General features: G+C 41.7%; 3 protein-coding genes and 1 pseudogene across 3 annotated transcripts; 2 read left to right on the top strand and 2 right to left on the bottom strand.

Annotated features, from left to right (window-relative positions):
* Nucleotides 1–22,745: 22,745 nt before the first annotated feature.
* LOC106613711 (ceramide synthase 2) lies at nucleotides 22,746–50,329 on the top strand. The gene is made up of 11 exons (XM_014216248.3): nucleotides 22,746–22,913; nucleotides 31,405–31,575; nucleotides 36,328–36,445; nucleotides 39,114–39,232; nucleotides 39,353–39,410; nucleotides 39,529–39,579; nucleotides 41,249–41,341; nucleotides 42,067–42,195; nucleotides 43,244–43,350; nucleotides 43,675–43,831; nucleotides 44,294–50,329. The coding sequence occupies exons 2-11, from the start codon at nucleotides 31,406–31,408 to the stop codon at nucleotides 44,486–44,488; spliced, it is 1,197 nt and encodes a 398-aa protein (XP_014071723.1). The 5' UTR covers nucleotides 22,746–22,913; nucleotide 31,405; the 3' UTR covers nucleotides 44,489–50,329.
* A 4,863-nt stretch (nucleotides 50,330–55,192) lies between these two features.
* Nucleotides 55,193–63,157, top strand: LOC145858541 (U6 snRNA-associated Sm-like protein LSm7; annotated as a pseudogene).
* A 2-nt stretch (nucleotides 63,158–63,159) lies between these two features.
* On the bottom strand, nucleotides 63,160–66,302 carry LOC106613710 (mitochondrial import inner membrane translocase subunit Tim13). The gene is made up of 3 exons (XM_014216247.3): nucleotides 66,049–66,302; nucleotides 65,673–65,741; nucleotides 63,160–64,086 (listed from the first exon to the last, which is right to left on the bottom strand). The coding sequence occupies exons 1-3, from the start codon at nucleotides 66,166–66,168 to the stop codon at nucleotides 63,988–63,990; spliced, it is 288 nt and encodes a 95-aa protein (XP_014071722.1). The 5' UTR covers nucleotides 66,169–66,302; the 3' UTR covers nucleotides 63,160–63,987.
* Nucleotides 66,303–67,935: 1,633 nt separating this feature from the next.
* LOC106613709 (vimentin-type intermediate filament-associated coiled-coil protein) lies at nucleotides 67,936–70,248 on the bottom strand. The gene is made up of 2 exons (XM_014216246.3): nucleotides 69,572–70,248; nucleotides 67,936–69,415 (listed from the first exon to the last, which is right to left on the bottom strand). The coding sequence occupies exons 1-2, from the start codon at nucleotides 69,760–69,762 to the stop codon at nucleotides 69,070–69,072; spliced, it is 537 nt and encodes a 178-aa protein (XP_014071721.1). The 5' UTR covers nucleotides 69,763–70,248; the 3' UTR covers nucleotides 67,936–69,069.
* Nucleotides 70,249–72,089: the final 1,841 nt, after the last annotated feature.

The following is a 72,089-nucleotide window of genomic DNA, read 5'->3' as shown; positions in this document are numbered from 1 at the left end:
GGGGGTGCTTTGCTGCCGGAGGGACTGGTGCACCTCACAAAATAAATGGCCTCATGAGGAAGGAAAATTATGTGGATATATTGAAGTAAGAGTGTGCCAAGAGTGTGCAAAGCTGTCATCAAGGCAAAGGGTGGCTATTTGAAGAATCTCAAATATAAAACATATTTTGATTTGCTTAACACTTTTTTGGTTACTACTTGATTCCATATGTGTTATTTCATAGTTTTGATCTCTTTACTATTATTCTACAATGTCGAAAATAGTAAAAAATTAAGAAAAATCCTTGAATGAGTAGGTGTTCTAAAACCTTTGACCGGTAGTGTACATTTTTTTTTAAATGTACACAAAACTTCTGAACCTTTCTATTCTCATAGTTTCTACAGGTTGTAAGTTAAAGACAAACATTTTTGCTAAGAGTATTATTATATTATGGATCAATTGACTATGACTTTTTAAATCACCCAGCAGTGATAATAGATGGAGAGACAATTATCATTTTTTTAAAGCTAATTTCTTGCAATTCTACACATATTTTTGTAATGACTTATGCCATGTTAATAGGATATCTGTGTGAGAATGACTAACAAAATCAATGGGGGACCCCTGGAGGTCATGGCCTCTGGGCATGTGCCCTGCGTACCTGGTCGGTATTCTGCCATAATTACTACATGTTTAGATAGCTGGCTAGACTAACTACCAATCGAAAAATTGTTTGCTGACTTGGCAAATTGAGTGACTGTCAGCGACTGACATAACAAGAGAAAAACTGCTGACGCAAAACCAAATTTCTAAATTTCACCTGGTGTATTCTACTTTTTTTGTGTGTGTCAGGGGCCCCCTTGCGGCCGGGGTTCCTAAGCGACCGCTTATGTGACTTATGCTTGGAACCGGCCCTGGGATGGTCAATTTAGGTTGATGGCATCAGGAGGCCAGCTGTGTTTGCTTGGTCCTGATAGTGGAACTGGAGAGCCAATTAACACACATCCCTTTAACACACTTTCATCCTCTCTACCAGGTCACAGCCATGTTAAACTAGTACACATCCTAAAACAAAGAGGATAAGCACACCAGTATTAAAGTTACAGTATTGTACACATTAAATGAGTTACCATCTGTATATGCACTACAGACTAGCTACAGGCTATCAGTAACATTTCAACTAACTATCTACTAACCCTAACCCTAACCCTATCCCTAACCTTAACCCTTACCCTGTCCCTTATCCTAAGCCTAACCTTAATCCTAACCGTAACCTTAGCTAGCAGTTGCTAATCGACATATTGTTTGTTCATAGAATGACCATCTGTAGATCATCTACAAATGGAAAATCCGGACTGTCCAAATAAAGTGTGACAAGTTCTTTTGTGCTCTGTGGAGGGTAGTTGGAAAGCCCTTCATGACAGTTGGTGAGTGCAATGTGACACTGACAGCCTCTCCAGCGGACTGGAGGTGTGTTTCAGGGGTCCAGTAAGAAGCTATTCCTCACACCCCAACTCAAATGTCTGTTTGCTCGGCATTAACAAGTGTTATCCAGTTAGCCTGTGCTATGGCTGGTTGGCACCCCACTGGAACCCCCAGGCTGAGGCTTTGAAATGTTTGGCCGTCCCCCAGACAGGAGGGGGCTGTGTTGAGTGGAGTAGGGTGCCAAGATTGTAGCGTCATACCTAAGAAGACTCGATGCTGAAATCGCTGCCAAAGGTGCTTCAACAAAGTACTAAGTAAAGGGTCTGAATACTTATTTAAATGTGATATTTCCAGGGTTTTTTGTTGCTAAAAAATCAACTGTTTTTTGCTTTGTCATTATGGGGTGTTGTGTGTAGATTGATGGAAAAAAAACAATATAATACATTTTTGAAAAAGGCTGTAACGTAACAAAATGTGGAAAAAGTCAAGAGGTCTGAGTACTTTCCTAAGGCACTGTATATACTGACCAAAAATATAAATGCAACATGCAATAATTTCAAAGATTTTACAGAGTTACAGTTCATATGAGGAAATCAGTCAATTGAAATAAATTCGTTAGGCCCTAATCTATGGATTTCACATGATTGGGAATACAGTTATGCATCTATTGATCACAGATACTCAACAACAAAAAAAGACCTCACAATGGGCATTCAAACTGCCAATCGATAAAATGCAATTGTGTTTGTTGTCCGTAGCTTATGCTTGCCCATACCATAAACCCAGCATCACCATGAGGCACTCTGTTGAAATTAAAGTAAAATGATCTGGTAACAGCTCTGTTGGACATTCCTGCAGTCAGCATGCCAATTGTACGCTCCCTCAACATTTGAGACATCTGTGGCATTGTTTTGTGTGACAAAACTGCACGTTTTAGAGTGGCCTTTTATTGTCCCCAGTAAAAGGTGCACCTGTGTAATGATCATGCTGTTTAATCAGCTTCTTGATATGCCACACCTGTAGGGTGGACGGATTATCTTGGCAAAGGAGAAATGCTCACTAACAGGGATGTAAACAAATTTGTGCACAAAATTTGAGAGAAATAAGCTTTTTGTGCAGATGGATTTTTCTGGGATCTTTTATTTCATCTCATGGAACATGGCACCAACACTTGTTGCGTTTATATTTTTGTTGAGTGTACATATGAAGTGGGTAAAACAATATGTAAACATTATTCATCTTAAATGTAAAGTCCCAATATTTGGGGACCCTATTAGATTTAAAACATTTTTAATTGAGTCTGGTATGAGAACGGTTGACCCAATCTGCAAAAGCAGGGTGTCAGCGGAAAGGTGAGTATCTTTCAATTCTATTCTTCTATTGATCGATGCCTTCAAATCTTTTGTGTGACTTACTACCATATATGGGCATACAAATTTATAAGGGAAGGCCGAGCCAATGACCTCACTTAAAGATGGTTACTACCTACATTCCGTTTAGCGTTGTGACGCATAAACAAAATAAACACGGAATACGTTGATACACCCCGAAAGCCGGGACTCCAAAGATCATGAAGATATCTTATTTGTCTGCCTGTGACCTACCGTTATTCATCACTAGCCCAGAGAGCTAATAAAATGCTAATTTTACACGTTTTCACCAAACAGAAAACATCTTACAAGGTAAGCTTCGAATTGGTCTGTGTTTGAGCTATAGCTACATGGCGAGTATCAAATGAATCCTTAAATTGGTAGGAACAAATATAGCCTCTTGCCAATGTTATCTGATGATGTATGACTTAATGGCAACATCGAATATCCACCATGTGACTATTTAACAGTCAGGCCTGGCGATAGTTTTTCTGTCTCTCAGTCCCAGCTTTGATGCACCTGTACTGTCTCTCTTTTCTAGATGGTACCGGGATGAACAGGGCATGGCTCGGGTGGTTGAGGTCCTTGATGATCTTCTTCGCTTTCCTGTGACACCAGGTGCTGTAGATGTCCTGTAGGGCAACCGGTGATGAGTTGGACTGAACCCACCACCCTCTGGAGAGCCCTGCGGTTGCGGACGGTGCAATTGCCATACCACAAGGTTATACAATCTGACAGGATGTGCTCAATGGGGCATCTGTAGAAGTTCGTGGGGATCTTAGTAGCCAAGCCAAATTTCTTGAAGAGGCTTTTTGTTGACGTTGAGGGAGAGGTTCTTTTCCTGGCACCCCTCCTCCAGGGCTCTCACCTCCTCCCTGTAGGCTGTCTCATCACTGTTGGTAATCAGGCCTACCACTGTTATGTCATCTGCAAACTTGATGAATGAGTTGGAGACTTGGGTGGCCACGCAGTTATGGGTGAACAGTTATGGGTGAACAGATGAGTGGGCTGAGCACGCACCCTTGTGGGGCCCCCTCTTGTTGAGGATCAGTGTAGTGGAGGTGTTGTTGCCTACGTTCACCACCTTGGGTCAGCCCGTCAATAAGTCCAGGACCCAGCTGCATAGGGCAGGGTTCAGACCCTGGGGCCCCGAGCTTAGTGATGAGCTTGGAGGGCACTATGGTGTTGAAGGCTGAGCTGTAGTCGATGAACAGCATTATTACATAGGTATTCCTCTTGTCCAGATGGGATAGGGCAGCGTGCGATGCGATGGCGATTGCGTTATCCATTGATCTGTGGGGGCGGTATGCAAATTGTAGTGGGTCTAGGGTGTCGGGTAAGGTTGATGTGATATGTTCCTTAACTAGCCTCTCAAAGCACTTCGTGATGACAGAAGTGAGTCCTACGTGACAATAATCCAGGCTGGTCACTAGAAACAGACTTCGATTTTGGACGTTTGAAAAGGTCCTGAGGATGTCGTGTATGCCATCCTCAGGGCCCACCAAGAAAACTACAAAAAACAATGGCACAGCACTGGGCTTGAAATCACTCAGAGCCAGTACACTGCTTAGACCAGTGTGCCACAGCAGTTCACAATTGTCTTGCAAGCAGAGAGGGTACTTGATGATACTAAATGGAAACATCACTTTTTTTGTAGTATTTATTTTTATGCTTTCACCAAACCATAGCCCTAACCTTAACCGCTCTGAATTAATACCTAAACTTAACCCCTTGAGTTGTTTCTGTTTCAACTCTGTAGCCACGCGACATGAACCTTGTAACCACGCAGAATTATGAGTAAAAAATTGACGTTCATCCAATTACGTCAAATCTCGAAGTGAAACTATGAGATCAAGTTGGATAGTAATTTAGCTCTGTTACCTTCACTTTTTTGGAACAGGAACAGTGGTGGATATCTTGAAGCAAGGTGGGAGAACATACTGGGATAGGGAGAGATTGAGTATGTCTGTAAACACTCCAGCAAGCTGGTCTGCACATGCTCTGAGACGCGGCTTGAGATGCCGTCTGGGCCGACAGCCTTGCGAAGGTTAACACGCTTAAATGTCTTACTCAAGTCTTACTCAAGTCAGTCACAGAGAATGAGAGCTCACAGTCCTCGTGAGCAGCCCGCGTCGGCGGCACTGTGTTTTCCTTGAAGTGGGCGAAGAAGATGTTTTCCTCAAAGCGGGTGAAGAACATAGGCTATAAGCCTCTCTTGAACATTGTTTCCAGCATCTGTTACTTGTTGAGGCTTGGCTGTTTGATTTCGCTCTGCACAGTCTGTGAGCCACAGCAATGTCAAGGCAGCATGCAACTTGATTAAGAAGGAGGGTATAGCCAATTTCTCCTCTCCAAGTCTGGCCCGTTGCCTCTTAACAGCTACAAAAGGTGGTGACCATTTTTACACGTTTGTAAAGAACATGATTTCCCCTCTTGTCAGTACAGCCAGGTGTGGAGAAGCAGATAGAGCTCCTCCACTGACTCTACACATTTCACTCTAAACATGTGGTTGGTCCATTTAGCGGTAGCCGTGGAAAAGTCTGCTTAGCACCATTGTTTTGTTTGTTTGGTCAAAACTTTCAAACATATCAGTTATTGATATACATGAAGCCTGATCAACTTACATATTACTATTTCTCTTTTTGAGGTAATATTTTATTTGACTTATTTTAGCATTTGTTTTATTTACTTTTTTACAACATATTCATATTTCAATCATATTTGTTTATTAACATTACCATTAACTTGCATCCTGTCTTTGTTTTTTTGAGTTTCTCTCTCCAGGACAGAATGTTTGGAGTCAAGAGCTGCAGGTGGGTGCGCGCCAATACGAAATTTGAACGCTTGATTGAGTGCTTTTTCACTTGTGCAGGCTCTACTCTGTTCTTGGGGGTGGTATGTTTTTGGTTTAGCAATAATTTTGCCAGTGATTAAACTATGTATAATTAAAATGGGAACGATAATTTAAAATTCATTCTATGCGGTGGAAATGTTCATGTTTAAAATATGTAGCCTAATCATGTGACTACTTACCTGCCTTGGTATCTTCCAGGTATGGGCAGGACAGTATAAGCAGCTATCTGGCAAGTTTATGGAATCTCAGAATCAGATTGGTGCATTGTGGCTTCATCTAGCATTTACCATCTGCGTCTCCCTATCTGGTGAGGTGGCTTTTGTACTGCAGGGTTTTGCAGGGTTAATTGTCCTTTTTTAAAGCAGCTGTCAGTTTAGCTTTGCTTTTAGTGAATCAACTTTCCTTACTTTTTGAAGTTGTTTGAAACAAAGTTCCTGCAAGATTCTTGTCTTTTGGAGCCCTACAAGAAGAAAATAAAAACCCTATGCTTGGAATCCTGGTGCCAAGACTCCCTCCCTCCTTCCAGTCCACCTTCTAGCCCCATGTTGTGCCATCCTTTCAACACTGAGGCCCTAGGTCTCTTTCTTACACTAGGTGACATTCAACTTCAATTATGCTGCACACTCCTACTCCTCTACTCCTCTACGCATGCACACACACACACACACACACACACACACACACACACACACAGTATAAACAGTTTATATACACACAAACAGTTAACATACAACGCTATATACACATACACACTAACAGTTCTCTACATTGTGTGTGGGTGTGTGCGTGTGTAAGTGAGCTGTAGAAAGGTTAGACTAAAGGAATGTAGCCTCCACTGCCACCCTTCTCCTCCTCAGCCTGTCCATCTTCATTACATGTAACAGCCATTCCCACATACTTGTCATGTGATTTACAGCTCCTGCTCTCCACAGAGATTTAGAGCAAATTCCTCACCGGGATCAGTCAAGTTCCACACACATCGGGAGCAAGACCCCACTAATGGGGTCACAGCTAATGAAGTCACTGAAACCCTTAACAAAGAGTTTCAGTCAGTTTTGGAATGGGTGGCCAGTAATAAACTTCTCCTGAACATCTCTAAAACTAAGAGCATTGTATTTGGTACAAATCATTCCCTAAATTCTAGACCTCAGCTGAATCTGGTAATGAATGGTGTAGCTGTTGAGGAGTCTAAATTACTTGGTGTTACCTTAGATAGAGCAAGTGAACAGCAAACCTGGTTTCATAAAACAAACAAAGCAACACCTCATGGCACAACGCCTCCCCCATGTGACCTACTTGTTGAGTGTATGTCCTGACATATACACAAAAATATACTATATGGATGTAGGTACACACACACACACACACACACACACACACACACACACACACACACACACACACACACACACACACACACACACACACACACACACACACCCGCGTTAATGTTTTTATATGTATGTAAATTGTAAAGTATTTTGTCTGTAATGTTTTTTTGGTTATGTGTCAGACCCCAGTAAGACAAGCTGTCGCCATTGGCGTCGGCTAATGGGGATCCTAATAAATCTATGGGTCAAGCTGGAGAGGATACAGGATGGGCCCCTCATTGATCCCCTAGTCAGTACTGTACGGGTAATCGGGTACATCTCTGATGTGGTCTGAAGACCACAGGCTAGCTGAAAACAACATGGTGGGTGCTTGCTGGGAAGCTGCATTCATCATTTCATATCAGTAAATTGAAGAGAAGGAGATGAGGAGAGGAAGCCTCTTCACACTATTGAGATGAAAGGTAACCTGTACCTGCGGGACAAGGAATCAGGGAGGTACCAAAAGCCCCTTTGTTGTCCTGCTGCAGGGGTTGCCCATTTCAGTCCTGAAGGGTCTGGTTTGGCCTGGTGTCACTCTACATGCCTAATGAGGAACTGATTTACACCTCTGGCAACTGGTGTTGTTGTGGCTGGCTGTTTATTCAAATAACGACGATTAGAGGCCTCACATCAGGGCTCAAGAAAGCGTCGAGAACAATAGAGACCACTTTCAAGTCCTTTCAATTCAATTCAATTTCAATTTAAGGGCTTTATTGGCATGAGAAACATATGTTAACATTGCCAAAGCAAGTGAAGTAGATAATAAACAAAAGTGAAATAAACAAGAAAAATGTACAGTAAACATTACACTCACAGAAGTTCCAAAAGAATAAAGACATTTCAAATGTCATATTATGTCTATATACAGTGGTGTAACGATGTGCAGATAGTTAAATTGCAAAAGGGAAAATAAACATAAATATGGATTGTATTTACAATGGTGTTTGTTCTTCACTGGTTGCCCTTTTCTTGTGGCAATAGGTCACACATTTTGCTGCTGTGATGGCACACTGTGGTATTTCACCCAGTAGATATGGGAGTTTATCAAAATTGGGTTTGTTTTCGAATTCTTTGTGCATCTGTGTAATCCGAGGGAAATATGTGTCTCTAATATGGTCATACATTTGGCAGGAGGTTAGGAATTGCAGCTCAGTTCCCACCTCATTTTGTGGACACTGCATACGGCGGCCTTTCTCAATAGCAAGGCTATGCTCACTGAGTCTGCATATAATCAAAGCTTTCCTTACGTTTGGGTCAGTCACAGTGGTCAGGTATTCTGCCACTGTGTACTCTCTGTTAAGGGCCAAATAGCATTCTAGTTTGCTCTGTTTTTTGTTAGTTCTTTCCAATGTGTCAAGTAATTATCTTTTTCTTTTCTCATGATTTGGTTTGGTCTAACTGTGTTGCTGTTGCTGTCTCTCTCTCTCTCTCTCTCTCTCTCTCTCTCTCGTCTCTCTCTCTCTCCGAGGTGCAAGGTGTTCTACTGTTTAAACCCTCCAATGTGTTATCTACTGACCTCGCTACAGGAGATCACAGGCTGGTAAGGAAACAATAGGCCCTGCCTGGTCTGCCAGAGCCAGGGTGACAACCAGCTACCACACATTCTTAGCTGTCATTAGTGATGCTGGATAAGAATGGCTTTAGGCTATTTTAACCATTGTGTTTCTCAATGGTGGGGCTTAGCTACCCATTGTAAGTGGGCGCCCATTACCTACTCAAATAACTATGTGTCAAATATGTTGAAATAATGTTGAAGAATGTGCCATTAAATGTCAACAATGTTGACAAACTACTGTAGTAAATGTTCGTAGTAATGTATGAATGGGGGTCTGAGATGATCTACTGTACATTGTGAAAATGATTATAGCGGGGACGATATCGCGCCAATCATGACGGTGATCACCATAAGAAAACAAATGTCTAAATTATGTGCGGCAGATAGTACCCCTTGACAAGCTTATGCACCACTTGGCCAACACACAGCTAATCCCCCCAATGTGGTTCCACTTACCTCCCTTTGTTCTTTCCACCTCCGTCGCGCAACCTGTTCTCACAAATATGACGCAGCCAGTGCAGACTTTTAATAGTAGTTGATAATGATAATCGCTACAGAAATGATAATGAAAGATGTCCTCGCCGAGAGATTCTGTGATGTCATGCGGCGACAGTGAGAGGCCCAGGCAAGCGAGGCAGCTGTGAGTGTGAACTGACAGAGCTGGGCTAAGTGTATGTGTCAAATCGAATCCAATTGTATTGGTCACGTACAGATATTTACTGTGTGTGTGTGTTGCGTATACTGAAGTGTCTGTGACAGTGGGAGGCAAATCAGACCTATGTTCCTCGTACCTAAGGCAAGGAATCTCTGTGACAAAATGCCCCATTAAGGTGAAGATGACAACCAGGAAGTTCACAAATTGTTTCTGCACTTTACTCTCTCTTGACAGTTCAGACAATCAGTAAGAACCTTTACTGACAAGAGTCATCTTCCTGAAATTCATTACATTTGACTTTTGAACAGTTTTGTAATTTAGCATATGCTCTTATCCAGAGCAACTTACAATTAGGAATATTCCACCTTAAAACTATCTTTTGGTATTTGTTTCATTAGTCCATTTGTCACAAGCGTCGTTAAGGACAGACCAAGGCGCAGCGGGTATAGTGCTCATTCTTACTTATTTATTTAAAGAGAACACATAAACAAAGAAAAAACAAACGACAGCAAACAGTCCCGTAAGGTTCACAGACTATAACGGAAAATAACCACCCACAAAACCCAAAGGAAAACAGGCTGCCTAAGTATGGCTTCCAACCAGAGACAACAAAAGACACCTGCCTCTGATTGGAAACCATACTCGGCCAAACCTGGAAAACGGAACATAGAAAATGAAAACTATAACCAAAATCCCCTAGACCAAAAACCCCAAAACACACAAAACAAACACCCCCTGCCGCGCCCTGACCATACTACAATCACAAAAGACCCCTTTACCGGTCAGGACGTGACACCATTGTTGATATAGTGGGGCGGCAGGTAGCCTAGTGGTTAGAGTGTTGGACTAGTAACCGCAAGGTTGCAAGATCGCATTGCTGAGCTGACAAGGTAATAATCTGTCGTTCTACCCCTGAACAAGGCAGTTAACCCACTGTTCCTAGGCCGTCATTGAAAATAAGAATTTGTTCTTAACTGACTTACCTAGTTAAATAAAGGAAAAATAAATAAATAAATGGTCCCAAAATGTTTTACATGTCAGCACTCAAGGTTTTCAAGATATATAACTTTCAAAATACAGAAATACAGCTGGTATAATGCACAACGTTTCCTTTAAGATAGCTAGGTGAGACAAATGAAATGAAATCACATTATATTTGTCTCATGCTTCATAAACAACAGGTGTAGACTAACAGGGAAATTCTTACTTGTGGGTCCTTTTCCAACAATGCAGAGCTAAGATAAAGATAAAAAATAATAAGAAAAAAAATGTAATAGTGACAGAAGGAATAAATACACAGCGAATAACGAATAACAATAACGAATAAAAGTAACATGGCTGTATACAGGGAGTACCAGTACTGAGTCGATGTGCAGGTGCACGAGGTAATTGAGGTAGTTATATATAGGTATAGGTAAAGTGACTAGGCAACAGAATAGATAATAGACAATAGCAGCACTGTGTGTGTGTGTGTGTGTGTGTGTGTGTGTGTGTGTGTGTGTGTGTGTGTGTGTGTGTGTGTGTGTGTGGCGTCAGTATGCATGTGTGTGTGTGTGTGTGTGTGTGTGTGTGTGGCGTCAGTATGCATGTGTGTTTGGGCATATGTAGTGTGTGTGTAGGTGTGTGTTGGGATGTCAGTGTAAGTATGTGTAAAGCAACACCTCACGGCACAACGCCTCTCCCCTGTTTGACCTAGATAGTTTGTGTGTATGTATTGATATGTAGCTATGTGTGCCATTTTTAAATGTATGTAATTCTGTCCTTTAGTTGGTCTTGTCTATTAATGTTCTGTATTATGTCATGTTTCATGTTTTGTGTGGACGCCAGGAAGAGTAGCTGCTGCTTTCGCAACAGCTAATGGGGATCCTAATAAAGTACTAAATGCCAAACTCGACAGAACATCTTCGTTTTGGCGACAACACCGCCACTTAAATGCCTAGCAGAGGTGAAAGACACACCTTCCAGCACTGATTGCTGATTTGCCTAGCAACAAGACCACAAATTAACAAGAGTGCTACACAAATATGTCTGAAACGAATCTACGTGTACAACTAAGAGTCACAAGTACTGAGCAATCAGACAGTTCAAACAGCAGTGATTAAGTAGGCTACTAGGTAAAAGACAGCACTAAAATTAAATTACCCTAGCAAGAAAATACCAACAGCTACTTGCTGAATAAAGAAAGAGACTTGCTACTCTTGTAGGAGCTGATGTTCTTCCAAACTATAGATGACACATTACAACTACTGTAATTCCTGTAAACCCATTCATATCTGACCTAAGTGGAAACCCCGACTGACTGGAAACACTGAAACCGGCCCTCTCAGTCTGTGTCCTGGCCTCAGTGGTCTGGGGGAGATAGAGAACCAGGCATGTGACATATAGGACCTGGCGGGGCCAGAGAAATGGCAGGCAAGCTGAAAGAGAGTGAAGAGAGAGAGAGAGAGGGACGAGAGAGAGAGGGGGGGGGGGGGGTGAGAGAAGAGAGAGAGGGGATCCAAGGGAGCCAGACAGACGAGAGGAAAAGATGACTAGCTCTCTGGGAAAGCCATCTGAGCAGTGAAAGGAGAGATAGAGAAACAAAACAGAGGAGAAAGAATGGGATATCATTCATTTAAATAGCATTGAGGGTTATTACCTAAAGATGTCGTTAAACTGTATATATTAACTTGTGCCATGACGTTACCATCAATTGAGTCTATTAACCATTTTAATATTGCTGCTTTGTGAAATGGATGTTGTCGTTTTTTGGATTCCTTTTGGAACCACTTAATTTGATAAATTAGATTAGAGTTGAATTAAAGTTGAATTAAAGGTTTTACGGTGGAAAAACAGTTCAGTTCAGATTTCAATAAGGTTTTAGAAAAGGAGAGCCACCTACTGGCCAGTCAGTCAACTGAACTACTTTGGGTTACTTTATGTGAAGACAATCAGATTCTGGACATTACATTTACATTTTAGTCATTTAGCAGATGCTCTAATCCAGAGCGATTTACAGTTAGTGAATGCATCTTAAGATAGCTAGGTGGGACAACCACATATCACAGCCATAGTAAGTCAAATATTCCTCAATAAAGTAGCTATCAGCAAAGTCAGAGCTAGTAAGGGGGGGTGGGGGGAGAGTCAAGTGCGAGTGTTAGTTTTTATTACTTTTGGCAAAAAAACATAGCCTACCTCATGTTTTCACTTTATAAAGTAACTTTTAGAAAAAACAGATGATGATACCTAACTTGACCATTCTGGGTGTAGTGTCTTTTTAGCTTCCAATACATATCACCATTTAAGCATTGAGACAATGTTATGGAAAATGCACAAGAATGCAGAATAAACTCACATTTATATTTACATTCCAAACAGATGACACACAATGTCTCCATTGTGCTTGCTGCCTCACAGTGAGTATGTTCTATTATCTCCAATGAATTCCACTGTGGAGACAAAAACAGAACTCTTGGGCTCAATTCAATCAAACCCACATTGCAGTGTTTACATAGTAACGAGTAAACATGTTTTTTCTCCCTTGTTAAATCAAATTTCTAAATTGGTTTGTTTGCAGAAATAGCAGGTACACAACACTTCCCTAGCAGGTAGCTGCTTCAGGTTTCTGAATACGATGAGTGTATGTGTGTGTGGGCACTGCAGTACATAAACAAGTTGCCTAGCCTGAATTCACCCCTACTGTAATCAAGAAGTCATAAATCCAGAGGTCAGTCAGAGCAACACTACACCCATACCCTTATAAACCGACAAGATGATCTGATCACCTACAGCGGCTTACAAAAGTATTTGAAGATGCAAAATATGTTTTATTGTTAAACAAACAAGAAATAAGACAAAAAAACCCAGATCTTTGCATCTCCTTCAGGGTTATCTTTGGTCTCTTTGTTGCCTCTCTGATTAATGCCCTCCTTGCCTGGTCCATGAGTTTTGGTGGGCGGCCCTCTCTTGGTTTGCTGTGGTGACATATTCTTTCCATTTTTTTAATAATGGACTTAATGATGCTCCGTGGGATGTTCAAAGTTTCAGATATTTTTTTATTACCCAACCCTGATCTGTACTTCTCCACAACTTGGTCCCTGACCTGTTTGGAGAGCTCCTTGGTTTTCATATTGCCGCTTGCTTGGTGGTGCCCCTTGCTTAGTGGTGTTGCAGACTCTGGGGCCTTTCAGAACAGGTGTTTATATACTGAGATCATGTGACAAATCATGTGACACTTAGATTGCACACAGGTGGACTTTATTTAACTAATTATGTGACTTCTGAAGGTAATTGGTTGCACCAGATCTTATTTAGGGGCTTCATAACAAAGGGGGTGAATACATATGCACGTGCCACTTTTCCGTTTAAAAAAAAAATACAATATTTTGAAACAAGTAATTTCTTTCATTTCACTTCACCAATTTTGACTATTTTGTGTATGTCCATTACATGAAATCCAAATTAAAATCAATTTAAATTACAGGTTGTAATGCAACAAAATAGGAAAAACGCCAAGGGGTGAATACTTTTGCAGGGCACTGTAAGCTCAAAGTAGCAGCCAGACAGACAGAGGTTGATAAAGAACTGCTGAGAGGCAGGGAACACAGCCATCTCTTCTGCCTCGAACCCACCCACTCCTCTAATGAAACCGATAAGGATAAGCAGAAGAAAGCTTCTGCATTGTTTCAGATGGAGGAAACATGAAACCAGGGCAGAAGTCAATGGAAGTAGATTATTTTAGAGGACAGATAGGTCATTCATTGCATGAGGGGAACTGTTTTGGCATTCGTCCAAGTAGGGTTCATGACAGTAATACAGCAGTATCAACACCAGCTCAGCTTTTCTACTTATACACTATATATACAATAGTATGTGGACCGCCATTGAACTCTGGAGCAGTGGAAACGCGTTCACTGGAGTGATGAATCACGCTTCACCATCTGGCAGGACGAAGGACGAATCTGGGTTTGCCAGGAGAACGCTACCTGACCCAATGCATGGTGCCAACTGTAAAGTTTGGTGGAGGAGGAATAATGCTCTGGGGCTGTTTTTTATGCTTTGGGCTAGGCCCCTTAGTTCCAGTGAAGGGAAACCTTGACGCTAAAGTGTACAATGACATTGTAGAGGATTTTGTGCTTCCAACTTTGTGGGAACAGTTTGGGGAAGGCCCTTTCCTGTTTCAGCATGGCAATGCCCCGTGCACAAAGCGAGGTCCATACAGAAATGGTTTGTCGAGATCGGTATGGAAAAACTTGAATGGCCTGTACAGAGCCCTGACCTCAACCCCATCGAATACCTTCGGGATGAATTAGAACGCCGACTACGAGCCAGGCCTAATCGCCCAACATCAGTGCCCGGTCTCACTAATGCTCTTATGGCTGAATGGAAGCAAGTTCCCTCAGCAATGTTGCAACATCTATTGGAAATCCTACCCAGAAGAGTGGAGGCTGTTATAGCAGCAAAGGGGGAACCAACTCCATATTAATACCCGTGATTTTGGAATGAGATGTTCGACCAGCAGGTATCCATTTACTTTTGGTCATGTAATGTACCAGACATTCCTTAGAATACAAAACAACGGCATGCAGAGCCAAGTTGATAAACATTTTCTGACAAATACTGTGTGGCAGTAAAGGATATATTTGGACGCATTAAATAATTTTGATTCCACTTATTGTATTCTAAATCTGAAACAGCTATTACAACAAAGTCCATTCACAAAGTCATACATAGAAAAGCCAAATGGGTTCCTTCCTATGTAACACAATAAAACAATGATACATTTCAGCAGCCAAGGGGTTTTAAATAATGTGTTCATTTGTTTTTGTCGAAGAACCATTTTCCATGTCATTAATCTCAAAGAGCTGTCGGAGATCCACAATGCATCACCCCAAGGCTCATACTCATGTGCGCTCTCTGCTGGACGATGGAGGTATAGCAAAACCGTAATGTTATTCACAATGGAATGAGGTCAGTTTCTGAGCTCTGTCCGTGAGTGCGATTTTCAATTAGCTGGCCCCAGAGCAGCATTCATGTCTCCCAAGTTGTTGTGTTATTCTTTGCCTTAGAGTGTGTGTCTTAAGGGTTAGTGCTGGTTTTCTTTTAGCTCGGTATTAGAGCGCTTCCTCTGGGGGCCACAGAGGGTCCACGCCAAAAACAACAGGATGAAAATCAACACTGGGTGGAAGGGTTGAGCAAGGAAGGAGGGCGGTCAGGGACAGTGGGGGTTAGAACTTAGGAGATTTTTCTCTCTAAGTGAGAAAAGTACCCAGCAATGTTTTATATGCAGTTTGAAACAGTGGTCCTGTTGTGTAGGAAACCAGGGAGCAGTCCAGACACCTGGCACACACAGACAGAGACATTGCTCAGCTTGCCTCTGCCTTGTTGGGGGCAGGACTGTGATACTTAGGGTGGACAGTCATAGGAGCATGGGGACTGGCACTGAGGAAAGATGGAACCAGGCCTGAAGGGTTTGTGTGTGTTAGCTTGCATACATGCTTGCCTGCGTGTGTGTGAACCTGGGTCAAAAGGATCCTGTGGGAAAGCAGTGTGTTTCCTGGAGGACCTCTCTCTCGGTGCAGAATGTGACTCCATTAGGGCCAGGTCTTCAGCAGCTCAGCGGCGATGTGAAATATTGGTTTCCTGTCCACATTCCCTACCTCCCCAGCTGTGTTATCGTTGGCCCTAAGAGAGGTACCAGGCTGGGAGGCTGCAGCCTAGCGGGGCCTCCCCAACCTCCCCACGGCCCCTCAGGACTGCCTGCCTGTGGTATTGCTTAACCCACAGACTCTTGGCAGCCAGTTAGGTCCATTTTATTTTATCTGACCTCTTTCGACTTGTTTCACACCCTCTCTGTCTGTTTAATTGTTGTTTCCTCTGAGGGTGAGGCTGGGCTGTCTGAGTCTAAGCTGGATCCATGTGAAGTCCAGCCAGAGCAGAACAGCTTGCATCACTGGCAGACTAGAGATGTCTCCTCCATTTACAAAGGCTATGAGAGGACAAGAACTATGGTCAGTTTTACCTTCCACCACACATCACACCGTCATTTGTAATAGTCAAAAAACTTTATTCAGAAAGGTCTCATCACTGTCTACAAGACAACACACTGAAGATGTGGAAAACAGTGAACTATGTTGAAATGTTCCCGATTGTTTCTGTACTGTATTTCAGCTCAGCTTTGTAATGGCTGGTATTGATGCCTTTGACTTTGAACGTAAAAGCATTAATAATTCATGTAAATGCATTTCTGTGCATATTGGGTGACTGTTTTCTTTTCCATACTAAAGATCAGACAGACGGTCTGAAACAGGTTCACTTTGTACACAGACATTAGTCATCGCTGCAATTTTGTAAATTTGACCACTTTGGTTCATTTTAGAACCCCAACTGTATTTTTATATCTATTTTGTGATTGGCTGTGTAACAGGACATGAGCTCATGAGCTCAGGGCTCATATGCTTGGACACTGGTCCCTGTCGGTAGTAAAAACCATCTAACAGGCATACACCCACGCCCACCCACACACACACAGATACACACACAACCCCTCCGAATGACACACTGTTTTCACAAAGGTTATTGGCCATGTTGATCATGAGAAAGCCACACTATAAAAAGCTCTCTGGCTTCATGTCAAGACCAACACCAAGCAGAATTGTTTCCCCCTCCTCTCCCTACAATGTTTCAAGAAGTTACAACGTCCAGGCTCGACAGGGGGAAATGTCCATCTGTCCTTCTCAGGTTGTTTATTTTCCCCCTCTGCCTCTGTCTGTGTGTGCAATGACTCAGGCCTTCAAAGGGCGCTTTGATAATTTTTTCCCTGATGCTGTCTGCAGGCCGGCTGGTTGGCTGGCTGGCGATGGAGGCTGCCCGAACACCCCAGTCCAAGTCAGACTACATTCCAGTGTGGGTCTAATAACACCATTACGTCTCACAGATTTGCTGATTGCTTTGAGGGTATAAATCACATCGCTGCAGCCGGGGCTCTATGGCAAACATGCCCTGTGACAGCTTAACCATCAGACTGATGGCCCAGAGCGATAGCAGTGTGAAAAATTAAACACAGAGGATGTGTGTGTGTGTGTGTGTGTGTGTGTGTGTGTGTGTGTGTGTGTGTGTGTGTGTGTGTGTGTGTGTGTGTGTGTGTGTGTGTGTGTGTGTGTGTGTGTGTGTGTGTGTGTGTGTGTGTGTGTGTGTGCGTGCGTGCGTGCGTGCGTGCGTGCTGGTGTGCATATGTGGGCATGAAAAGCATTATACGAATGTACTAGGCAATTTCCCTCCCGGTGGAGATGCTATCGAGGTCTCAGCCCTACAGTTCATACTAACGTAAACCTGTCAACAAGAACAAGCAGCAGTATCATGTTTGCTGTGGTCACAGTGCCCCCACGGTGACCTGTGTAGCTGATGACTTTGGGGACACTAGTAAAGGAAACTTAAATCGTACTGTTGCAAACAAATCACTGTAAATCACATTTAAAGCGGTTGTGATAACAAAGGCATTCAATGTTTGGTTAAATTACATGTGTGTCATGTTAAATAAACACTAGGATTTGATGTACATCTAGTCTAATAGCTTGGTCCATGAGCTTGTGTTTATTTAGTGGTGATTCCATTTGAACTGATAGTTTCTCCAAAAAGATCTCCCCAAAAATATAGCTATTATACTTAATCACTATGCAGCATCAACCTGGACTCAGGGGTAAACGTAACATAGTGAACGGGACACTTCAATTAGTATGATATGTTACATTTTGTATGGTATGTATTAATTTTTGGATGTACATCATCCATTTCGTATGATATGTTATGCATTACAATTTGTAAGATATGTTACGAAACGCAATTCATACAATAGGTTAGGAATTTGCAAAACGTATGATAAGTTACGAATTCCAATTTGTTGTTGCTTACGTTAGCTAGGAGGTGGCTAACGCTAATGTAAGCTAGGTGGCTTACGTTAGCTAGGCTAGGGGTTAGCGGTTAGGGTTTTTATTTTATTAAAAAATGTTATTTAACCTTTATTTAACCAGGTAGGCTAGTTGAGAACAAGTTCTCATTTGCAACTGCGACCTGGTCAAGATAAAGCGTAGCAATTCGACGCATACAACAACACAGAGTTACACATGGAATAAACAAAACATACGGTCAATAATACAGTAGAAAAAAAGAAAACAAAAAGTCTATATACAGTGAGTGCAAATGAGGTAAGATAAGGGAGTTAAGGCAATAAATAGGCCATGGTGGCGAAGTAATTACAATATAGCAATTAAACACTGGAATGGTAGATGTGCAGAAGATTAATGTGCAAGTAGAGATACTGGGGTGCAAAGGAGCAAGATAAATAAATAAATACAGTATGGGGATGAGGTAGATAGATGGGCTGTTTACAGATGGGCTATGTACAGGTGCAGTGATCTGTGAGCTGCTCTGACAGCTGGTGCTTAAAGCTAGTGAGGGAGATATGAGTCTCCAGCTTCAGTGATTTTTGCAGTTCGTTCCAGTCATTGGCAGCAGAGAACTGGAAGGAAAGGCGACCAAAGGAGGAATTGGCTTTGGGGGTGACCAGTGAGATATACCTGCTGGAGCGTGTGCTAAGAGTGGGTACTACTATGGTAACCAGTGAGCTGAGATAAGGCGGGGCTTTACCTAGCAGAGACTTGTAGATAACCTGTAGCCAGTGGGTTTGGCGACGAGTATGAAGCGAGGACCAGCCAACGAGAGTGTACAGGTCGCAGTGGTGGGTAGTGTATGGGGCTTTGGTGACAAAACGGATGGCACTGTGATAGACTGCATCCAATTTGTTGAGTAGAGTGTTGGAGGCTATTTTGTAAATGACATAGCCGAAGTCGAGGATCGGTAGGATGGTCAGTTTTACGAGGGTATGTTTGGCAGCATGAGTGAAGGATGCTTTGTTGCGATATAGGAAGCCGATTATAGATTTAATTTTGGATTGGAGATGCTTAATGTGAGTCTGGAAGGAGAGTTTACAGTCTAACCAGACACCTAGGTATTTGTAGTTGTCCACGTATTCTAAGTCTGAGCCGTCCAGAGTAGTGATGCTGGATGGGCGGGCAGGTGCGGCAGTGATCGATTGAATAGCATGCATTTAGTTTTACTTGCATTTAAGAGCAGTTGGAGGCCATGGAAGGAGAGTTGAATGGCATTGAAGCTCGTCTGGAGGTTAGTTAACACAGTGTCCAAAGAGGGGCCAGAAGTATACAGAATGGTGTCGTCTGCGTTGAGGTGGATCAGAGAATCACCAGCAGCAAGAGTGACATCATTGATGTATACAGAGAAGAGAGTCGGCCCGAGAATTGAACCCTGTGGCACCCCCATAGAGACTGCCAGAGGTCCGGACAACAGGCCCTCCGATTTGACACACTGAACTCTATCAGAGAAGTAGTTGGTAAACCAGGCGAGGCAATCATTTGAGAAACCAAGGCTGTCGAGTCTGCCAATAAGAATGTGGTGATTGACAGAGTCGAAAGCTTTGGCCAGGTCGATGAATACGGCTGCACAGTAATGTCTCTATGGGTTAGGGTTAGCTTAAATGGTTAAGGTTACGGTCAGGGTTAGGGGAAGGGTTAGCTAACATGCTAAGTAGTTGCAAAGTAGCTAAAAATGGTAAGTATTTGCAAAGTTGCTAAAGTTGTCCACGATGAGATTCAAACGTGCAACCTTTGGGTTACTAGACTTTATATTATTTTCCTATCCATCCACCCCAACCAACCAACTACCCTACTTTCATTTTTGTTTTAAGCAACCTTCTGTCTTATGTAATCATACCAAACGTAACATATCATACTCATTTGAGTTTAATTTTAATGTCTATGACACCAGGCGGGCGACATATTAAGAATATACAAATCCAAATACTAATAAAATCTAATCTAGTCTCCAGGATATTATTTGGAATCTGATAGGAGTATAAATATTCCCTAGACAGTCAGGTATTCAGAGAGTAGACAGTACACACATGCTGTATCCCCATCTCAGGTGCCTCGACTCACAGTATACATACTCTGAACGGGGGGGGGGGCTATCTTTAACAGTGGATTATGAACAGACAAAGCCATGCATTGTAGAGCCATGGTGGTCCTCTAAGGAATCTCTGGAGAATCCCCTCCCGTCAGAAGACTGTTGGTTTTGGCCTGAAGCCACCTATAGTCTAGCAGCATGGGAAAAAAAGATGGTTGTCAGATTGGCTAGGTTATGTACTGTACATAATGCTGGACTGATGTCGTTAGAGTGGGTAGTAGTAGATAATATGAAGGCAGGGCGTAACTGAAGGTTTATTCTAGGACAGAAAAACAATTATTCACTATTAGCAAAGGGAAGCTCCTTATACAGTACATATACAGTTCAGTATATGTATAAAGTGTTTCTATATAGTATATATGTAAAGTGTTTCTAAATCCCTTTTTCGTCCTGCCTGATAGTTTCATCTGTATGACTAAACCTATCTAGCTCTGCAACCTTTCACTGGGAATTGTGTAATATTACTGACTCTTTCCTGGGTGAGTATGACTTGAGGCATCTTTTTCATTGATTCCTGTGGTTGTCCTTGGAGTTCCCATGGTTTGCTGTTGTGCAAGCGGCAATTTATTTCATGCGGTCATCAGATGAAATGATAGATGCACGATAGTTACACAACCATGTGCTTATTCATTCGTGCGCATGCTCAAGCAAGGCTACAGAAGGTCTCAGTTCATTAGGTAAGTAATGGGTATGGCATGGGCACTCTGAAGGTATAACAAAGTGAAAAACGAATCAATTCCAAAGAAACTATTCACATCTGCATGCCACATCTGTATGCCCATATGTTTCTTCAGATTGGGAAATTACACTGAGTATACAAAACATTAAGAACACCTGCTCTTTCTATGACATAGACTGACCAGGTGAATCCAGGTGAAAGCTATAATCCCTTTGATGCCACTTGTTAAATTCACTTCAATCAATGTAGATTAGTTATATAAAGGTTTAAAAGTGGAGGAGACAGGTTAAAGAAAGGTTTTTAAACCTTGAAACAACCGAGACATGGATTGTGTATGTGTGTCATTCAGAGGGAGAATGGACAAGACAAAATATTTAAGTGCCTTTGAAAGTAGTTGCCAGGTACACCGGTTTGTGTCAAGAACTGCAACACTGCTGGGTTTTCCTAATGTTTGTTATACTCAGTTTATATGCCTACCAGTAAAAATAGTTGCCTAGGATTACAATTTAAAAAAATGCTATTCGAACCCAAAAGAAATCCTATCAGATTTTGGAACCTATCCTATTTAATCCTATAGGAGTCCAGTAGGACTGGTTCCAAAATCGGATAGGATTTTCTTTTGGATTATAATAGGATTTTTTATTATTGGAATCCTGTAGGATTTTTTGACTAGGTTCGAATGTTATTATTATTTCATTTTTTTGGAGAGCTGAGTTATTTTATTGTTTTTCTGACAGGACAGATGTAAGTACAGATAGGAAGACAGATACAGAAAGTGATTAAGGGCACAGACGCCACACCAGACTCCAACACAGTGTTTTTGATAAGATTATTGTATATAAAATCATTTAGGATAGAATCTTATGGGAATCCAAAAGAACTGGTTCCAAAATCTGATATGATTTTTCTATTGGATTCTAATTGGATCCTTGTATTGGAATGATATAGGATTCTATAGGATTTCAATGTTTTTTTTCTCCTATAGGATTCCTATCAATTTTGTCAATGGGAATTGTATAGATATTTACATCAAATTCTAAAGGATTTATCCTCAAAACTTGGCTATACACTATAGTTAAATTGGCTGCTTAACATATGGAGCACCCGCCCTCCAAACCTCTTAGACAATAACCTATGAAGGTGGACAGTGAACATGTGGACTATAATAACATCATAGGCAACCAATATTGAACTGTCACTTGAGATGGTAAAACTATCTCATAAGGGACACAGTGTGAGTAAACATTTGCATTTGGTGCATGTGTCACACATTGAAATGATTGTGCCAACTGCAACACCAATAGCTGTGAAACGTACTGAGATTGTCTGCAAGGTTATTTACATTTGTGTCAAAAAGGATTCTATTGGCAAAATCACTAATCCTATAGGATTTTTTGACTAGGGTTCTATAGAGCTCGCCAGCTTGTAGTCCTAAAAAACAGAAATTATTTACCTCTGGTTCGTTCAGCCATTCCTATGGGGAAAATTAATGGGGAAAGAATACGATTTTGGAATAAACGCCGAAAATAAGGTTAACACAGGCTTATGAGATCTTATACATTTTTTCTATAAGATAATATCAGTCAGTTAACATGACCTTTATGAATTATGATGCCTTTTTTTGTTATCACATAATTACTTCAGAATTCACAAAAAGTGACGTTAGCTGATGAAGATTATCTCATAGAACACAACATGGGTGCTCTTCTATTTTCGACGTTTATCCAAAAACCCTATAACGAACCATGGCGGAGTTAGTGCCTACAAAAAGACGCCATTACTATTGCTCTCTATTGCCTAGATGGGAAAAAACGGGGAAAGCGCTATATTTAGCGCCTTATGTTCAGCGTGTTGATGTGAGCGGTGCTTTTTCCCGTGTTCGATTTGAAGGATACGTGGCGCGCGCCCGCCCGCCACGAACAGAGGCAGGTTGCGTCAATCGGCTCCTGCTTGCCGGATAACCGCTGTGACAACACTGTGCTCCCCATCCCATTATTCGAGTGTGGACAGGTAATCTCAATGTTGTTGTTCATTTAAATCAATTTCAGTAACACTGAACGTTTTCCATAATGCCTTTTTGCGAATTGATGTTGTAGGCTACCCAATAGATTGCTTTTGTTGATCTATTATCTATTTGTTGTTGTAGGTTATTGAGACAGGTTTGTTGAAGATTGCGGGGCTAAACCTATAGGCTATACATCGTAATATTATGTAATCGATTTAAGGCGTATCTTTCCGTATCTTGCGCTTACTTTCCATTTGACTGAAACCGTTGCTTTCTTTGACTGGGCCTTGTTTTGGTCTCTATCTCAGACAGTAGGCTACATTAGAAGCGATTTATCAATTAATCAAAGGGACACTCCAAATGTTTAATTTAGTAATTGAGTCGTTATGGTAGGAGAATGCATTGGTATTTATCACCACGCTGATAAATGCAGAGAAATTAGCTGAATAAGGCATATTAAGGCAAGTGATCTCCAATCGCGCAAGATTGATGGATGGAGGGAGATGCGCACTCATGAATACGGGGACTGTTTGCTTTGCTGTTCAGTGAGGGGAGGTCCATACCCACACAACAACAATTATATCAATTTGATAAATCAAAATCAAATCAGTTTATCGGTCAGCTAAATGCTTATTTTACTAGCTCCTAACAATGCAGTAAAACAATTAAAATGGGGGGTACAAGAAATCAAGAACAGTGGGACGAAAATGATTAACAAATAGCACTGTAGCAGGAATCAAATGCAATCTTTAAGTATGTGTAATATGCGGGATATTAATCAGGGTCTCCCATGGGGAGCAAGTTCCAATATGACCAAGAGGAAATTCTCAGATCAGGCAGACACTGGTTTTGAAGTTTGCCTCATCACTTGACCAGACTCATGTCCTCTACATAGAGCCCCACAGTGGAGGTATCATAATACCCATAAAACCTAGTGGTCAAACCGGGAAATGGTTCCAATCGTTTTTCCACCATTCATTTTTCCCATAGGGGATTTTAGAAACACTTAAAATAAGGCTATGTTTCGTTTAGGCTTATCCTGGCATGATGTTTTAATAACCATGTAAATATTTCTCGGAAAAGGTGATGTCTAATATTAAGGTACATTTTACATTTTAGCAGACGCTCTTATCCAGAGCGACTTACAGTAGTGAATGATTACATTTCATTTCATAATTTAATTTTTCTGTGCTGGCCCCCCGTGGGAATTGAACCCACAACCCTGGTGTTGCAAACACCATGCTCTACCAACTGAGCTACAGGGAAGGCTAGTATTGAGGTATTGCTCACCTGAGGTAGAGTACCTCATGATAATCTGTAGACCACACTATCTACCAAGAGAGTTCTCATCTATATTTTTGTAGCCGTCTATTTACTACTACAAACCGATGCTAGCACTAAGACCACACTCAATGAACTGTATAAGTCCATGAGCAAACAAGAAAATGCTCATCCAGAAGTGCCGCTCCTAGTGGCCGCGGACTTTAATGCAGGCAAACTTAAATCTGTTGTACCTCATTTCTACCATCATGTCACATGTGCAACCAGAGGAAAAACAATTCTAGACCACCTTTACTCCACACACAGAGACGTGTACAAAGCTCTCCCTCACCCTCCATTTGGAAAATCTGATCATAATTATATCCTCCTGATCCTGCTTACAAGCAAAAACTAAAGCAGAAAGTACCAGTGACTTGCTCAATACGGAAGTGGTCAGATGATGTGGATGCTACGCGACTGTTTTGCTAGCACAGACTGGAATATGTTCCAGGATTCATCCAATGGCATTGAGGAGTATACCACCTCAGTCACCGGCTTCATCAATACGTACATATCCTAACCAGAAGCCATGGACTACAGGCAACATCCGCACCGAGATAAAGGCTATAGCTGCTGCTTTCAAGGAGCGGGACACTAATCTGGACACTTAAAAGAAATCCCATTATACCCTGAGACAAACCATCAAACAGGCAAAGCGTCAATACAGGACTAAGATTGAATCCTACTACACTGATGCTCGTCGGATGTGGCATGGCTTGCAAACTATTACGGACTACAAAGGGAAACCCAGCCGCGAGCTGCCCAGTGACATGAGCCTACCAGACGAGCTAAATGCTTTTTATGCTCGCTTCGAGGCAAGCAACGTTGAAGCATGCATGAGAGCTGTTCTGGACAACTGTGTGATCACGCTCTCCATAGCAGATGTGAGCAAGACCTTTAAACTGGTCAACATTCACAAGGCCGTGGGGCCAGATCGATTACCAGGACGTGTACTCAGAGCATGCGCGGACCAACTGGCAAGTGTCTTCACTGACATTTTCCACCTCTTGAGTCTTCACTGACATTTTCAAACTCTCGAGTCTCTAATATCTACATGTTTCAAGCAGACCACCATAGTCCCTGTGCCCAAGAAAGTGACGGTAACCTGCCTAAATGACTACGTCGGTAGCTATGAAGTGCTTGAAAGGCTGGTCATGGCTCACATCAACACCATCATTCCGGAAACCCAATTCGCATACCCCTCCAGCAGATCCACAGATGATGCAATCTCAATTGCACTCCACACTACCCTTTCCCATCTGGACAAAAGGAACACCTATGTGAGAATGCTGTTCATTGACTACTGCTCAGCATTCAACACCATAGTGCCCACAAAGCTCATCACTAAGCTAAGGACCCTGGGACTAAACACCTCCCTCTGCAACTGGATCCTGGACTTCCTGAAGGGCCGTCCCAGGTGGTAAGGGTAGGCTACAATACATCTGCCACGCTGATCCTCAACATGGGGCCACTCAGGGGTATGTGCATAGTCCCCTCCTGTACTCCCTGTTCACCCATGACTGCATGGTGAAGCACGACTCCAAGACCATCATTAAGTTTGCTGACGACACAACGGTGGTAGGTCTCAACACCGACAACGACGAGACAGCCGATAGGGAGGAGATCAGAGACCTGGCAGTGTGGTGTCAGGACAACAACCTCTCCCTCAATGTGAGCAAGACAATGGAGATGATCGTGGACTACAGGAAAAGGAAGGCTGAACACGCCCTCATTCACATCGATGGGGCTGTAGTGGAGTGGGTCGAGCGTTTCAAGTACCTTGGTGTCCACATCACCAACAAACTATCACCGTCCAAACACACCAATAAAGTCATGATGAACGCACGACAATGCCTTTTCCCCCTCAGGAGACTGATAAGATTTGGCATGGGTCCCCAGATCCTCAAAAAGTTCTACAGCTGCACCATCGAGAGTATCCTGACCGGTTGCATTACCGCCTGGTATGACAACTGCTCGGCATCCGACGTAAGGCGCTACAGAGTGTAATGCGTACAGCCCAGTACATCACTGGGGCCAAGCTTCCTGCCATCCAGGACCTATATACTAGACGGTGTCAGAGGAAGGCCCAAAAAATTGTCAGACGCCAGTCACCCAAGTCATAAACTGTACTCTCTGCTATCGCACGGCAAGCCCAAGTCTAGGCCCAAAAGGCTCCTTAACTGCTTCTACCCCCAAGCCATAAGACTACTGAACAATTAATCAAATGGCCACCCGGACTATTTTCATTGACCCCACCCCCATCTATTGTTTTTACACTGCTGCTACTCGCTGTTTATTTTCTATGCATTGTCACTTTACCCCTAGCTACATGTACAAATTACCTCGACTGACTTGTACCCCTGCACATTGACTTGGTACCACTGGGCAGAGCTAAATGTACTTGGTGGTGCAGTAACCAAAAAAGGTTGGGATCCACTGGCCTACTGCACAAACCTCAATGTTTATTCAGCCTTTATGTTTGAAGCCTGAATAATTTTGCACGCCCAATTTTTCAGTTTTTTATTTGTTAAAAAAGTTTGAAATATCCAATAAATTTCGTTCCACTTCATGATTGTGTCCCACTTGTTGTTGATTCTTCACAAAAAAATTACAGTTTTATATCTTTATGTTTGAAGCCTGAAATGTGGCAAAAGGTCGAAAAGTTCAAGGGGGCCGAATACTTTCGCAAGGCACTGTATATATATATACATTTCTACTACTATAGACTGTTATATATACCAGACATTTATTTATACACTGGATTCTTGACATAGTTCAATCTAATATACTGTATCTACTGCTGTACATATCATTCTTAGCTGATCTTGTATAAATTCTCCCGTTGTACATATGTAGCGAACATGAGTCAGTCATGGTCAAGTGATGAGGTAGCCCACCATGACCTACGAGGGAATTTCCTCTTGGTCTAACGGTCTAAGACAGAGATCAAATCAAATGTTATTTGTCATATGCTCCGAATACAACAGGTGTAGACCTTACTGTGAAATGCTTACTTACAAGCCCTTAAGCAACAATGAAGTTTTAAGAAAATAGAGTTAAGAAAATATCTCCTAAATAAACTAAACTAAAAATAAGTAACACAATAAAATAACAATAATGAGGCTATATACAGGGGGTACTTCTGCCCAGAGTACCCTTGAAGTATCCCCCCATGTGCATTTTACCATTAAGCCCAGTGGTGCAACTTTCACTGGGGACGAGGGGCATGTCCCCCCCCCCCCCCCACATTCTGAAATTGCATTTCTGTCCCCCCCAGTTTTATCATTGGAATGTGATACAAGACAAGGCAACAGTGTGCTTTAGGACCATCCGGACGCCTTCGAGCAGTCGGGTAGGCTGTTTTGAGTGTTTATCCGACTGGATAAAAAATGTGGTCCCCCCCACTTCAGAAAACAAAGTTGCACCCCTATGGTTTCATGAGTCTTCTCAAGTACCCCTGGTTGCAAAATAGTGCAGTAGGCTATAAGCCCAATACATTAACACTGCAAATTGGCTACGCTTGAATTGCCCTGTCAATGTTGTTCTTAGACCCTTTTGAAATAATATTTTTTTACTGGACTGATGGCCTTCATCTGGTCAGTCTGAGGGGAAGGAGGGAGCAGCGGTGAGGCTGCCTCTCACCCGACTCACTGTCCCTCCTCTCCCCCTCCCTACATTGAAAAAAGGGGACACAGTCTTCCAGCTGATGGTGAAACTATGACCAGAGAAGTGAAATATTCCTCAATATTAAAAAAGGTTAGCAAGTAATAACAACGCAAGCTCATTTAAAACTGTTGAACAAAGTGTTGACAGTGCTGAATAGCAACTTAAACATGAACTTACTCATAAAAACAGCAGCTCTTTGCTGTATTCGTTGAGTTTCTCTCTAGTCATGTTTTTAATCGTTTTGAAATCTCGCATTATCAACTTTGCTGTGTGTTCGAGGCGTCTTTTTATAGTCTATGGTGCAAGGAAACTATGCAGACACAGTAATCTGAGTTATCTGATTGGCCAACGGTAAGCCTATAGGTGCACTTGATTTGATCTCTGGGCCTGCCAGGTGGGCAGAGTTTTACCTTCAAATCAAATCAAATTTTATTGGTCACATACACATGGTTAGCAGATGTTATTGCGAGTGTAGCGAAATGCTTGTGCTTCTAGTTCCACCAGTGCAGTAATATCTAACAAGTAATCTAACAATTCCACAACTACCTAATACACAAATCTAAGTGAAGGAATGGAATAAGAATATATAAATATAAATATATGTATGAGCAATGACAGAGCGGTGTAGGCAAGATGCAATAGATGGTATAAAATACAGTATATGTATATATATATATGAGATGAGTAATGCAAGATATGTAAACATTATATAAAGTGGCATTATTAAAGTGACTAGTGATCCATTTATTAAAGTGGCCAATGATTTCAAGTCTGAATGTAGGCAGCAGCCTCCCTGTGTTAGTGAATGCTGTTTAACAGTCTGATGGCCTTGAGATAGAATCTGTTTTTCAGTCTCTCGGTCCCAGCTTTGATGCACCTGTACCGACCTCGCCTTCTGGATGGTAACGGGGTGAACAGGCAGTGGCTTGGGTGGTTGTTGTCCTTGATGATCATTTTGGCCTTCCTGTGACATCGGGTGCTGTAGGTGTCCTGGAGGGCAAGTAATTTGCCCCCGGTGATGTGTTGTGCAGACCGCACCACCCTCTGGAGAGCCCTGCGGTTGTGGGCGGTGCAGTTGTCGTACAGGATGCTCTCAATTGTGTATCTGTAAAAGTTTGTGAGGGTTTTAGGTGACAAGCCACATTTTTTTCAGCCTCCTCACACACACACATCCAATGCTGCTGTCCCATGCTATAGAGCAGTGATCACCAACCGGTCGATCAGCCAATCCTAGTCCATCACTAAACATTTCTGTAAAAAAACAACAACGATAAAGCCTTGCATTCCAATTTTTTTAATTCATTTCACTCTGTTGATGGTAGGTGTACACTGTCTGTGTGGGTGGACCATTTCAGTTTGTCCGTGATGTGTACGCTGAGGAACTTAAAACTTTCCACCTTGTCCACTGCTGTCCCGTCGATGTGGATAGGGGGGTGCTTCCTCTGCTGTTTCCTGAAGTCCACGATCATCTCCTTTGTTTTGTTGACGATGAGTGAGACGATGAAATGGTTCAAAATGAGAACACTTTGCCTTCCTAGCTGTAGGGCTTGTATCAAGTGCAACTCTTCCTTGCTTTCGCCCCTTGTGAATGGGAGTGGGACCGGCGAGGATATCATGTTACCAAAAGGTGTCCGCTACTCCAAAAATCCCACTCCACTCACGCACGTAGATCAACGGAGTTAATCTTGTAAATAGTAACCTTTAGCTTGGGTGTGTTTTTTTTGCGAGTTAGTGTGCATCACCTTGTAGACAGCTAGTGATGGCTGTTCAACAGTCTAATGGCCTAGTAATAGAAGCAGTTTTTCTGTCGCCGGTAGGACGATAGCCGAGTGAACAGTCCATGGCTTGGGTGGCTGAGATCCTTAATGATCTTCTTGGCCACCCTTTGACTCTGGGTTCTGTAGATGTCCTGGAGGGCAGGCAGCAGTGATGCGTTGTGAAGTGTGACTAAAGTCCATTACTAGGCAACCAGACCTTCAATCAAATAATGTTATGGTCTCTAATGGTCTTCGATAGTGAAAGTCCCAAACAAACACTGTATAGTGATTTGCAATGGTAATGGTATTGGGTTCTATTAGGATCGGCACAACATTTTAGTCCCTTGCCCATTTCTCCATTAACATTTTGGGTTTGTAGGAAAAGGTCTTCATATGAGAATTGTACCATAGGGATAACCCTCTCAGAGAGCTGCCACTTGTTGGACTATTCAAGACGAGTTGGGTTGAAGCATTAGAGACAACCTGAATTTCTTTCATAGAGGTCTGGCTTGAATTGTGAGGATGACCACACAATGAATTTTCATAATGAGCCAAATCTATTGGTTTTCTACCCAAAGTTGCAAAGGAAATTATGTGATCTATTTAATAAACACAAGAGACCAGCAAAATGATAAAAGAGTGTGGCGGTATAGCAGGAACAGTGGCATCTAGTGGTCAAAACCTGGTACTTCCACAATACTTTATGTTAAATAATGCAAGCGACTTCAATGGCTAATTTCTCTGAATAGGGGAAAAAAACGATCTCCAGATTCACAGGGAATACATTACATAGTATGGAGAAGCAATACTTACAAGCCACAGCGTCATACTACTTGTCAAACATAGAGATCGGATACTGTATACTGGTTGTTGGGGTGGGATGGCATGGGGTGTGGGGGACCCGTGGGTGGCTTTTGAATTTCTTTTGGGAATTCCTTCATGTCTTACTCATGGGTAGAAAGAAGTTTGGTCAAAATCGGATGTTGGGTACTATATTTATTGAATATTATCTGAATTCTATAAATTAAAATGGCCATTTTGGGTGCAATCAATTAGCTTAATTTCTCAGAGATCAAATTATATTTCAACAAAATACATTTTCAGGAATGCTAATTGTAACTGTTACTTACTACAAATCTGAAATAAGTGTCGAATTCCCCTTTCCTGTACTTTTTTAAGTGAAACGAACCTTAAGCAAACTTTCTTGTTTACTTTTTGTTAATAAAATACTTTTTCAATTATAGTTTTTAATCCCGGTCCTGAGTTAATGTGTAGCGGCTAATTATATAGCTAATAGGCTAAGGGGAATGAAGCTTCAGTAATGAATGTGATAATGGCTAGGGTCATTTAAAAAAAAGTTTTCCAGTAAATGTGCTTCAATTTTCTTAAAATGTATTGGATGGGGGGAGACCACACTAAAACTCAGACCCTGACTATGGCCCTGGTCATACAGGGTAATGAAACCTTTGTGTAATTTTGTAATTTTGATGAATTATCCCTTTAAGCCTCACACACAGACTTCATGTTGGCTCTAACTATGATTATGTCTATGAAGTGTGAATCAAGGACACATACCGTCTTGTTCACTCTCTTTAGCTTGTCATATTTAATTTGGAGGTTCCCAGCCGCTGTCTTCTCCATAAATATGAATAATAGCAGCATCAATGTTTCAGCAGTCACAGACACTTCTGAGGATCGAGCTCTCAAACATTATCTACTCCTTTCACCCTCCCCTCTCCTCTTCTCTCTGTAGGATGGAAGGACTGCTGGACCAATGGCTATGGAAGGAGGAGTACTGGCTGCCTCCGGGGGTCACCTGGAAGGACATAGAGATCGAGGGGGACCGCTACCCTCTACCCCGGGACCTCTTCTACACCCTGCCGCTGGCTCTGGGCTTCATCGTCCTGCGCTACGTCTTTGAGAGGTGAGGGGGCGCGGGGGTCCTCCCCCCTTTTTTAAAGGAACTCAGTCCGGCTTTCAACTTATTGTTAAAATATTTAATAGAAGAATGCACAATGTGTCATTTCTAAATTGGATAGTGCATCATCAGTTTTCCTCTTGTCATGTTAGTCATTTCATACCTTAGAGCTATTTATAACTTGTCAGAAATGTGTTCATTCAAATATCACATGAATACACATTAGAAATGTCTACATTTATAGAATTGCAAGAAAATGAGCATCAACTGCAAAAGTTTGGGAACCCCTGTCTTATTGGATAGTACATCCCCGTTTTGTCCCGTTAACTTTGTGTTTAGTGACTAGGACTCTGTCTGCTGTCGGCTTTTGCCCTTTGGAAGTATTCCAAGTAGACTACATGCCTGATGAGTAGTCAGTTTTTGCTGGGGCTGTAAAATGTCTCTCTGTTAGGTTCACATTGACTCAGGCTGTGGCAGAAGGCTGATGGTGTGTCTGTCTGTCAGGCTGATGGACAGCAGATAGACATGGGTTGGGTTACAGCAGACGCTGAGGATGATATGCACTCAAGGGTTTCCCAGAAGCCGCTGGATATCAAAAATACCATTCTTCCTCATCTGAACTTTTATTTATTCAGGGGAGCCAAATTATTCAGGGGATCCAAAATGGTGCCCTGAAAACAAACAGTTCCCAAATCAACATATTCATTCAATAAAACAGCAAAACAAAGAAACTACAAGATACAAGAGATACACTACATTTCAACAACACAAATACATTATTACAATCAACCAAAACACTTGCAAACTTCAGTGAATTCATTCATCATCAGCGTTCTAAACTGGTCTATTGCCACCGGGGATTCAAGATGTAATGAGAATGGTAAATTATTCCAAACTCAAGGCTGGTTTACCTACTGTAGGTTGGTAGAGACACGAGGGACCTCAAGAGTTAACCAACCCTTTGAGCGGGTTTGGTGCCTACATTAATTATACTTTAACAGAGAAGTGAGATATTTTGGAAGCTTGTACAGTAGAGCTTTGTAAACAAAAAGGAAGAAATTAAGGAATTTAGAGCGGTCTAGCCGACCTTCTGATAAAGGATGTGGTGATGAGTATTAAACCTCTCACCTCTGATAAAGCGAATCCACAGTACTTAAGACAGAATTCTGTAGTAAACTGTAGTATACTGTAGAATACCATACTACACACTGTAGTAATCCTCAATCATGTGTTGTACTTAGTATATAATGTTGCAGTATACTATAGAATACTATAATAAATACTACAGTATTATCCACCGAAAAAACACTATTGTAAATACTACAGATGTCACGTCCTGACCAGTATAAGGGTTATTTGTTACTGTAGTTTGGTCAGGACGTGGCAGAGTGTATTTGTTTTATGTGGTTCGGGGTGGTGGTTTATTTAGTAGGGCGTTTGATTTATTATTTCCAGGTTTTGGTTTATGTTCTATGTTTTGTACTTCTATGTTCCTTCTGGGTTGGTGTATTTCTATGTGTAGGTTAATGGGAGGTTGGACTCTCAATTGGAGGCAGGTGCTTTCTCGTTGCCTCTGATTGAGAGTCCTATATATGGGTAATTGTTTGGTGTAGTGTTGTGGGAGATTGTTTCTTGTTTTGCCTGTGTGAGTGTGATAAGACTGTTTTATTGATCGGTCGTTCTTCATTTTTGTTATTTTGGTGTTTTCTTTGTTTAAAATAAAATACAAGATGAGCATCCACATTCCTGCTGAGTTTTGGTCCTCCGTTCCCGACGACAACCTTTACAACAGAAATGTTCACACAAACACTACAGTCTGAAAAAACACATTTTTTCAACTATAGTAAATAATACAGTATTTTATTTGCATATACCCTGCCTAACCCCCAACACACACACACACACACACACACACACACACACACACACACACACACACACACACACACACACACACACACACACACACACACACACACACACACACACACACACACACACTTCTATGTCAAAGATAATAAAACAGAAACACTTTAGCAAATACTACAGTAAATGCTTCAGTATACTACAGTCTGCAAAAACACTACAGTAAATACTATAATATATCGCACTACAGTCATCAAAAACAATACAGTAAATACTACAGTAAACTACAGTCCGCAAAAACACTACAGTAATTACTATAGTATACACTACATTTTTTTTTACTACATTATTATACTATAGTATACTGTAAATAGTACAGTATACTACAGTAAATACTACAGGACCTACTACAGGAGAAAATACAGGTCCTGTAGAGAAATAGGATACTGGTTTCAATGGCATATGGAATGGCATATGGAAGTCTTTATAAAATAATTGCCTGCATGTTTGCCTGCATGTTTGGTTGGATTTTGGCTAGGTTTTGAAGCAAGGTAAGACATGCCTCATAATATGTAGTAAAAGGTTCAGGTTTCAAACAATTAAGTAAATAGTTCCAAAATGCATACTGCATCCAGCTCATTGCAAAGTGGTGGGTGATGCACTGAAGCCTACCTTGTTGCCTGCACTTGAATGGCGAATGGGAAGCGCGTTTCAATTACCAGTTGAGAAATAAAAATCGTAGTTCTTTTTAATCGTGGCCATTGTTTTTCTTTTTTCTTTTTACACGCGATCGCCTTTATAATTGTTGCACAATGATTGGGCTTATTAAACCACATGTTTTACTCCAGCAGCAACAAACAGCGTTTGAGCTGTATCAGCAGCTCTCGTGCTATATCAACAGTTATTTCAGTCAATGAATAGGCTAAAATGTATTATTTAACAATGGGATTCTTTTTCTCTCCCGGACAATTGGCCGGCACCAATTTTATTTATCAGCTTTAAATTTTTTCTATCTGCAAAAAGCTGGCTATTACCGGCTAACGGAAACCTTGAACCCAAGGTCATACATGAAGTGTTGCACATTGAAGTTCTAAAATGTCACTTTGTAATAAAGCCCGGATACAATTTAGGTAGTTTATTATCTCTAATGCAGGCAATGAGACAATGGTCACTGAGCTCGTTAGCAAAGATTCCATTGGTTGTATACTTATGAGGGGGCGTTTGTCAGAATGATACCCACCCCCCCAAAATGTCTGTGTGTTTTAAATTGGGGCGGGTTTAGTTATCAGTTAATTTAAATGTAGCGCAGTACAAATATCTTTCAGTTTATCTGATACTGGCATCAACCAATCCAGGTTAAGATCAGCCAACATTAATAATTCAGATTTAGCATAGTTAGACTGCAAGTCAGACAATTTGCTAAGAGCAATTGGGAGCAAAACAGGAAAACACTGCACACAGGGATCTGTTCCCAGGTGTGTAATAACAACATCATTATAACAACGATTCAACGATTTAGAAAACAGTTTCTAAAACCTGATGACGATCATAGGGTCGAAACATAGTTATAAGTAAATGTACTTGGGAGCGTTTATCCAGCTTTTTTAAATGGGAAATTAAAAACAGGGCCAGGAGTTTCTCCTGACCCAGAAAAGCTCTATAATCCTGACACAGATCTGTTGCAGTCAAATTTGCTAATAAACCCATGGGAGCATTCTAACAATGCGCAGGTGTTTTTCTTCTTGTCCTCATGGCATTTATTGTACATTGCACCTGTGGACATTAGCTGTAGATGTTTGTACTGTACACTACATTAGAGCTGGAAGCCTTGCGGAGGCAGAGGCCAGACATGTAAAGTGGAGGGCTCAGGCATGGAGACAGGAAGAACAGAAGTCTGATGGAGCGATTGATAGGGCACTCATTTTTTGCATGTTTTTCACTGCATCTCCTCACGGTTTATTGGTGTACTGTATTGTACCTGGGCAGGGCTGAGCTGCAGGCGTACGTGTTTCACGAGGTGAGGTGAGATACGCAGGGCCAGGGCAGGGAGGGGTTTGTTTACATGCGAGTAGTAGTCAGTGGGGACTTCATTAGCAGCAGGTGTTTCCTTTGGGGTTCCTGTAACCGGAAAGCCCTGGAGTCTCCGAGCTAAATTACTCTGAACTTCCATCACTTCTGATCTCCCTGCCTGCCCACTTACCTATGATTATCTCTCAGGTAGAGGTACGCACACACACAGAGACACGCGCGCGCGCACGCACACACACACACACACACACACACACACACACACACACACACACACACACACACACACACACACACACACACACACACACACACACACACACACACACACACACACACACACACACACAAACATAGATCAAGTGTCCCTGGAGGTGTAGTATCAATTAAGCACACAGGTTGTCTGGCCCAATGTGACACTAAGTGTATGGGAATGGGACAGGCTCCAGTGGTTGTCAGTTCATTTGTTATGTTATGTTATGTTGAAGACTGACATGGAGTGACATGAGGAGCTCTCGTGTTCTTGCTCTTTGTTGTTGAGGAGATAATGGTTATGCCTTAATTGATATTCTATTCCAGGAATTTTTCCTAACCACCTGACTGTTTTTCACCCCACCTGACGTACCCAATGAAAACTCCGGGGCCTGTTATAGGCTATAATATAACTAGGGCCTGGAGTTTATTGTAGAATGTAAAACACCCAGTCTGAAGCTATTCACCAATAGTGCCCAGTGCACTTCCTTTGACCAAAATACTGCAGCTTTGGTCAAAAGCAGTGTGACATATGGAAAATAGGGGGTAACTGACATTTGCCTTTGCATTGAACTACTGCAGAACTCCATTTTCTGTCTGTCTTCCCTACAGGTTCATAGCCATGCCACTAAGCAGACAGCTGGGGGTGAGAGACAGGGTGCGGGTTCGAGCCCAGCCTGTCCCAAAGCTGGAGACATTTTACAAACAGAACAAACAGCAACCCTCACAGGTCAGTTATAAATCTCCTTCATCCATCTGTCACTCTGGGATATGGAATACCTTTATAGAATTGTAGAAACATGTATGATTGATTCTGAAATTCATAAGGAGTATGTTTTAGCAAAGATCTTATACAAGCATCTACACATAGCTTTACAGATATTGCAGCTAGTACTCATGAGATAAGATGCGAGATGAGATGAGATACAATTTCTCCCCTGGAGAATCTCTATTGCTTCATGAGTATAGCCCTCAAGTACAATTATAAACTGGGTGGTTCGAGCCCTGAATGCTGATTGGCTGAAAGCCGTGGTATATCAGACTGTATACCATGTGTATGACAAAACATGTATTTTTACTGCTCTAATTACATTGCTAACCAGTTTAGAAAATAGAAACTCTATTGCTTCATGAGTATAGCCCTCAAGTAGAATTAGAGCATTGGTGCATAAAGGTTGAGTTGTAATTATATGGTTCACTGGGTGAATGGGGATCAGGTTGAAGTTAAAGTAGTTTTTGCTATAATAGGGAACCGTTATATGGAACTCGTTTAGGGGTATCAGGTTAGGGTTGGGTTTAGGGTCTACTATTGTGGGTTGTAGTACACCAGGAAATGATAAAATAGTTGTTTATTAGCCAGGTATATTTGGTGGAATAGGATAAATAATAGAGTACTTCCTTGGGTAAAACCCTTAAATGCTTTGGCAGGCATTGTTCTAATGGCCTATCCCTTCCTTGTCAATCAGTTAGGTACAGGTGCAGGTCATATTTTATGGCTTGGCTCTGTTCACATGGAAATGTTCCACCCTTTTTACTCATTAGGAGTAACAAGGCAGAATTTGCAAGTGTTGACATGTTGGACTGTACATCTGCTGAGGCATGTGTCTCCTCGTTTACATGTACAAATCTCTGATAGTAGAAATACCATAGTATATGGATATACACAAATCCTATTCTCTCTGTGCATTTAGACATTGTCTTTGGTCTATTGTTGAACCAGGTTATGTTGTTGGTGCAGTATTACCTGGCTGTCAGTCTCTGTGTTAGAACTTCTTCCTGCCTCATTTGTAAACCTCACATTTTCATGAAGCGCAGACGCGCCCTGGATTGTCCGTGAAGGTTAATGCTCTCAACATATACAATCACCAGGACTGCACTAGCCACACCCATATTGTGTAACCATCTCATCGGTATGTCACGATGATAAAATCAAATCACATCAGTTCCGAACAAGGTTTAGGTGAGCAGTTTGTCTGTCTCTGTGTTCTGCTGTTACTCAGGAGTGACATACTCCTACTAATACTAGGAGCCCTCTAGAGTAATTAGGTATCTCCCCACACAAGAGCCATTCTACAGTACAGTAGAAGCATGAGCCTAAGGTAGTGTAAAGTGCCACCCACATTAACAAATGCTATATTATAAATACTGTAATATTCACTAGGGTTTTTGCTGACTTTACAGTAGTATTCACTGTAGTATTTTTGCAGACTAAAGTGTGTTTACTGTTGTATATGGTAGTATTTACTGTTAACTATAGGGTTTTTGCAGACATTACTGTAGTATTTACTAGACTGTTTTTTTATCTGTATTATCTTCGACATAGAAATGGAGGCGTTCTCTTTCAGGAAACCTACTGGAGAAATACTAAAGACCACATTTTGCATAACCTGTAGGACTGGGATCTGAACCAATAGTTCAGCGCTTCTGTGCTTTTCTATGACCTGTAGGGAACACAGTATGGTCTATACTTGGCATGTAGATTTCTCACTTATGGGTGGCACAAAATGTGGTATGGGGAATGGGCAGGGTATATGCAAATGAAATACTGTAGTATTTACTATAGTAAAAAAAAGAGTAGTGTTTTTGCAGACTAGTGTTTTTGCGTACATTACTGACAGTGCGGTGTTTTTTTTTAATACTGTAGTATTTACTGTTGTATTCTACAGTATACTACAACATTCTATAGTAAGCACTACACATGATTGAGGGATACTAGCGAAAGAGGAAAGGCGATACCTAGTCAGTTGCACAACTGAATGCATTCAACCGAAATGCGTCTTCCTCATTTAACCCCAATCAGAGAGGTGCGGGGTGCTACCTTAATCAACATCCACGCCATTGGCGCCCAGGGATCAGTTGTTGTTAGGGGTTAACTGCCTTGCTCAACTGCAAAACGGCAGATTTTTACATCTTGCCATCTCAGGGATTTGAACCAGGGACTTTTCGGTTACTGGCCCAATGTTCTTAACTGCTAAGCTACCTGCTGCCCCCACAGTGTGTAGTATAGTATTCTACAGTATACTACAGTTTACTATAGAACTTCATAGTAAGTACTGTAGTATTCTATATTAAACTGTAGTATTTTTTTTATGTGAGCAGGGAGGAGCGGAGGGTAGAGGGTATAGCTTGCACTGAGCAGGGATCGGCGGAAGGCAAATGGAGGGATTTAACATATTTGTCATTTTAACAATCGTCCTTTTTTTACATACAAAAAAATATTGCAATTCTGCTCTAATGAAGCTGTGATAAAACACCTATTGAGATCATTTAATGTGCTGAAGAAGGTAATGGATTATCTCCCTGACAAATCTGTATATGAAAGATATGCTGAGGGTCTTCTTAGGAAAGGAGCAGCAGAGCTTCTCTCTCTGAGGTGATTTGGTCCTGTCTGTGTTCAGAGTGAGGTCCTGGGCCTGGGGAAGCATTGTGGTCTCAGTCAGCGCCAGATAGAAACGTGGTTCCGCCAACGCCGCAACCAAGACAGGCCGAGCAACACCAAGAAGTTTTGTGAAGCCTCGTGAGTCAGCTCTCATGTATTCAGTTCTATGTATTCATGTAATCTATTTCATTTCAATGTATAGTTTATAGAAAGCATATTAGCTTATCTTATGACAAATATTTTGTTTTGTTTTTGCAGTTGGAGGTTCGTTTTCTACCTCATTGCATTTGTAGCAGCGCTTGCCTCCCTGATTGATGTGAGTATATTAAGCACATTCACTTTGGCTACCTTTACCCTAAACAGTGCTACTGCTTCTTGTACTACTACTAAGAGGCCCTCACTGTGACTATTTGTTCTGTCCCTCTATCCCTCAGACCCCCTGGTTCTGGGACCACAGAGAGTGCTGGCAGGGCTACCCCAAACAAGTGAGTAGAACAGTTCACTTTAACTTTCAGTTGACCAGTGGTTTCCAAACATGTTTGTCCTGTCACTCATCAAAAGCCTGTGGAATTGTCCTGTCACCCACTAAATAAATACATCCAATGTTTCTAGTGACAACCCAATCTACTGTATAGCCACAATAAGCCGCATCCCACACCATTGAGTCTCGAGTCCCAAAACACGATTTAGGAATCTGGAAAACACTGCTTTGGACAATCTCAGGAAACGTTCTCTTTCTGCTGTGCTGCACCGCTATTGACAGCTATGTCTGGAGGAATTGAACAACGCCCCTCCAGATAACAGTTATGACATTCCTACAGGGGATTTAACCTCTCGTCCTCCTTCCCTAGAAGGGGATGACCTGAAACAGAAAACACTACAAGTACAAATGACACAGCATCTCTTTCTACACTTAAACCTATTATGGCACTGTAACTCCCTAATGCTGTTGACCTTCCCCTGTTATGTGCCTTGCAGGGAGGGAGGGTGGGATTTCTAGGGGTTAAATGGCTCAGTAAACTTCCCTCTATTGTCTATGGAGCGTTGGAGAGTACTGTTTGGTGGTGGGTGTTTGGGTCACTTCACGACCATTTTGGTTTATCACCTCTTTCTATATATGTACACATCCGCTCTGATTTGAATGTTAAACTTTGACTGTGGAAGCGTGGGGGAACACTTGCTAAAGGAAGGGGGCTTCAAAGCTTCCACTTTAAAGCTTTGGTTGGGAATATGAGGGGGTTTAAACAAAGCAGCAATCAGCAATCTACATTTTTGTCATTTAGCAGACATTCTTATCCAGAGTGACTTACAGGAACAATTAGGGTTAAGTGCCTTGCTCAAAGGCACATAGACAGATCTTTTGCCTAGTCGGTTCTGGGATTCAAACCAGCGACCTTTGGTTACTGGCCCGCCCCAGGGGTGCGTTGCTTCAAAGCTTGTGCTTCACGGTGTGTGGAATCCTGAGTTTCTCTATTTCAGTCGAGGGTTACCCCCCAAACATAGAGCCCCCTGTTGTAAATGCTCAGCTGTGTGAACTCTCAGGCCTGGCAGTGGGCTGGGTGTCTAACTGCTGCTGCGGGGTAAAGGCCTCCTTGGTAAACTCCCCTGACTGACTGATCTCTCCCAGTGCACAGGTGGGGGATGGAGTCACAGTCAGTCCACACATTAACTCCTTCCTACCTGGGCTGTGTCTCACTCGTCTCAAAAGGCCTCCTTCCTCTCCCTGGTTTATTTTTTTTTTGTCATCTACCAGTGGAGGCTGCTGAGGGGAGGAAGGCTCATAATAATGCCTGGAACGGAGCAAATGGAATGGCATCAAACACCTGGAAACCATGGAAACCATGTGTTGGATGTTTTTGCTACCATTCCAGTCATTCCATTCCAGCCATTACCACTTAGCCAATTAAGATGCCACCAACCTCCTGTGTCATCTATGCTTTTGTGTGAGAACCAGACAGGTGAAAGCAAATCCCCCCATGTAGACTTCCGTTCCCAAAAAGCCTACAACTTTACTTTTATGTCAGATCGGTGCAGATAAAGGTGAGGAGGCAATTAAAGGAAGCCACTTTAGACTATTGGGATGCACCCCCCGGAGTCATGCTCAGTCACCTTCAACCCCCCTGGTGTTTGTTTTGTTTCTGTCTGTCCCTGCAGCCTGTCGCTGAGGCTCACTACTGGTATTACATCACAGAGCTGGGTTTCTATTGGTCCCTGCTGCTCTGTGTCACTGTGGATGTGAAGCGGAAGGTATGTGTCAGTCCTGTCTCCGCACGCACGCACGCACGCACACACACACACAAACGCACACACACGTCTCCATTCACAGTGACTCAGTCCAATCCACAGAACAGCATCAGCTTTCACTGAAAAAAATCACTACTTTCTCTTCCAGATTACAGTTAGTGTTCACAGCAGATTCCCAGCTTGTTTTACTGAAACGTTCATGTCATTTTTATAGTCATGTTTCCCTAAAGGAACTGCCCACAGAGGTGGTTGATGCTTTCAAGGATAACTATGTATCTGGACGATGTCCAATGAGGTTTAGTAATTAGAAACAAGTCCAGCCCCTCAGGACCCAGATTACCTGCCCCCTCCTCTCCTCATCCTCTCCTGCTATTCCCTCCCCTCATGGAGACCAACCCCCCCCCCTGGCCTGCTTTGGTCGGACTCAGCTCTCTGTCCATGATCTGAAAAACAGTCAACCTCTCCACTCTGAAACTCATCAGGAACACCCTGTAAAGATAAACTGCTATTTCAGACAACCAGCAGACGCAAGCAGGAGAGGTTCACAGATGTTGTCACATATATCTGATTTGTACGGTTTTTAAGCAACCTTTTCTGTATTCTCTGCCATTGATAAATCACTCCATACAGGAGAAAGATGACTGATTTACGGCACCAGAAGCGCAGAACTGCTGAAGCCCAGGTTATAGTATATCCTCTATAGCTGTGTGGTTTGTGTGTGTTTTCAGGATTTCAAGGAACAGATCATCCACCACATCGCTACCATTTTGCTCATCGGTTTCTCGTACTGTGCCAATTATGTGCGCGTTGGCACACTGGTGATACTAGTCCATGATTCTTCAGACTTCCTCCTGGAGGTAGGAGCTCAGTCTCAGTTTACAAGTCACACACAAATCATACAGACACAGGGAACTAAAGGGGGAATGATATCGCTTATCATAAATGCATGTGGTCAAGCTAATTTGGCACTACCATTTTCCCACAGACTGTTTTGATGGGTTGTGTGGTTATTTAAGCAAGGTTCTTTGTTTACATGTAGGACACTGTAAGCTTGATTTGAATACAGGGATTGTTTATTAACATAACTTAATCTTATTTTGACTGCGAATCACATTATTTTGTTCATACAGATGTAGGATCTTAATTTGAGCCAGTTTGCTACAGCAGGAAAATGATCCTGCAGCAACAGGAAATGTGGATTATGATGTGGATTATAATTAAGTGTTGATACATTTTTCCATAGGGCTAATCAAGTCTGAAATTTCAAAGTAGAAATTACAAACTTTAGAAGCCTTTTTAAAACTCAAATACACTACAAGTTTTCATTTCCAAATGAAGACCCTGCATCTGTAGGCTCATAGCGATCAAAGACATATGATTATATTTAGCAATTTTATGTGGTAAAAGGAAAACATGTCTTGGGGGTGAACTTCTCTTAACTCTCCCAAGAGACTTTCAGCTCTGAAATAGAACTCCTACTTTCACATGTATTCCTAAAGAAATGTTTAAATGACCTCAGTAAAGCAGTGTAGTATTGCCCTGATGTTATCTCACAATGATCATTGTCTCCATCATCTTGGGCCTGATGAAATATGTATGGCTTGTCATGTCAGGATCCAGGCGTGACATAATGCTTCCTTTAGAAGCAGTCAATGGGAGACATTGGGTCAGAAGGGGACATTGGTTGTCAGTGTGTGCTAGAGAGAACCCTTCCATCAGAGAGTATGGACTGGGAGGTCATACAATATGTTGGAGAACATTACTGTGTGCTATCATTTGTGCAGCCACTGTGCGATATTGGTCAACCCAGCTGGTAACACATAATGACTGTATCAGTACTAGTGCCTCATGAGGGTGGTGAATAAGGCCAACTCTGATAGGAGTATTATTATATTTCACTTACAGTCTGCCAAGATGTTCAACTACGCTGGCTGGAGGAAGACATGTGACACACTGTTTGTCATCTTCGCCCTGGTCTTCCTACTAACACGACTAGTGGTCTTCCCTGGCAGGTGAGACTGGATGCTTTCTCACACAGTCATTTGACAATTTATTAGGAGTGTATTACAAAGGTCAGTCATAATGAAAGAAGTAATAAGATTACTCAGGGTCTATCCTTTTCTGACAGTTTACACTTGTAACTCAAATGTAGGCCTACATGCAAATATTCCAATACATCTGATGTACGCACATCTCAAGTCAGAACATAGCACATAGTGTGCACTATAAATCAGTTAAGGGAATGTGTTCAGAAGTATCACTTAGGGAATGTTAAAAACGCAAGGCTTGAGGTTGGATTCATTTCCAGTTTTCTATGCCCCTTCTTGCCCCTTCAGAATAGTCCACTCCACCCTGGTTGTGTCCTTGGATTTCTTCCAGCCTTTCTTTGGCTACTACTTCTTCAATGCCCTGCTGTTGGTGCTGCAAGCTCTGCACATCTTCTGGGCCTGGCTGATCCTTCGCATGGTCTACAAGTTTGTCTTTATGGGCAAGGTCAGTAGACTAAAGTCATTATCTGCCTTACTTACTAATAGTGATTTCATCGGATGCCATGATACAGTAGAATAATAGATCACATGCTCACTCGTATTATTTGTCAGAAGTAGTTGGGTGATGAATCATCTTAGGAAAGCCCACAATGAAATAAATGGACAGTGCACCAGAAATATTCTTCAATGATTCATTTATTCTTTGTACAGACGTGCTTTCGTCCAACTGCGGCCAAAACACGTCCGTACAAAGAATACATTCGTCATTGAAGATGATTATGGTGCACTGTCCATTTCTTTCATTGTACACCTTGGAAGTATCACAGGGGACTGCCTTTAAGGCATGGTGTTTGTAAGATTTATTGGCATTATCAATACATTCTGTGCTATACCATCTGGTTATGTTCCATTTGTTGATTTGTTTTGCAGCCTTAAACGGTCACTTACATGTATCTTTATGCTGTAGGTGGAGAAAGACGAGCGCAGCGATGAAGAAAGCGAGCCAGAGGAGGAAGAGGAGAAAGAGGAGGAAGAGGAGACTAGCTGGGAGCAAAGAAAGGGTGCACTCAATTCCAAATTGGCTTCGCTTGCCAACAATTGTGTCCTGAACAACCTAACCAACCAGAGAAATATGAACAGCAGACTGCCCAAAGCCAGATAGTACCCCTCTCTTTTCGCACTAGGTTAAACTTAGAACGATTTCCTCTCCTTCCACAGTATATGCTGGTAAGATATAATTCATTTATATGGCTTACATATTACCAATGTGGTCCATTTATGATTTCATTAATGGTTTCAGATAATACTTCACTTCACTACGTTTGGAGTACATAACTGTTCACTGCACTGTCAAAATAATGTTCTGGTCAAACATGAAGAACACGGGTTTTACTTTAAGATGAAGTATGTTTTTCTAGATTTTATATTTAGAATTGATTTGTTTTTGTTTGGATTGTGTGTAAATAGTTAAAGACATTAACTCAAATCAAAGTTTCTTGGTTGCGTACACCAATTAGCAGATGTTATGGCAGGTGCAGCGAAATGCTTGTGTTTCTAGCTTCAACAGTGCAGTAATATCTAGCAATAAAAAAAACAATACACATAATCCAGAAAAAAAAGAAACATTTTATTTTATTTTTTTAATGAAAAATGATCTGAATGAGCAATGTCAAAGACTGTTATATATATATATATATACAAACAGTACCAGTCAAAAGTTTGGATGCACCTATTCAAGGGTTTTTTGTTGTTTTGACTATTTTTTACATTTTAGAATAATAGTCAAGACATCAAAACTATGAAATAATACATATGGAATCATGTAGTAACCAAAAAATATATTTTACATTTTAGATTCTTCAAACTAGCCACCCTTTGCCTTGATGACAGCTTTGAACACTCTTGGCATTCTCTCAACCAGCTTCATGAGGAATGCTTTTCCAACAATCTTGAAGGAGTTCCCACATATGTTGAGCACTTGTTGGCTGCTTTTCCTTCACTCTGCGGTCTAACTCAACCCAAGCCATTTCAATTGGGTTGAGGTTGGGTGATTGAGAGGGCAGGTCATCTGATGCAGCACTTCATCACTCTCCTTCTTGGTCAAATAGCCTGAAGGTGTATTTTAGGTTGAAAAACAAATGATAGTCACACTAAGCACAAACCAGATGGGATGGTGTATCGCTGCAGAATGCTGTGGTAGCCGTGCTGGTTAAGTGTGCCTTGAATTCTAAATAAATCACTGACAGTGTCACCAGCAAAGCACTCCCACACCATTACACCTCCTCATCACTTCACGGTGGGAACCACACATGCAGAGATCATCCGTCCACCTACTCTGCATCTCACAAAAACAAGGCGGTTGGAACCAAAAATCTCAAATTTGGACTCATCAGACCGAAGGACAGATTTCCACTGGTCTAACGTCCAATGCTTGTGTTTCTTGGCCCAAGCAAGTCTCTTCTTATTATTGGTGTCCTTTAGTAGTGGTTTCTTTGCTGCAATTCGACCATGAAGGCCTAATTCACATAGTCTCCTCTGAAAAGTTGATGTTGAGATTTGTCTGTTACTTGAACTCTGTGAAGCATTTATTTGGGCTGCAATCTGAGGTGCAGTTAACTCTAATGAACTTATCCTCTGCAGCAGAGGTAACTCTGGGTGAGAGCCAGTTATGAGAGCCAGTTTCATCATAGCGCTTGATGGTTTTTGCAACTGCACATTTTCCAGATTAACTGACCTTCATGTCTTAAAGTAACGATGGACTGTCATTTGTCTTTGCTTATTTGAGCTGTTCTTGCCATAATATGGACTTGGTCTTTACCAAATATGGCTATCTTCTGTATACCACTCCTATCTTGTCACAACACAACTGATTGGCTCAACCGCATTAAGAAGGAAAGAAATTCCACAAATTAAATTTTAACAAGGCACACCTGTTAATTGAAAGGCATTCCAGGTGACTACCTCATGAAGCTGGTTGAGAGAATGCCAAGAGTGTGCAAAGCTGTTATCAAGGCAAAGGGTGGCTACTTTGAAGAAATATAAAATATAAAATATACATTAATTTGTTTAATACTGTTTTTGGTTACTACATTATTCCATATGTGTTATTTCATAGTTTTGCTGTCTTCACTATTATTCTACAATGTAGAAAATAGTAAAAATAAAGAAAAACCCTTGAATGAGTAGGTATATGAATAGAAAGGTGTGTACAGCAGTAGTTATATTGATGAGCCATGTGTAGAATACAGTATATAGATACAGTGTATAAAGTGGGTGAAACAGTGTGTAAACATTATTAAAGTGACCAGCGTTCAATGACTCTGTACATAGGGCAGCAGTTTCTTAAGGTGCAGTGTAGAGTACCGAGTGGTAGCTGGCTACAACAGTGACTAAGTTCAGGACAGTGTCCTGGGCGGAGGCCGGCTAGTGGTGACTGTTTAACAGTCTGATGGCCTGGAGATAGAAGCTGTTTCTCAGTCTCTCGGTCACAGCTTTGATGCACCTGCACTGTCTTCACCTTATAGATCGTAGCTGGATGAACAGTCAGTGGCTCGGGTGACTGAGGTCCTTGATGATCTTTTAGGCCTTCTTGTGACACCAGGTGCTGTATATGTCCTGGAGGGCGGGCAGTGTGCTCCCGGTGATGCATTGGGCTAACCATTGTTGGTAATCAGTGTCGTCATCAAACTTTGTGGCAAAGGAGTCATGGGTGAACAGGGAGTACAGGAGGGGGCTGAGTATGCACCCATGTGGGGCCCCCGTGTTGAGGATCAGCTTGATGGAGGTGTTGTTGCCTACCCTCACCACCTGGGGTCGGCCCGTCAGGAATTTCAGGACCCAGTTGCAAAGGGAGGGTTTCAGACCCAGGGCCCTGAGCTTAGTGTTGATCTTGTAGGGCACTATATTGTTGAAGGCTGAGATGTAGTCGATTAACAGCATTCTTACATAGGTATTTCTCTTGTCCAAGTGGGATAGGGCAGTGTGCAGTGCAATGACGATTAACTCTGGTACAGTCAAAGGGTGCATTCGTAAATTGCATCCAGTGTGCGTACGTAAATTCAGAGCATTGCCAGATTGTCAGTTCGTAAATTCAGAGCATTTTGCTCTCGGAGCGCACACTGGATGCTCTGGTCGAGGAGTTTGGTTGATCCGAGTGTTCTGACCTCAACGGCAGTCAAGCATCCAAGCTAACTGGCTAACGTTGGCTAGCTTGCTAGCTACTTCCAGACACAAATGAGAGAACACTTCACTCTGACCATTTTACTCGCCCTAGCAGAGCTGGTTAGGCTGTTTTCATGTTATCCAGAGCATTAGTGACTGTAACAAGTGTGTCAATTCTTCCCTGGATAATTTCTCCCTGGATTTTCTTTTTAATGAAAAATGGCGGAATATGGATTTTTTACAAAACCCAGATGAATCTATGGAATTGTTATTCGTTATATCAACCACTGTGGCACTAATAACACATGTAAGATAATAGATTTTGGATAAAATAATTGATTTATTGAACAATTAGCTTTTTATTGAAATTAAGGATATCATAGGCAACAGTATGACAGCCTCTAGATTGAAATGTGCAGATAATATAGCTTTGTAGCTGATCATTTTTAATCAGACAATTTTGTCTGTGGAAGCTAATACAAACTTCCCAAAAGTGCTCCAAATTGTAGAGGGTTGAATTGGTCATATTACTCTTGTTAGAATGGTGATAGCTCCCTCTAGCGAAGAAAAGGAGAACATGCCTATTTGTTAGGAAAGGGTCCCAAGTGGAAGTTGCCATAGGATTGCAGGTGACAAACACAAAACGGACCTTAGATCAGTATCTTGGGCTAACTACTCCTGCTCCCTTATAAAACATTTTACAAGTAAAGCCTTGGGAAAAAAATATTATGTGTTTTTCTATAATCAATGTGACAATAGAGAAGATCTTGCAGCATGTTTCTCCACAAGGTGTTTTACTCTGTGCTACTGAACTTTGTTATTTTGTGCCTTGGCTGCTATTTTTTTACTTTTTCTGTCACAAGCACTTGTTATGTAGCTCTATGTATTAGTATAGCTTTACAAACTATTGGGAAAAATCTTCACTTGCTGCTCTTGTTCAAAGGGTTTTTATTGAGAATCTGGACAGCCATCCAGTGCCTAGGTACAGATGTTGGAGCTTAATTTGAGCCAGTTTGCTACAGCAGGAAAATAATCCTGCAGCAACAGGAAATGTAAATTATTATGTGGATTATAATTATATAATTATAATATTAATGGACATTTTTGAAAGGGTTGATACATTTTTCTTAAGTGAAAATCAAGTCTGAAATTTCAAAGTGGAAATTACAAACTTCAGAAGCCTTTTTAAACCTCAAATACACTACAAGTTTTAAATGTTGCACGTCATTGCGCTTTCACTCTCTCTCAAATCAAATTCTTGATACACATAGGAAACTGTTGAGCGTGAAAAACCCAGCAGCGTTGCAGTTCTTAACACACTCAAACCGGTGCGCTTGGCACCTACTACCATACCCTGTTCAAAGGCACTTAAATATTTTGTTTTGCCCATTCACCCTCTGAATGGCACACATACACAATCCATGTCTCAATTGTCTCAAGGCTTAAACATCCTTCTTTAACCTGTCTCCTCCCCTTCATCTACACTGATTTAAGAGGAATTAACAGTTGACATCAATAAGGGATCATAGCTTTTACCTGGATTCACCTGGTCTGTCTATGCCATGGAAAGAGCAGGTGTTCCTAATATTTTGTACACTCAGTGTATAGCCTTGTGAGTGTGCATAGAGTCAGTGCAAGATAGGGTCAGTGCAGATAGTCCGGGTAACCCTTAATTAACTATTTAGCAGTCTTATGGCTATTTAACAGTCTTATGGCAAGAAGCTGTCTCGGAAACTGTTGGTCGGAGAGCCGATGCTCCGATACCGTTTGACGGACGGTAGCAGGGTGAACAGACTATAGCTAGAGTCTACATCAATTTTTCAGGCCTCCGCTGTGTCCACTGAGCCGTTGGGCTTGCCCTGCAACCTCATTGGATAACGCTGAGCAGGCCTCTTGCTAGCTGTCACTCAAATGGGGCGCAGCACAGCTTCAAGAAAACAGTAGTTTTCACACTAGGGATTTCATGGCTAATTGAGGTAAGACAATAATTCTGCTCATCCATTATGCATGTATGAACTACACATTGACACATCCAGCCCAAAGCAGGAGGTTTAAACAATTATTTTTTAGTCGTCAAAATAGCAGAGCATGTCTTTAAGATCTTACATCTTTAGGAGAGCCATGTAATGTAACCATGTTGATGGGTACACTCAAAATGTGACAATGTTTTTAGATTCTGTCTAAATCTATATGTATGGAATGTCTGGATTAATACAAATTTACTATTCATATAACTGACATGCACTTTTGCAAAAAATGTCTAGTTTGAAATGTGACAAATTGTTCTTGCACTGAAAGCATGATACTACTGTGCAAGATGGGGGCTTGAAATTACCTGTAATTTTATTTTGCCCAGAGATGTGTCAATCACAATCATCTCTATCTGTCTCACACTGAAATACACTAACTAGCCTGGTGCCAGATCTGTATGTGCTTGATGTGTATCAGGCAAATGACAATGAGGATCAGATGAGTTAACTAAAGCACATATGGACCACGGTAGGAACACACTTCTTTGTTGCCAGGGTCCGTGTGCTTCACTCTCTGTACTATTGTCTCTAGTATGGCACGTTCACACTGAGTGTCTGTGGATTTTTATCTGTGGTCTGTTTCTAGAGCACCAAAAGGGCTGATACACTCAATGACTCACTTTAATCATGATTATTGGATGTTTCTTTTATTAAAAGTTCAACTATTGCAACAAGAGAAATGCCAGGGTCATCATGTCAGTAACATATGACTGGTCGTTTTGTTCTGCGTATCATGAATGCACACACCCCATAAGTTTGTTCACTCAGTGGCCAGTTCCACACAATCAATAAATGACTTTTATTGAACTATTGATACATTTGTTTGTACCTTTTTATTCGAAAGAAAAATCAATAGCTGATAAGTGTTTAACCATTTCAATATAGAAATATATCTTATATTGGTGAGAGGGAGTTGGTGAGAAGGATGTGAACTGCAAACTAGTTTACTGGCAACTCACCAGTGTCATGTGACCGAGCGCATGGTGACACAGCCACGGAGAGGCCCAGGACAGGGTATGGCATTGTCTATTCCCATGCAGATGTCGATGTAAGGATCCATCAGTACCATGTTGGGGAATGCTTTGTTCATCTTTTGCTCGCTTAGCAGGTAGATCTGGCCATTGGCTGTGGTGCATCCACCAAAGAATTTTCTGTCCAGACATTCTTCTTCTAGATCTGTCCATTCGTCTGTCTCCACATCCAGCCTTAGTGCCTGGCCTATCAGGAGATAGAGGGCCCCGTTGAGCTCTGTTGCGAGAAGGTCATACCTACGGGACATACAAATCTATTTTATAAGGAACCTGTTCCAGACAAAAGTTTGTTGGTGCAACCTAGTGCAATAACCTTCAACCTAGTAGAACTAGTACAAATTCTGAGTTCACTTACCTGGGCAGAGGGGAGTAGGTGACCAGGTCCCATTGGTCCTCCTTCACCAGGTATCTCTGAATGCTGCTGTACACCTCCCCATTCTCATCCAGTCCACAAGCCACATAAATACACAAACCCAGAGTGACGGTGGCAGCCCTCTCCACAGCCCGCACCATGGGGCTGACCTCCTCCCAGCCCTCTGCTCCCAGCAACAGCTTCTTCACATGAGCTTGACCTTATTTCTATTACAGCATATTGGATGACTGTCATTCAGATTCCATTCCCCTTGTTCAATGTAACGTCGATAGGTTTAGGCTACAACATGATGCTACAATTTGCGCTATACCCATCATGAGGTTTCTACAACCTAGCCCATGAATGAAAGGTTACAATGTATGTGCACACAGGTCGAGAGAAACACTTGAGATGACAGAGATTGAGACATTCAATACCGCCTTGTACACTCTTGCCTGCATCTAGCTTATCTAGGGTGTAATCATTAGTCCAACAGTTGCAAACAAGAGTTTCTATTGGACAAATTCAGGTATTACTTTTATTCTCGTTTCATTTGCTTCCGTTTAAGAATCGTTTTTCAACAGAATTGGAAGAATGAATACACCCTTGATCAAGCATGAACACAGTTCACTTTCATAGCAGCCATGTTGTATTCCTTCTCGCCTCTATGCACTCTCCTCTCACCATCTCCCTTTGTTTGTGGACTTCAATGAACAACACAGCCGCTGTATGTGACCAGGCGAAAAAACCTTTCCAAGCCGAACCAGATCATAACCGCTACACACAGCCTACATCGTTGTCCCCATATTATCTAAAGTAACGTCCTAGTCAACATAGCTAATAGAACTAATGCGTTAGTAAACCCACTACAATCATGCAGAACGTTACAGTGTATAGTCCCGGTGGCAATAAATTAATAAAACCAAAAGCTTACCTTGACTTGGAAGAGTTACAATGTTGTGTTGGATAGTCATAGCCAGCTAGCTAACATAGCATCCCTCTGTTTGAGCCGGGTGTTCGAGTAAGTAAACTAGCCAGCTGCATTTGCGAGTTAAGTAAGTGAAACTGAAAGTGAAAAAATAAGTGATGAAACATCGTGCTTCTCCATCATTTTTTAAGAAATTAATTTGTCTTTCTCTCTCTCTGAGTCAACTACTACCACATTTTATGCACTGCAGTGCTATCCAGCTGTAGCTTATGCTTTCAGTACTAGATTCATTCTCTGATCCTTTGATTGGGTGGACAACATGTCAGTTCATGCTGCAAGAGCTGATAGGTTGGAGGACGTCCTCCGGAAGTTGTCATAATTACTGTGTCCTCTGACTACACCATGGTGCTACCCTACAGAGTGCTGTTGAGGCTACTGTTGACCTTCATTGCAAAACAGTGTGTTTTGCAATGAACACTTAAACAACACAATGTAACTCCAAGTCAATCACACTTCTGTGAAATCAAACTGTCCACTTAGGAAGCAACACTGATTGACAATACATTTCACATGCTGTTGTGCAAATGGAATAGACAACAGGTGGAAATTATAGGCAATAAGCAAGACACCCCCAATAAAGGAGTAGTTCTGCAGGTGGAGACCACAGACCACTTCTCAGTTCCTATGCTTCCTGGCTGATGTTTTGGTCACTTTTGAATGCTGGCGGTGCTTTCACTCTAGTGGTAGCATGAGATGGAGTCTACAACCCACACAAGTGGCTCAGGTAGTGCAGCTCATCCAGGATGGCACATCAATGCGAGCTGTGGCAAGAAGGTTTGCTGTGTCTGTCAGCGTAGTGTCCAGAGCATGGAGGCGCTACCATGAGACAGGCCAGTACATCAGGAGACGTGGAGGAGGCCGTAGGAGGGCAACAACCCAGCAGCAGGACCGCTACCTCCGCCTTTGTGCAAGGAGGAGCAGGAGGAGCACTGCCAGAGCCCTGCAAAATGACCTCCAGCAGGCCACAAATGTGCATGTGTCTGCTCAAACGGTCAGAAACAGACTCCATGAGGGTGGTATGAGGGCCCGACGTCCACAGGTGGGGGTTGTGCTTACAGCCCAACACCGTGCAGGTCGTTTGGCATTTGCCAGAGAACACCAAGATTGGCAAATTCGCCACTGGCGCCCTGTGCTCTTCACAGATGAATGCGGGTTCACACTGAGCACGTGACAGACGTGACAGTGTCTGGAGACGCCGTGGAGAAAGTTCTGCTGCCTGCAACATCCTCCAGCATGACCGGTTTGGTGGTGGGTCAGTCATGGTGTGGGGTGGCATTTCTTTGGGGGGCCGCACAGCCCTCCATGTGCTCGCCAGAGGTAGCCTGACTGCCATTAGGTACCGAGATGAGATCCTCAGACCCCTTGTGAGACCATATGCTGGTGCGGTTGGCCCTGGGTTCCTCCTAATGCAAGACAATGCTAGACCTCATGTGGCTGGAGTGTGTCAGCAGTTCCTGCAAGAGGAAGGCATTGATGCTATGGACTGGCCCGCCTGTTCCGCAGACCTGAATCCAATTGAGCACATCTGGGACATCATGTCTCGCTCCATCCACCAACGCCACGTTGCACCACAGACTGTCCAGGAGTTGGCGGATGCTTTAGTCCAGGTCTGGGAGGAGATCCCTCAGGAGAGCATCCGCCACCTCCTCAGGAGCATGCCCAGGCGTTGTAGGGAGGTCTTACAGGCACGTGGAGGCCACACACACTACTGAGCCTCATTTTGACTTGTTTTAAGGACATTACATCAAAGTTGGATCAGCCTGTAGTGTGGTTTTCCACTTTAATTTTGAGTGTGACTCCAAATCCAGACCTCCATGGGTTGATAAATTGGATTTCCATTGATTATTTTTGTGTGATTTTGTTGTCAGCACATTCAACTATGTAAAGAAAAAAGTATTTAATAAGATTATTTCTTTCATTCAGATCTAGGATGTGTTGTTTAAGTGTTCCCTTTATTTTTTTGAGCAGTGTATTTAGTGTAGTTTTGTCTAAAAATTATAACTTTTTCAATGTTTCACAATTTATATTTTTATGAAATTCACTGAGGAGGATGGTCCTCCCCTTCCTCCTCTGAGGAGCCTCCACTGATACATACTCCTGATAACATGTTTATAGCAGTGGCGACCCATCATTCAGGGCAGAGCCCCACCTGTTTTGAGCCCCACCCGTTTAGTTATAAAATATATATATATATATATATATATATATATGCGTGTGTTTTATTTATTTTTTACCTGTTTTGCATGTTATTTTGGCATTAAAACCTGTCACATATCAGTTTGCAAACAGTGTAAAAAAAAATCTGAATCTTTGAGTTAATAAAGCCACATACAAACATGGTCTCTTTTTTTGATTTCTTGAGTAAGACAGCTCCAAAATACAGGTGTTTTAGCCTAGCTCAGTGCTTTCTGTGGTGGTGGGTCAGCCAGCGGAAAATACGGTGCGTAGGAGTTTTTTAATGTTATCTAGTTGCGCTGTGATTGGCTCAGTGTTCTGTCACTCATGAGGACACTACGTTACCGCAAAATCTACAGGGAGAGCTCGAAAATTCAAGACCCTTGGGTGCTGCCATAGAGTTACATTAGAAGTGCCCATCCAAGAAGGCTTAAGGTCAGTGGCCACAGATACAATTACGTCAAATCAGGTTGTATCTACCATAGCTTTGGCATCATACTTTCAAAATATAAGCTAGCAAGCTAGACAAGCAGTCATCGTCATGAATCAAGTCGACAATCTACTGGCAAATCCTTTTCATATGAAGAGAAATTATAGATAAAACGTATCGGTGCTCATCGGCCGTTGGACATAAACATCACACATCAAGTTGGAAATCACAAATTCAACAATGAGGGGTTTGGAAAGTCATCTAACTTGGAATTCCAAGTCGGGAACTCAGGCCTTTTCCTAGAGCTCCGACCTGAAGATCACTGACGTCATGATTCACACTTGTTTTTTTCAGAGTTCCCAGTTGTCTTGAAGGCACCATAAATGTCAGACTTTAATGACTGGAGAAGTTGGAAGGAACTCCGCAGACTTTACTCCACTTTAGAGCACAGAAGAATCAATAATTTATAGATGTGCAGCTTGTGCCAAATACTTTGCAGACTATTCAGATTGGAATGGTAATGCATGAAACCATACATTTTAACTTAACTACAACTTCCGTTTAGAACCTCAGCAGCTTTTACGTCACATTGAACAGCGTTTGGAGTAAACAGTTTCTGTTGCAACAAACGAAACGCTTTGCAACGGAATACACCCCAGGTCAAAGGTTAACTGTTACTAAACTTCCGGAAGAGCAAAAATGGCGGTGAGTTTGTCAGAGAAGAAAAAGGAAGCGAGACACCCCACTTGCTGTTTTTTTCTGGACTCCCTAAAAACACGCCACTTCGACATAACTACGACCGGAAGTGACTTCTTGTAGCAGGTTAGGAGAACATTTTCACCAACCCTAACCCTTTTCCTAACCTTAATCTTTCTCCTAACCTATTATGTGAATTATCCTAACCTGCTACGAAAAAGTAACTTCCAGTTGTAGCTGTATCGAAGTGGTGTGTTTTTAGGGAATTTCATTTTTTTCTGCTTCAATGAAAGTCAATGAACTAAGTAGACCAGACCCAACTACTATTGCATTGGTTTCTATGGGAGACCCACCCCGTTAAAGCTACAATATGTAACTTTTTGGGCTACCCAACCAAATTCACGTTTGGCTATGGAAAAAATACTTCACAGCGGTTTAGATGGTACAGTGATTCTCTACACAATGACTGCTTGTTTTGTCACATAAACTGAAATTAGGCGAACTATTTGAGTTTTAGCAACCAAGAAATGGCGGAGCAATCTTTGCATGGTGCATCTTTAGACTGCAACTGATAATTTTTTCAATGGTAAACGGCCTGAGTGAACTATCTTCATTTATCCACCATCTTTGAGTTTGGATTTTGTTCATTTTGTTTGAATGAAAGAGAGAATTTAGCTAATTTCCATTCATTTCTGAAAGAATTTAACTTTGAAATGTTTTCATACTCTGTAGTTATACAGACTACAGACAGACAATCACCTAGCTTCTAACTAGCACTGCAAGTGCTGGCTATCATGTCTAGCTAGCTAGTTAACATTGCTAACATGCTAACATGTTCCTAGCTCTGCAAGGTGTTACGTGCGGCTTGAGCCTTCAACGCCCTGAGGAGATTCTCATTTGGTTTTGCTAACTCCTTTGTCATCTGGCTTCTCCCCTATTTTTGGAAATGGTCAAAGGTAATCGAGAAGAGGAGGGGAGGAGAGTAAACATGGAAGCAAATGTGATTGTATGAAATGAGACTGTCCTTCTCCACTCGCAGGTCATCAGGCAAATGACGTTTACATGGGTGGAATGCCAAATTAAATGTGTAAAGAGTAAAAATACATTTAGTTAGTTGTGCTAGACATTTTAAAGATATTAACATGTGCATTATTTTTTCTAGATGTAAACAACAGCTGATTCAAAGGGGGTGGGGGGGGATCTCAAAACTCTTCTGTTCGCCTACCAACTCCACTCGACCACTTATCGGTTTCCGGGTCACAGAGGAGAGGAGCTAGTACGGAGGAGTCGAGGAGAGGACAGTCTTTTGCCCAAATGAGAATCTCCCCTACATCTTTACATTTTGTGACTGGCTTTAATATACTTTCATTACTCACCAAAGTAAAGACGTTGAGTGCTGATGAAATTTGCTCTCCTATGCGCAAGCTGCAGGCTATCTCTGGTCCATGCGCATGGGCGACAGCTAGTCTGAGGCTAACTGAAGTGCTCAAAGTCATTTATTTCATTTATTTTACAAATCACAGCCAGGGTTTGAACAGTGTTTGAGTTTTATTGAGGTCCGGAAAGGGTGGGGGTGATTTTCTGTACAATTAGACACTTTAAATGCTATTTGGAGAACAGCAAAAACAATTTAAAAAATGACCACAACCATTATCACATTGGCTGCTGTAGGTTCATCCACCACAGTCAATCTACAAACACATAGCATATTAGCTATACAATTGATTCACACTGACACGTTGTTGAACGGAACAAAACCTGACATTTTTAGAACTGTATTTTGATGCCATTTTAATATAGGCCTATAGGGAAGATAGTCCATGTGATATGGAGATGTTCATATTGGAGTTTTTGTAAGTTCCTAACTTGTTTGATAAGATTAGTACAGATTTTCTCAAGAGATCCAACATGGGGCCCGACCTCAAGTTTGGGAACCACTGTACTAAGCTCTCTCTCTGCTTGCTTCCTTTCTATCTCTGTCTCCTCTGCTTCCTTCTGCATGCAGTGCAGCCTGCCTCAGCCTCGCCACTGAGCGCCACATCACTGTCTGTCTCAGTAGCCTACTCTCTGTAAAGCAAAGTTATTATAAGAACTTAGTAGCATATATTTTCCTCCTGCAGAGGTAGGCTCCGTTTAACATTAGCTTCTTACTTCATCCCTCTAGCTGGCTAAGTAATACTAGCCAGAGCCCTTTAACGTTACTACAATAGAAGTCTTGCCGGCAGCTAGCCATCTGACTGACTGACATACTGTACAGTGCCTTCAGAAAGTATTCACACCCCTTGACTTTTTCCACATTTGATTGAATTGTCATTTTTTTGTCAATGATCTACACAAAAATGTAATGTCAAAGTGGAAGAAAAAATTCTAACATTTGTAAAACATTCATGAAAAATAAAACACTAATATATCTTGATTAGGTAAGTATTCAACCCCGAGTCAATACATGTTAGAATCACCTTTGGCAGCGATTACAGCAGTGAGTCTTTCTGAGTAAGTCTCTAAGAGCTTTCCAAACCTGGATTGTGCAACATTTGCCCATTATTCTTTTCAAAAGTTCTGTCAAATTAGTTGTTGATCATTGTTAGACAAACAGTTTCAGATCTTGCCATAGATTTTCAAGCAGATTTAAGTCAAAACTGTAACTAGGCCACTGAGGAACATTCACTGTTTTCATGGTAAGAAACTCCACTGTAGATGTGGCCTTGTGTATTAAGTTATTGTCCTGCCTAAAGGTGAATTCATCTCCCAGTGTCTGATGGAAAGCAGACTAAACCAGGTTTTCCTTTACGATTTTGCTTGTGCTTAGCTCCATTCTGTTTATTTTTTATCCTGAAATACTCCCCAGTCCTTAATGATTACAACATATACCCATAACATGATGCAGCCACCACTATGCTTGAAAATATGGAGAGTGGTAATTGTCGTTTTGGATTTGCCCCAATCATAACATAGGACAAAAGTGAATTGCTTTGCCACATTCTTTGCAGTATTAGTATAACTTTAGTGCCTTATTGCTAACAGGATGCATGTTTGAGAATATTTTTATTCTGTACACCATCCAAAGTGTAATTAATAACTTACTTCACCATGCTCAAAGGGATATTCATTGTATGCTTTTTTTTACCCAACTACCAATAGGTGTCCTTCTTTGCGAGACATTAGAAAACCTCCCTGGTCTTTGTGGTTGAGTGTTTGAAATTCACTGTTCAGTGAGGGACCTTACAGATAATTGTATGTGTGGGGTACAGAGAAGAGGTAGTCATTCAAAAATCATGTTAATCACTATTATTGCACACAGAGAGAGTTCATGCAACTTATTATGTGACTTATTAGGACAATTTTTACTCCTGAACTTATTTAGGCTTGCCATAACAAAAGGGTTGAATACTTATTGACTCGAGACATTTCAGTTTTTCATCTTTTATTAATTTGGAAAAATTTCAAAAAACATCATTCCACTTCGAAATTACGGGGTATTCAATCAATCAATCAAATGTATTTATAAAGCCCTTTTTAAAATCAACAGATGTCACAAAGTGCTACATATAAACCCAGCCTAAAATCCCAAACAGCAAGCAATGCAGATGTAGAAGCACGGTGGCTGGAAACACTCCCTAGAAAGGCAGGAACCTAGGAAGAAAGCTAGAGAGGAACCAGACTCTGAGGGGTGGCCAGTCCTGTTCTGGCTGTGCCGGTTGGAGATTATAAGAGTACATGGCCGTTGCAGGCCAGATTATTCTTCAAGATGTTCAAACATTAATAGTTGACCAGCAGGGTCAAATAATAATCAGTGGTTGTAGAGGGTGCAACAGGTCAGTACCTCAGGTCTAACCGATGTGATATGGCTAACTAGCTAGCCATATCACATCGGTTAGACCAGCCTCATCTTGGGAGTTGACAGGCTTGAAGTCATAAACAGCGCAATGCATTGCGAAGGGCTGTTTGAATGAATGCTTACGAGCCTGCTGCTGCTGCCTACCATCGCTCAGTCAGACTGCTCTATCAAATCATAGACTTAATTATAACATAATAACACACAGAAATACGAGCCTTAGGTCATTAATATGGTAGAATCCGGAAAAACTATCATCTCGAAAACAAAACGTTGTTCCTGTTACATTGCACAACCTTCAATGTTATGTCATAATTACGTAAAATTCTGGCAAATTAGTTCGCAACGAGCCAGGCGGCCCAAACTGTTGCATATACCCTGACTGCGTGCAATGAACGCAAAATTACAGAATTTCACCTGGTTAATATTGCCTGCTAACCTGGATTTCTTTAACTAAATATGCAGGTTTAAAAATATATACTTCTGTGTATTGATTTTAAGAAAGGCATTGATGTTTATGGTTAGGTACAGTCGTGCAACGATTGTGCTTTTTTCGCAAATGCGCTTTTGTTAAATCATCCCCCGTTTGGCGAAGTCGGCTGTCTTTGTTAGGAAGAAATAGTCTTCACAGTTCGCAACGAGCCAGGCGGCCCAAACTGCTGCATATACCCTGACTCTGTTTGCAAGAGAAGTGAAAATAAATTAATGTTAGCAGGCAATATTAACTAAATATGCAGGTTTAAAAATATATACTTGTGTATTGATTTTAAGAAAGGCATTGATGTTTATGGTTGGAGCAACATGTACCTAAGCAATTATATGCAACGCAGGACAGGCTAGATAAACTAGTAATATAATTAACCATGTGTAGTTAACTAGTGATTATGATTGATTGATAGTTTTTTATAAGATAAGTTTAATGCTAGCTAGCAACTTACCTTGGCTTCTTACTGCATTCGCGTAACAGGCAGGCTCCTCATGGAGTGCAATGTAAAGCAGGTGGTTAGAGCATTGGACTAGTTAACCATAAGGTTGCAAGATTGAATCCCTGAGCTGACAAGGTAAAAATCTGTCGTTCTGCCCCTGAACAAGGCAGTTAACCCACCGTTCCTAGGCCGTCATTGAAAATAAGAATGTGTTCTTAACTGACTTGCCTAGTTAAATAAAGGTCAAAAAAATATATATAAAAAATATATATAATAAAATAAAAACAAAATCGGCCAAATCGGCATCCAAGATTTCCGATTGTTATGAAAACTTGAAATCGGCCCTAATTAATCGGCCATTCCGATTAATCGGTTGACCTCTAATTTTAGCGTTTGAGTCACTTTTCAAAAGTTGCTAAAAGTTCCAAATACATTTTTTAAAGTAGCTAAATTTGTTGCTAGGTGCTGTTTGAAAAAAAAGTTGCCAGGGTAGTCTGAAAAGTTGCTAAATCTAGCAAGAAAATTGCTAAATTGGCATCACTGAGAGGGCGGAGGGCCGTTTGAGAGACTGGTGAATGTGCTGATGAAGTTCAAAATCTGGAAGGCAAATTCGGGGGACGCAGGAGAACTTTCACTGTTCATGGATCTGCCATTCGTTCCCAAAGAGTCAGGCACGATTTAAAAATATATATAACCCTTATTTAACTAGGCAAGTCAGTTAAGAACAAATTCTTATTTACAATGACGGCATACCGGGGAACAGTGGGTTAACTGTTTTGTTCAGGGGCAGAACGACAGATTCTTACCTTGTCAGCTCGGGAAGAAATATTTAGATGTTGACCCGTAATTGACTTTCTTTTGTGTACAAAATATATATTTGTCTTATTTATTTTTTCAAATTAGAAAAGATTACCGAGGTCTGGACTTCGATGCCATATGCAGCCTAGTTACGGCCATGATGACAGCTTGCGCATATAGATACAAGTTTGTCATCACTCCTGCAACACGTTTACGATGGTGAGTAACGAAAGTATACTGAAGCCAGTGACTAAATATTAAAATCCTCTATTGAGGGAAAAATGGAAAGACGCAGGGCGTTGAAGTTAAGGCTCAGTACGTAGCGCCCTGGACGAGAGCTAGCATTTTTCCAATCCCCACATGACACATTGATTCATTATTTATTTCCTCGGCAGGATAAAGAAAGTATATTTGACGTGTCAAAATATATTTACAAACCAGTGTGAGTGAAATTTCAGCGAAGACGAGAAGGTAGCCTAATTGTCTAGCTAACAGCTAAGCAGCTATTTTGAACTAGGACTGGTCATTCATGTTGACAGTCAATGCACCTCAATTGCAAACACATTTTATTCACTAACAATTTTCACAGCCAGTGGTGTCCTGAAAGGTTTCTATCATCTGTTGTACCTGGTGTTGGATGGAACAATTGAATGCATGTGTGGTAAGGGATACAAACTCCTCTGACAATAGTCCTTGTCAGGGTGCTGAGGGATGTTATTTTTACTAATGAAACACATCCCTCAGCACCCTGATGAGGACTACTAACAAAATACCAGTGTATGGGAAATGCATGCTGTTGAACTTACATTTTCCTCCAAGAGAGTGGCTGACATATACTTTTCTTCTCCCTCCCCAGTCTCAGATGACCAATTCAAGCTGACAGAGACAACTGGGCTTAGCAGTGTGCAGAGGACCTCTGTGGTGCTCATCTGCCCACAGGATGGCTTGGAAACCATTCCTAAAGCCCCTTCTTACAGCAGCAGGAGGGCTAGCTGGTAGCAGCACCTCTGCCACCTCTCCTACAACAAACGATCAGGGGCTGCATCTCCCCTTCATCTACACTGTACTGAAATGACAGGATGGGTGAAAGCTGTATGACAGATGACTACTGGAAATGGTTGTTGCTATTATTTGAATGCCGGTGACATGAGTGGTGCTTGGCTGCTAATTATCAAATAAAATGATCTTATCCATATCTCATCATAACCCCCTGTCCACTTTATCAGCTAACTGTTGTCTAGAGAGTATGCGCCAAAACCAAATTGGGCAAGTTTGCCATTAATCGCAACAGGTTTTGTAACTAAAACATCCATAAGAGTTGAAAATGTGATGGAAACCCATTTAACTTGTTTTTTTTTTTCGGTACATGATAACTTAACTGCAACAACAACAAAAAAAGTGCAGTCATCACGCATTTTTTAAAATCTGCAACGAGTATGTTTGATGGGAATACACCTCTGGTGGGAAAATTCACACATCGTTCTTATGCGGATTTTGTTTTTACGCGTCAATTGGATGGAAACCTAGCTACTGTTCCCAAATGTACATTTACAGTCTCTATGGTGACACACATTTCAAATCAGGTGACTTCTTTTTGTTCTTATGCTCTTATCGACCTTCCCAGGACCAATGCACATTTTGGGAGATTCAGGGAGATTCTGGTTGCCCCCTCACGTGTTGTGAACCCTCTGGCCAGTGGTTTGTTGCCGGGGTGACCAGGTGGGGACATGGCTGTGATTGGACTGATTTCCCAGGAGTCTACATGCGGGTCACTGCCATCAGGGAATGGATATCTAACTATCTGCCATTCTGAGGCTATGGAAAAGAGGAATTGAGACATCATATAGTACTTGAGGACACAATGGGTTTCTACTTTGCAGCCACCACTGGTATTTTTTGTGCGCTAGTGGTCAAGGATGATGTATGCACTCCACCATCAACATAAAACTACCTGGAGATATCAGGAGATCCAGGTGACTAGTAAAATGGAGGTCTGTGGACATTGTACTAAAATATGCATATAAACATGTAGAAGTTGTGTATTTTATCGTATTTGAGAAAATATTTATACGGTGTAAGCATTTTGATTTCTGTGGGTTCAAATATTAAATTTGACATTTACATTACTGTAATTTTTCATATGTGGCCAACCAGCTTTTTAATGTAAATTCTGTGGCCCAACCATCTGAAAGTTGGAATAAGCTACATTTTTATAGCAGATGCTAAGGAACTGAGCCTTGCATGAAAGCATCTTTATGTAGTGTAGCTAAATCTACACTTCTGGAAGCTGTTCAGGTGCTACAAGAAATATGACCCAACGACACTGTTTCCCCCAGCATGGGAGAATGTATATGAAATATGCAAGGAATAAGTAAACATAAAAAATAATAATAAAAAAAAAACAGGGCACAAATGCTTGACCGGAATTTATTTATGTCTCACAAGTGAAAAAGGCCATTCCAGTCAGTCACAAACACACTTCTAAGCAGTGGCACCCATCTTTAAGCACTCACAGGCCATTTATTTTTACTTCCTTACACAATTCAAAGGGATGAATGAAGGAGAGCTGTTCCCAGTAATCTGACAAACAACTCCAGCCAGGTTCAAAACAGGTTCAATACAAAGTGCACCACAGCAGACCCTGTTAAACAGATCCACTAGGGCAGATAGTGACAACTGGAACGCAAGTCTGACAATACTGTTTTGTTCTCGACACGTATTATGATATAGGATTGTTTAGCTGGTCTGAGTGCCTGGTTCAGTTATGAAAACAAACAAAAAATGTTCCTCAGTTCTTCCACAGGGAAGAAACCAGGTTTAGCAAGATGGTAAAAGAAGCCTTGCCTAATCCCATCAGGGAACTGGTGTTTCACCCACACTCACAGCCAGTAGCCTACTGAAGAATAGGTACCTGGCACTGAACTTTTAGGGGACGGTTACAGAGAGTTGTACATTATAATTGCAGAGAATATTTCCTTAACATTATTAATTCATGACACTTAATAATAATAAAAAACAATTGAAGATATGCATTTGTTAAAATATCCTTTTAGTGAAAGGAAAATGTCCACTATCATTATTGCTGCCATTCACAGGGTCTCCAAACCTGTCCGTTAGGTGTTCTCACAAAAGTTTGTGTGTCATCATGCCACATATGCTCTTTCAGCCTCAGCCACTAACACCTTCCCTGCCATACATTTTGGCTTTGCAAAGGTGTCGCTGGCAGAATAGGACGATGTTCATATACGAGCTCTTTCCCTCTGTAGTCTGGAGTTGTAGGCACGGGACACAGTATTCCATGCATCCATATATCGATCCATGCACATAGCGATGCATTTCTGCAATAAACAGACAAATATATCAGTGAGCATTACCCAGTCCCACAGCATAATATTAGCATTTTCAAATTCGCACATTATCTGAGGTTTGAAATTACACTTCATATTAGAGGTCAACCGATTAATCGGCATGGCCGATTAATTAGGGCCGATTTCAAGTTTTCAAAACAATCGGTAATCGACATTTTTGGACGCCGATTGTGGCCGATTACAGTGCATTCCACAAGGAAACTGCATGGCAGGCTGATCACCTGTTACACGAGTGCAGAAAGGAGCCAAGGTAAGTTGCTAGCTAGCATTAAACTTAACTTATAAAAAACAATCAATCTTAACATAATCACTAGTTAACTACACATGGTTGATGATATTACTAGGTTAACTAGCTTGTCCTGTGTTGCATATAATCAATGCGGTGCCTGTTAATTTATCATCGAATCACAGCCTACGTCGCCAAACGGGGGATGATTTAACAAAAGCGCATTCGCGAAAATAGCACAATCGTTGCACGAATGTACCTAACCATAAACATCAATGCCTTTCTTAAAATCAATACACAGAAGAATATTTTTTAAACCTGCATATTTAGTTCAAATAAATTAATGTTAGCAGGCAATATTAACTAGGGAAATTGTGTCACTTCTCTTGTGTTCATTGCACACAGAGTCAGGGTATATGCAACAGTTTGGGCCACCTGGCTTGTCGTGTACTAATCTGCCAGAATTGTATATAATTATGACATAACATTGAAGGTTCTACAATGTAGACTTAGGGTTGCCACCCGTTCAATAAAATACAGGACGGTTCCGTATTTCACTGAAAGAATAAACGTTTTGTTTTTGAAATGATAGTTTCCGGATTTGACCATATTAATGACCTAAGGCTCGTATTTCTGTGTTTATTATATTATAATTAAGTCTATGATTTGATATTTGATTGAGCGGTGGTAGGCAGCAGCAGGCTCGTAAGCATTCATTCAAACTTTACTGCGTTTGCCAGCAGCTCTTAGCAATGTTTGATTCACAGCGCTGTTTATGACTTCAAGCCTATCAACTCCTGAGATTAGGCTGGTAATAGTAAAATGCCTATTAGAATATCCAATAGTCAAAGGTATATGAAATACAAATGGTATAGAGAGAAATAGTCGACATGTCATAATTCCTATAATAACTACAACCTAAAACTTCTTAACTGGGAATATTGAACCACCAGCTTTCATATGTTCTGAGCAAGGAACTTAAACGTTAGCTTTTTTACATGGCACATATTGCACTTTTACTTACTTCTCACACTGTGTTTTTGCATTATTTAAACCAAATTGAGCATGTGTCATTATTTATTTGAGACTAACTAGATTTTATTTATGTATTATATTAAGTTAAAATAAAAGTGTTCATTGTTCATTCAGTATTGTTGTAATTGTCATTATTACAAATAAATAAATATATATATCGGCCGATTAATCGGTAGCGGCTTTTTTTGGGGTCCTCCAATCGGTATCGGCGTTGAAAAATCATAATCGGTTGACCTCTACTTCATATACATATACCATCCCATCAATAATCTGCAAATAAAATACACTGGCATACCTGTTCAGAGTTGTCCAACGTGCCTCCAGGTTTGCTTATGCATTTCTTGAAACATTTGTCTGTCACTCTCTAGAGCAAAGAAAAAGGAAAAAAGTTTAACCCACCTTCCTTTCAGTGAGCTAGAAAGTAATTCTCAGCTCATAGTTCAGGCTGAACGACCTCTAACAGGGAGTTTAAGAAGATAGCAAGTTGAAGGCCGGCAATTACAAGCATTAACAGTTAGCTGGATATGCCCAGTTTTGATATGGCCTATTAAACCAACTAGCTAGCTAACTAATTGTTGCTTTTGCATTAGTAAGCTATATACCTGGATACAAACAATGTCAATCTTTCTACTACTTAGCTAGCTTGCTCAAAACAATTAATTAAACGTTACCTGCAAGAGCTCTTGCGCATTAGCCACCGCAATCTGTACCTTTACTTGCTCCATGATTGTGCCGGTATCCATTTTACCGGACCCAGCACCTGATGAAAAATCGGAACCAAATCCGTCCATATCTAATTGCTATAATATTATCTTTAAGAAATTACACTGTAGCTAGTAATTACACGTGTTAGATAATGTAACCGCTTCGGATAGAATTGCCCTTGAAACAATAGTTCGACCACGTGACTTCCTGTAATTGTGATTCCAACATGGGGAATGTAGTTTTCAGTGCCCTGGCCAGTTTAGTTCATACAAAAGTGTAGTCTACACGAAGCGTGATCATTTTATCTCGATTCACTTATTTAAAAACATAACAAATATAATATGTCTGAACTGTGTTTTGGCCCATCTACGAGTTTGAGACACATGGGTGTGTTATATTCCAACACAGATTTTAGTGACACAATGTTTGTTCATTATGCAAGAGGGAAGAAAAAAAAATGGTTTGGGGGATTATGGAAATTGACTTTCAATGATAAAAGTAGAATGAACACACGTTGTACTCCAAATTTAGCAGTCGTTCAATCTTCATGCATTTCTCATCCCTGGATTGAGGTAAGGTTTCCGAGCCATATTTTGCGCTGGCTCCGTAGTGTCAAGCGAAGCGTGTCTGACTCCAATGCCACTGTAAGCAAAGCCTAGGCAGTTCTAAGCAAGCGTTGGGTCAAAATCTATTCTGGCTAGGGCCAGTTAGGTCATTATTTACTGTATTTTTTTTCTTGCTCAGGTGTAGCCTGTTCACTAGGCAGCAGATTGTAACCGGCATTTTGAGTAAAGCACCAACAGCAGTCAACCGGCCACAGGCTCTGTACAGCAGCCACCTGGCCGTCCCCCGGGTGTCTTCCTTCCGCTCAGATCCTAACAGGAACTCAATGAGTAGCCCTGTGGGGAGCCCCCTCCTGCCTCGCAAAAGTGGTCCCCAGTAGCCACACTCTCTCCCCACTGGCTGCTCCAGTGTTCAGCAGCAGCCCCTTGACCAGTGGCAACGGGACCTTTGTCAGGAGCAAGTGCTCTGGGGACTATTCCCAGGATAGTGTGGGATTAATGGGGAGCTCATGGGTCCACCGCCGGAAGACTGCTGCCCATTCCTTCTTTCCTGAGAGAGGTGGGCCCTTCTTGCCTGGCCTGCTTAAGAGGCCACTGGGCATGGTGGAGGTGCTGCGCCAGCCACTTGGCCCTGATGGTACTTAAGGCTTCTACAACTGCATTGGCAGGTGGAAGCTGGTACTGCAGCAATGATAAAGCCTGGCCAAAATTATCACTATTGCTCAAAGCAGTGACTGGAATCTTATGTAACAAACCATATATTGTGCAAAATGACTTTTTATTGTCTCCATGTTTATCTAAATGAATGGGGGGAAAAAGAAGTCACATTGGTCACTCCTGCTATGAAAATGTTTTATATTGAAATTAATAAAGATTACTATGTACTTTCAACAGTGATAAATGTTGTTCTTCTTTCCCTTGATATGCCCAGTATGAACTTTTCTAAAAACCTTCCCAGAATATACAATGAAATCTCAGTACATTAATTTTCTGGGGTAAAAGAAAATAGGGTTGCATTCCTGTCTGTAGGTGTCTTGAGCAGTTATCTGAACATCCCTCGCATAAATTCTAACGTATGCATCTCCATAGGGATAACGTTGTAAAAATAACATTGCCACCGTAGCCTTTGTGTCAGGCACCATTCCCCTCTAGTGAAGACGCAGGCACGGGGAATGTTTTACAAAGATTTAAGTATTGTTTTTTCAGTCACATTATCCCTGAAGTAGGAAAAGTAGCTAGTGACACTGCCAAGCTATTAACTTTAGACTTTTTCCAAATAAATGAAGTAAATATTGTATAAATAAATAATTTATTAATGTAGCAGAAAGGTCTGTTGCTTAAAAAAAAAAAACTTCCTCATTGAATCGAAATACCTCTTCTCAGAAAATATTTTCTTAAATGAACAGAGCAACACACGTTTGACAGTTCAGAGGCAAAACTGATCCCGTGCTAAAGCACAGGTACAATGATCACAAGAGGAACAGTTTAAGCTGCACAATCATGCAGTTGTACTGAAAGACACAGCAGACATAACACAATACTTTTAGCCACCTGATGATTTAAGCCAACACAATATATAATATTGCTTATATAATGACTAAGCAAAACAGTACAGTATTATTATGAGAGCACAAGGCATGATTTCCCCTGCTTTTGACCATACTGGAATGTCACATCTATGTAGCATCTTATGTAATGCAAGAGTGAGTGTACTGTAAAAGTGACGCAAACTTCAATGTTGCATAGACTTTGCTTCTCTGAAGCAAATATTGACGCCAACAAGAGGCTAATGTATGTCTTAGATTAACCATTAAATGTCATGCTTACATGGGATACGTGTGGAGTAAGTACACTCCCCGAAAATAACCTCAAGCACTTTAAATTTAATTGTCACTTTAAAAAAAAACTTTGTTAGTGAAGAATGACTGAAAGGTGTATACTATATAGTCAAATGCATGGGATGCAGTAGAACCTAGTCTTACATGTGCGACAGATGTACTTTCTGAACTCTGACCTTCTCAACACTTTTTGACCTTTGAAAACTTTGAGCTGAACATAAACAGAGGTCATTTTTTCACCATTTCCAAATATTACAGTACAAAAATACAGCAGTTAAAACAGAAACTGATGTCAAATAGACACCTGGTTATTGTCTGGTTAAGATGTGGAATCAAGGCAGATTAGTTTCCCTTTATTTGGTTAAACCAAAGGCTTCATAACGTGTCAAGCAGTTCCCCCGTGTGACATCATGTTAACTTACAAGTCATCTGCTTAGTATAAAGAACTACTTAGAGCACAAATGTTTCCTTTGAGATAAAAAATAAAAAAAACAATAACACAACATGCAGATGTTTTGAAATGACTCATGCCTCTACTTCAAGTACCACCCTCTTCACTAACCTAACTCTTCGCAGGGGCCTTGTACTATACAGTTGTTCCAAACACGATCTCATCCAGCTCCTGGTCATCCTCACTGAGAGAGAAGTCTTTGTGGTTAGAGATGCGGTTGGGACTGCAGCTTGACTCCCCGTCTGTGAGGGATGTTTTGACAGTGGGTTCACCCATCCCCACCACTGGCCCAAGTCTCTCTGCCTCAGCCATATGGAACAGCATACTGTCTAGTAAAGGCCTGCTCTTACAGATGTTATCCAGGAGCTGGCAGCGATGTTGCAACTGGCCTATCATAGCATCCTTCTCCTTGACCATGTTCTGAAACCTCTGGATGGTGTCCTCTGACTTGCACAGCTTCTCGTGGAGGTAGTAAATCTCTCTAGAGAAAAGTTAGATAAAAAGAGAAATCGATGATAAACTATCAGCACATCTTTCTGCAGTCTCGGCCACACAATGCACATATGAAACAACAATAGTTGGTAAATGAAAGGGGAGCTTTGGCAATGCCTGAAGAGACAACACCTCCATCACTTACTTATTCTTGGCCTCGGTAATCTCCTGGGTAGCAGCCCTCAGTTGCGCGTCCTTCCTGATGAGACTCTCTGCTTGCTCCCTCACGGTGTTCTCTGCTGCCTCGAGCCGCTGCTCCAGTTCTGCTACCCGCCTGTGCACCGCGGCCAGGTGTGCGTTCGCCTCCCGAATTTGTACCGGTGACGGCGAGGACATGTCACATGAGGAATATGACACGACCTAAAAGTAAATTTACACTAACTCACCGTAGAAGACTGATCGTGACGATTGACTCATTGCTCGTGAACAAGCATTTCACCGGAGGGCTGGTGTTTACTCTTCCTGCCATGGCTGCACTTTCTTCAGCGTTTGGTATAGGTCCTCTTAGTTCGGTAAACAACTGTGCAATTGCACCAAAAAACATTGTTCCGCGTCCAGAAAAAAACTGCTTGATGACGCTATACTAGAAACCAAAACAGCAAGCTAACTAGTTAACCAGCTACAGTACCGATACGTCATCCTACGATATATCTAATATCTGAAACCCATGAGAAACGTAACGATACATATAATTCCATGTAAAAAATTACGAACAACATGACTCGTGCAATCTAATAGTTCGTTGTCTGCACTGTTTTGATAGAAAAGGCTGGATAATTTGAATGAACTTCGCAACAGTTTTGTAACCTGTGGCTTAAACTTCGCCCCGGAAAGAGTCACTAGTTATTTTTTCTTCTTCTTTTAAGTTTTATGGCAGACTACACATCTTGGTGTATTGCCGCCATCTACTGTACGGGGAATTCAAACAAAAAATACAACAACAAAAAATCTACCAGGTACCTTAAGGACAGAGCATTCATTGACAAGATTCCTTGTAATGCCACTGCAGAAAAATCCTTGAGCCCCCCCAAAAAACGCTAACACCACACTCACAATGATGCCTATTTTCTCATATTTCCTCTCTGTTTGCACTGTGCAGTTGAAAACCAAAGTAATAAATGCTACAAAGCCCACCTTATCATGCAACATGTCAGGATCCCTCTTGACAATGAATATAATTTTCTGCCTCTACTCCTACGACCATTACTTCTTCAACTTCACACCTTTCTTCCAATGTTCTCAACGCCTCTGGATTATTCTTGCCACCTCTGTTTCCTTCACCCTAACAGGACAGTTCCGAAACGGGTGCATGTTCGCAACCACAATTGCAGCAGTTAAGCTCGGCTGGCATATTTTTACATTTGACATTTTTGTCATTTAGCATTCGCTCTTATCCAAAGCGACTTATCATTCATCTTAAGATAGATAGGTGGGACAACCACATATCACAGGCATAGAAAGTACATTTTTCCTCAACGTAGCTATCAGTATGGTCAGAGCTAGAAGGGGTATTGTCAAGTGCAAGTGCTGTTATATTTTATTTATATTTATTTTTGGGGGGTGGGAGGGGGGGTTGGAGGTGATGAGGAGGATTATTTAAGATACTGTTTGAAGAGGTAGGGTTTCAGATGTTTTCGGAAGATGGGCAGGGACTCTGCTGTCCTAGCTTCAGGGGGAAGCTGGTTCCACATTTGGGGTGCCAAGACAGAGGAGAGCTTGTACTGGGCTGAGCGCGAGCTGCCCTCCCATAGGGGTGGGAAGGCCAAGAGACCTGAGGTAGCAGAACGGAGTGCTCGGGTTGGGGTGTAGGGTTTGAGCATAGCCTGAAGGTAGGGAGGGACAGTTCCTCTTGCTGTTCCCTAGGTAAGCATCATGGCCTTGTAGTGGATACGAGCTTCAACTGGAAGCCAGTGGAGTGTGCGGAAAAGTGGGGTGACATTAGAGAACTTGGGAAGGTTGAAAACCAGGTGGGCTACTGCGTTCTGGATAAGTTGCCGGGGTTTTGTGGAACAAGCGAGGAGCTCAGCCAACAGCGAGTTGCAGTAGTCCAGACGGGAGAGGACAAGTGCCTGGAGGAGCATATAATACTCCTCCCATCTACATACACCTGACATGACCAAATCATTTGCACTGTATGGGTTTGGGCATACACGTGAGAAGGAAGAGAATGGATGGAATGGGCTTCCGCACTCCATCTACCATGCGGGTCAGTTGTGCACCAACCACTTGATACAATTTTATACAAATATCCTTTGCACATTTACTTCTAGCGCAACCCCAGAGATAACACCTTTGATAGGCGCCCTGCTTTGAAGATCCACACAGGACACATTCCAACTCACCATCTTCTTGAGGCACAGAGCACGCCCCTTCTGTTCCAACACACACCCTTTTGTTATTCTCATCGACGCCACCTCATCCAACACATCCAGGATTTTAAGAGACTTCAAACGGATCTCCCAGATAACATCAATCGAAAACCCTTATTCCAACCAAAAAATAATCAGAATTAGGTTTGGATTTACTAGTTTCCACTACCACTTTAATAATCTTATTTCCTTTCCAATTCTTCTCACTCTCACCTCCACTCGACACATCATCTGATTCAAACAGAACATCCGCTTCCGCCATTTCAGCATCTTCAAACGACCAGCGCCACGTCT

This window comes from Salmo salar, chromosome 10, assembly GCF_965601325.2.
Source record: "Salmo salar chromosome 10, fSalSal1, whole genome shotgun sequence".
NCBI classification, from domain to species: Eukaryota; Metazoa; Chordata; class Actinopteri; order Salmoniformes; family Salmonidae; genus Salmo; species Salmo salar.
The sequence above is the reverse complement of the archived record's forward strand: the minus strand, read 5'-3'. Positions and strand labels throughout refer to the sequence as shown.

What these genes read in the sequence shown, in the direction of transcription:
- LOC106613711 (XM_014216248.3), top strand. Translation starts at nt 31,406, where the DNA reads ATGGAAGGACTGCTGGACCAATGGCTATGGAAGGAGGAGTACTGGCTG. An exon ending in ACAAACAGCAACCCTCACAG is followed by an intron (nt 36,446 to 39,113) that starts GTCAGTTATAAA and finishes GTCTGTGTTCAG; the next exon opens with AGTGAGGTCCTGGGCCTGGG. An exon ending in CGCTTGCCTCCCTGATTGAT is followed by an intron (nt 39,411 to 39,528) that starts GTGAGTATATTA and finishes TCTATCCCTCAG; the next exon opens with ACCCCCTGGTTCTGGGACCA.
- LOC106613710 (XM_014216247.3), bottom strand. Translation starts at nt 66,168, where the DNA reads ATGGACGGATTTGGTTCCGATTTTTCATCAGGTGCTGGGTCCGGTAAA. An exon ending in ATGCGCAAGAGCTCTTGCAG is followed by an intron (nt 65,742 to 66,048) that starts GTAACGTTTAAT and finishes TCTTTGCTCTAG; the next exon opens with AGAGTGACAGACAAATGTTT. An exon ending in CGTTGGACAACTCTGAACAG is followed by an intron (nt 64,087 to 65,672) that starts GTATGCCAGTGT and finishes TGTTTATTGCAG; the next exon opens with AAATGCATCGCTATGTGCAT.
- LOC106613709 (XM_014216246.3), bottom strand. Translation starts at nt 69,762, where the DNA reads ATGTCCTCGCCGTCACCGGTACAAATTCGGGAGGCGAACGCACACCTG. An exon ending in ATTACCGAGGCCAAGAATAA is followed by an intron (nt 69,416 to 69,571) that starts GTAAGTGATGGA and finishes ACTTTTCTCTAG; the next exon opens with AGAGATTTACTACCTCCACG.